The sequence below is a fragment of the Corvus cornix genome, chromosome 3 (assembly GCF_000738735.6).
Source record: "Corvus cornix cornix isolate S_Up_H32 chromosome 3, ASM73873v5, whole genome shotgun sequence".
NCBI lineage: Eukaryota > Metazoa > Chordata > Aves > Passeriformes > Corvidae > Corvus > Corvus cornix.
The window spans coordinates 91,510,428-91,582,516 of NC_047056.1; the positions used below are offsets into that span (position 1 = coordinate 91,510,428).

At 39.3% G+C, this 72,089-nt stretch overlaps 1 protein-coding gene across 1 annotated transcript; it reads right to left on the minus strand.

The window, feature by feature from the left end:
- Nucleotides 1-2,614: 2,614 nt before the first annotated feature.
- Nucleotides 2,615-58,521, minus strand: AGPAT5 (1-acylglycerol-3-phosphate O-acyltransferase 5). The gene is made up of 8 exons (XM_039568731.1): nucleotides 58,060-58,521; nucleotides 43,206-43,275; nucleotides 42,878-42,993; nucleotides 37,617-37,706; nucleotides 30,129-30,219; nucleotides 21,199-21,360; nucleotides 6,866-6,989; nucleotides 2,615-5,146 (listed from the first exon to the last, which is right to left on the minus strand). The coding sequence occupies exons 1-8, from the start codon at nucleotides 58,276-58,278 to the stop codon at nucleotides 4,921-4,923; spliced, it is 1,098 nt and encodes a 365-aa protein (XP_039424665.1). The 5' UTR covers nucleotides 58,279-58,521; the 3' UTR covers nucleotides 2,615-4,920.
- Between the last annotated feature and the right edge of the window lie 13,568 nt (nucleotides 58,522-72,089).

Sequence of the window (72,089 nt, forward strand, 5' to 3'; positions counted from 1 at the left end):
CTACTTCTCATTCCAGTGACTGGACTTTGATACCCAAAAGCAGGCATCTCTCCAACTCATTGCTCATCCATGCTTCAAAGAACCAATGAACCCCAGCCCACCCTATGGAGAAAACACCACATCCTGGATACTTTGCAAACAAGCCAAGCGGGTTTTAGGACCTACCACTCTGAAACCATTTGTACTGGCAGCCCATGGTGATGCCTGTCACAGGCTGTGATGGTGGGACTGGGATCTGAGGGGCCTGTTTTCTGCACAGCTTTTGTGAGGAGCCTGGCAGCTCCCACCAGCAGCTCTGTCACTGCATGGCCAGAAAACTGGCAGCAACTTCTGCCCCTGAACATCTGCATCCTCTGTAGGTTCTCTGGGACCGTCGGGCAAACAGGTTGAAATGGCTCTGGTTCGAATTAGTCACACAGGGAACACAAACAAAGGCATCAAAATGTCCTTCGAAAACTGAGTTCCCACGGAAGATAAAAGGCTGTGGAATAGTTTGTACAAACCTAGCTAATGGAGCTTTCACATCACAAATATGACCCAGGAACAAGTCACTGGTTTCAGGGGAGTGTCTGGCCTTTGCCTTTACTCATGGCCATGCAAACTGCCAGTTGGTGAAGGAGCAGGCTCTGGCACAGGCGGGAGGGAGGGAGATCCATCTCGAACGTCCAATATAGACATCACAGAATAGTTTGGTTGGAAGACACCTTAAATACCATCTAGTTCCAACCCACCTGCCACGGCCAGGGACACCTTCCACTAGACCAAGTTGCTCAGAGCTCAACACCCCCTCCCTCAACAGCAACACCTCCTTCCAGCCCACCAGCAACAGACCCCTGACTTTCCACTGGCATCTGCCCACCAAATGCCAGTCCTCCAAAGGAGAACATATTAGGAGGAGGTGGGTGGCAGTGGTCTGTCAGCAGTTTATCAGGCTGAAAACAAATAGGGAAATTCTTTGGGTCCAGGAGAATGAAGGGAACCCAAGATTTGCATCGGTCTGAAAAGTGCTGAAGGACTCCTTACTAGGAAAAAGAGACTGCAGTCAGCTTGGGGTAAGGCTGCACATCTGGGACTGAAACTGGCCAGGTGGGAGAAATACTCGCCATGCTGACAGGGAAACTGGTCCTCACACAGAAAACAAATTTTCCCTGGAATCAGTCAGATGTGGTCGTGCCTGACTGGAGCTGATGTTTCTAAACTTTGTTTCAGATTATTGTTGCTCTTCCTTCTCTGGATATGCTCTGTGTTTTACTTGTGTAACTTTTGCCATTATACAAACTAAATTAATTTCTTCTTTGGTCTTGTGCTCAGTAAATTGCACAACATATTTTACTGGAACCACAGAGCTCCAAACTGATGAGACAGGCAGGATCAGGCAAACAAGGACAAGAGAAACCCCACTGCGTTCGCTTCAAGCCCTTCCACTAGAGCTGCTCTGCTAAAAAGTGACCTAGAATTGCAGGTTAGGACCAAACTCTGATTTCCATATTTAGAACGGAAAAGCATTTATAAAGCAGGTGTCAAGATCTCAAACCTGTTAGCTGGTTTTCTATTATACAGTTGAAATTTCTGTCATTAAGTGTTTTTTATTTGGAGGTGGTGAAGGGAAAAGTATCTTTTTTCACTTTAAGCCAAAAATCCCAAACCTGCTCATGGTCCCCTTCATTATCCAAACACAATAGTTACCTCTCTCTCCCTTGAAGTAACTATATACATTCTCTGCATGCTAAAATACCAAAACAATCAGGGGTCAGCTTTTAAATACTGAAAGAAGTTTTACAGGTATGCTACATGTTGACTGAAAGGAGAAAAAAAATAAGTATTACAGTAAAATGCCTCAGAAGAGTTAGCAAAGGACTGCATCTGGGTGGAGCCCCTCATGTGTCCTCCTCAGTCATTTCTTCACTCTGGTATCACACAATGTTTTGTCACTTCGCTTTTTGTGTTCTCCATTGAGTAAGTTAATGCTTCCTTAGCCCAATTCCTTCCCCAAAAGTAAACACAAGGATGTCATTGTAGAACTAGCATTTAGTGGTGGTCTTGCAAGTTTTACATACAGCTTATGCACACGAACAGAGCGGTACTTGTGGGAGGGAAACAGCTCTAATCAGAGGCACTGATACAGCTGGCAGTTTTTGAACATAAAGGTCCTCCTGAGATTTAACACATCACTACAGCTTTGGTGGCGTTGCTACCGAGATACACTTCATGTATTTGTTTCCAGTATCTCTTCCCTGTCCCTGCATTCGTCCACACTCTGCCACTGCTGTCAGGCCAAGGCCTATCTCCACTGAGGCCAATTCCTGGACAGAAGCATGGTCCTGCACACAAATGAACATCATTAAGGAGCAGCAAATGGTGCAGGTGCTCAAGGGTGAAAAGCTATTGCAATTCGACTGACCTGGTGGTGTGTTGCATTGGAACACGCACAAATCAATTCTAACACATTTCTGGCTGCATGGGAAAAAAAGACAAACTTGTTTTCTTTCAATTGACTACTTCTCACACAAGTCCTTCTCTTGGGGACTTAAAACCACACTTGTAGCCTTTGTTTGAACAGTTCCAAGTTACAAACATGAAAGTGCAGAAACAATTGAACAAGTAGACAGGACAGAAAAGTTGAATGAGCATTGGCTCTTCTTATTTTAATGAAGAAATATTTCAAGTTAATATCAGTGCATATTTAGAAATAGCATGTGATACTCCCAATGCCAAATACATCAGCAAATTACAGTTTCAAAACTTTATAAATTAATGGCAAGGAAAAAAAAAAGATTAACATAGAGAATAACGTTCAAAATAAACATCCTGTTTGCTGCACTGTGTCAATTATATTCCTGGTACTTAAACAGCAAGAGATCCAATATTTCACGGTAATTAGGCTCTCCAAAATAGCAGTTATTTTCCTACAAATGAATTGAGCGGTTTGCATTTATTTTTGATGTATAATTAAATGTTATTCTTAGCTGTTACAAAGAAATTTAGTCATGTCAGAGTAAAATTTCATTCCACGACTGAAAAAACTCACACTAACATAGGAACGTTGCCTTCTGGTTATACCCACTAGTAACAGTCAGCTGAGAATAGGAAGAACTACATGAAAGCACATTTGGCTGTTACATAAAATGGCTTTTTTTTTTGTTTCACAGCCTCATAACAATACTGTTTTTCAACACTGTTCCCAGTCATTGTTTTTGAAACGGTTCATCAACATATCCTGAATCAATCACCGATATAAATAACTCCAGTGACAAAATCCATTATGGAAGGACACAGAACTGCAAACTGAAAGTTGTACTGGATGATTTTAAGGTGGAACTGTAATTCCTCTGTAAGACTCTGTTTAAGAAAAAACAAAAAAACAACCCCACATGGTAAAATCTTTAAATAACTGGCAATGGTGGAATCTGGAAAACTGAGATATAATTTTGAGAGATGTTTAACTCACAATGGACTCTAAAGCAAGACAAATCATACACTGAAGCTAGAAAGAGATGCACATTTAAAGCTTGCAAGTGTGATATAAAAATATTCTCTAGTTCTTTAATTTTGATACAGGGAGTCCAATTCCCTAATGGAAGAAGATAAAATACATCTTCTTTTCTTCCCCATCGCTGTACATACAGACTGCTCCCTTGAATCAGGAAATGGCTTTCCCCAACAAAAATACCAGCCTTGGGAATCACAGACTTTCACAGGGTTTGTTGATTTTGCTTTTTAAAGTATATTTTCGAGCAGGTGAAATACTGATAGGATATGCATTTCGTTCACTATTAACTACTGTGCAAATCATATACATCAACCTCATAACTTCAACCTAAGTACAGTCTGCATGGCCTAGAATGACTCAGAATCTAGTGGGATACTACAGCAGAGATGACTGCCAGCCTATGAAACACCAGGCTAAATCAGGTTAGTGGGAAAGGCACATGCTTCAGATTTAGCAGGAACACCTGAAGGTTCCTCATTACTGTTCCTGAAGTTACTGTGATTCTGTGCACTTCCCAAATGACAAGGTTTGCTTCCAGAAAATCGTGAGGTAATAGGAAACTTCTGCTTATGGCACATACACATGGAAGAGTGTGAGCTCAGCTGAACACTCATGGTGCAAGGGGTAATGCAGACACAAGGGAGGCTATGAGGGTTCTGGCCAGAAACAAAGACTTCACATTTCCTTACACCGCACACATTCCTTTTATGCATAAATACGAGGTGCGCAAAATAAGCTGTTTGCTTGGTACAATTTAATGTTTCGCTTATGTGAAATAATCACCTAATACTGCAATAGAATCAAAAATCATGCACTAGATAAACAGAGCTTCTTCCCCATGAACAGCAGTTCTCAGGAACATTTTATTCTGCTTCTGGTAACATCTCATGATTTGCCAGCTTTCACAGTCCCTTTTACAGAACACAGTATTTAGCGACAACTGAAAAGCAAAATTAAAAAAAAAAAAAAAAAAAGTTTGATTTTAGTTGCGATACAGCTGGGATAGATGCAACAGAGCTGCTGTAATGCACCAAAGAGTAACAAAAATTCAACATGAATATCAGAAGAATAAATATATACCCTAAATTAATCTCTGTAAATACATTCACAGGTCCACTTAAGACACCCTTATGCATAACTCACACTTCTTCAGATCTGCAGAGAGAGATGGATGTTAGTTCATGGGGAAAGCAATTTATCATGAGACTCGGTTTATCTGTCATTATTCCAGCAAAAATCAGTAGCAAATTTGAAAATCTACATTTATTTTCCCCAGACCAACCACACAGAGGCTTAAGTCACAAAATCTATTATTTCCAATATTCAATCAATAAGGCTTTATTTACACTTTTTTTCTATAAAGTCAGGAAAAAATTTAGTGCAATGTGCAAGAAAAGACTGCACATTTCACTGATCAGAGACTAACATCATTATGGTTTAATGCTAACCCACAGGCAGCCAATTAAAGTTCCATATATCCATGTTTTTACATAGAGTTTCCTTCCAGATTCTGTCAGAAGCATACTAGCAGTCAGGCCACCTAAAAACAGCAAAGATGGCAAAGTTTTCTTGAGGCTTAGTTTGGAATGAACACTTTTCCCAGGGAACTTATTTCTTCTTTTAGAATCCTTTGCATCGTAAAATTCTATTAGTAACCTATAAGCAGAGAAAAAGGAGATGGTCAAAGTCAGACAGTAGCTTAAGACATTTTAAGCAACCTTACTTTCATCCAGTAACTGCTTCTCATCACACATTTTTAACAAATGATCTCATCATATGCAGCAGCTCCTCTGTAACAAGTTCAAATAATGAGTACACCTTACGCATATGATGCACATCAAAATACTCAACCTGAACTCTTGTAAGCATTAAAGCCATATTTTCCTTGTGGACCAATTGCAACTGTGAATATAAAAGCGGACAAGAATTGTTTTCATTCAGCATTTAGCAGAAAAGCCCAGAGCAGTGGGCAATATTGTAGGACAAAACAATGCACTGAGCACCAAAGGAGGAGAAAGAAGTATCTTCATAAAATAAACTAATAAATAACAAGGGCTCACAAGACACTGAGTATATTGGAAGCATATATATATGCCAAGAGTAAGATGCTATGCCACTGGCTTAGTAGTAATTTCTTTCCTCCTAGTTTTAAAAAACAGTAATAAATGGATCTGGAAATTCTGGGGTTTTGTTTTAACTATCTCTAAATTTGCCTGACAGACTGATCTGGTCCCAGGAAAGATGCTCCAGTGAACAGGAGCTTACAATGACACATGGATGATGAGGGTTCAGTTTTGTTCATCTTACTAGACCACTAAAGGGACAGACACTGCACAGCCTTTTATTTCATGTATCAGCTCCTTATCTATTTAAATTAAATTCAGACTTTCTATCTTTCAAAAGTAAAGGAAAGAAAAGCTTTTGTGATCCTAAATGTCTAAGACACTTTAGTAACAGTGCCATGTTTATAGATAGTCATGTTAACTTTTAGATGAATTCAAAGTTCACAGGAGAAGTGAATACATTTCTCACTTCCATGGAGTGTGAGACAGGCAGAATATTAAAGCAGAACAGAACTGAAGAAGTGGGACATTTCTGTCTCACTCAAAGTATTCAAGGATTTAGAAATTAAACAGATTCAGCTCCCTTAAACTGGACTTCAGATCTGGCAAATTAAACCATCATTTCTCAACCAATACTTAAATCCTACATTTAGGCACAAAGTCCCTCAGGAGAACAAGGTCCGCCAGGATCTGCTGCATATACTCAGTAGTGATCTTATCTGGAGATATTGGAGGAAGTCAGGCACTTTACTTCTGCCACAATTCAAAAATGGACAAATGAAACTTCTACATCACCTCGTTTCCCCAGTGAAGGCAGGAATTTTGGGGTTAACTGTGTTTTTATCCAGTTGCTGTCTGGATGAAAGATTCGTAAACAATTATGGCAGAAGAGATTAGATCAAGACCCACCCCTCTCTCACTCCAATTTAACACTGATTACAAGGGCAGAATGACACTGCTTGTTCTTGTTTGCCTACCACAGGCATCTTACATTCCTGCACAGGACTTAACTAGGAGAAGATGAATGGAGAGTATTCAGATGAATACAAGTCTTGCCTGGAACATGGACTCACACCTCTTCAATCTAAAGAAGGTCAAAACCCCAGGAATGCCAACCTCCTGAGCAAAAGGCTTAACCACAAGGTTATATTACATTATATTATATTATATGCATAGGAGTACCAACATCACCTCTCTTCAGAGAGCCCTACAGCTGGCACTGCTGATAACACAGAAATCATGGCTATATCTGTTAATATAAAATAAATAAGACAGATTCTTGAAACAGAAAGTTCTGCATATTTCTACTCACTTATCCTTTATTTCAAAACGTTCATGAAGCCACCTTCTCATATACATCTGCTCTTCTGGAATGTCCTTCAGTTCAATTCGGTCAATGAAAATATGAACTCTTGGGCATTCCTTACACAGAAACTCTAAAAAGAGAGCAAAACAACACAACTGAGTCACAAAAACACTGAGTTACAAATACACCCAAAAAATCGGACTGTAAGTGCCTTGGAAGCCTAACTTCACTGCTCAAAAAGCCTTCCCTCCTTATGTTGGGATCCTGAGCACTTCACTGAACTTATAAACCATCTGGCCTACGCACTTGAAATGGTGGACCATTATCAGGTACAACATGGAAGAACTGTCCTAAAATGCACCTTGCTAACTGTAAAAGGCTGTGCTTGAAAACATTACACTCTACCTCAGTTGCAAGCTACTCATTCAGCAGTGTGGAATGCAGTAATTTTGATGTCATAAAGTTATCCATCCTGAAATTTTTTTAAAGCTAGTAATCCTCTTTGCTTGTCCTTTTTAAAATCTAAATTTTGTTTGCTGCTGGATGACAAAATTGGAATTACAGTGATATCCCAAAGCATTTCCAGGAGAAAGTATGCTTCAATTTAAGCCATAACCTATAATTAAAAAGTGTAATAGGGCAAAAGACTCAGAACCAAATGCTGCTTTCCATTTTGTATCCCTTCATTTTTCTTCTGTCTCACAGAGCTTGAGACAGCCCTATTGCAAATTGCACCCCTCTCCCCCCCCATTTCCTCAGTTTGTCCCTAGACAAACTTACCAAGCAAGCATTAAGGACAAACAAAACTCCATTACTCAAATGGCCTTGTGGGATTTCTTACAACTAACAAGTGGTAAAAATAGTGGGCATGACTACAGTACTATACTGCATATTGTAAATGTGAAATCCTGCGCAGTGCGTATTGGTAACCACTTGCATTTATCAGTAACAAGGGGTGCTGCAGTAACCACAGCATCCCTGGAGAGATTTGCATGATGTGAGGATGGAAGTCCTCAGAAATTTGGACAGTCATCCTGTTTTGAAAAGGGACCAGAAGTGCCTTCCTACAATACATACAGGGCAACAAATGTAACACAGACTGGGTGGTCCCTTTAGGTTGTTGACATTTTTCGGACAGCAGTGCAGATGCACAGAAGACTTTGACCCGTAACTGTGAGGGGTATCTGGAGGAATGAATGTGCAAATAAATTGTTACAGCATGAACATCTTTATTGTTGTCTGCCAAAGCAGATATCCCCCTATTTGTTTTTCATCTTTACAGGATTATTGATTAGTAAGGACTTCGCTGTAAAAACAGTCCTTATCACATACTAGAAATTGCCTTAAGGAATTTTAAAAGCCTGTTTTCATGCAAATGTGTGTGTGTGTGCTTGCAGGGGGGAGGGAAGGAGAAGAGATAAAGAGATCCCTAAAGTCTTGAGGTGCTTGGATGCAGAAATCTGTAAGGTGCTGTGTGTGGTTCTGTCTGGACATCATGCAGATTTATGAACATCTAAAGTATGTATTAATATGTAATGATTAGGAGAGCCCTTCACCGAAGCACAGCATAAAGGGAGCAATATGGCCTCACACCATCAGCTGGAGAGCTGGATGAGGGCTCCATCCAGGCATGAGTCCATCTCTTGGCCATGGAGCTGCAAACACAGCTGTTGCCAAGAGGTTTCTGGTAGAACCTTCTCCTACCTACAGCTATTAGATGGCAGGCAAGCCAAGGATTTGGAGTCCAGAATGATGGTACACACAGAGATTTTCTTCAGGTTTATATGCAATGCTTTTACTAACCACAAAAAAATCACCGGTCATTTATCTAAAAGCAGACTGTTCTCTTGCTTTAATGTGAAGAAAGGATTTTGCAGGGCTGTTTCTCTAAGGATGCTATCAAGGCCACTACATGAAGGTCATTGACCGTATGAGCATCTAAAAGCATACTATTAATATCTTAAAATGACAGATGTATTATCCATGCCTTCAATGCTTATGATGTTCATTGATGTACAAATCCTCTTTTGAGTGGCATTACCTATGAAGTGGAACATTCTAACAATATGCAAAACTGTATCTAGAAATCAAAAGCCCGGAAGCCAGATATATGGTCTTTTTCTGTACTAGACTCCTATAAAAAACATCTAAGGTATGCATATTCAGTTAGAGCTGAAGATCCAGCTTTAAAAGATACTTAAAACATTCTGTGCATTGTATAGTGTATGTTTCGTTTGCTTCATAGCACATGGGTTGTTCTGCATAGGAACAATCAAGTCTTTACTGATGTTACTTATAACTCAGTTATAAATTATTAAGGAAAATTAGAAACCAATCAAAACTCAAGACATAAGTATTTCAAAAGAAACACCTTCCCCCACCAAAGCTGAAATGTAGCAATTCTACAAATCTGCTTGGACAACAAAATCCCCTCCTCAAATACTTGAGTGTTGCTTCTAGCTTTCTACCTTATGCCCAAGTTCCAATGCAAGTTGATTCTTACCACTTCCCACTCTGGTGTTCTTCAGCCAATCTAAATTGAATCCCTGTATGTGAAGATTCTAAAGGTTTGTCATTATTTCCCACCTTTGTGAATCCCAGTGCTTTCCCCCACAACCTCACCCTCCCTTTTGAGTTTGACTTAGTTCAGCCTCACTGAGGGCTGTGTGATCTGCTACTTCAGGTGCTACCCTGGGGAAGGTCATGATTCCCACACATCGATTCAAAGTCCTTTTATCCAAAGCCTGGGTATTCAGGACATCTGCAGATGACATTGTAATGCATGCAGTCAAGCAAGTCAGGTAATCTGACTAGTATTTAATTACCCAATTCATGTGAGGGTCAAATGCAACTAACCCAACTTTTTTGCCCCTAATCTCCAGTGTCACAGCAATCACATAAGAGCACCAGTGGATAAGGATGACATACTGAAGGTTGATTTTTAGAAGAAACAGCTGGATTTTATCACCATAACCACTAAAGGTCTGTGGTGGTCCCATGACCCTTAATTTCACATTAGCTTAACTCCCAAAAGACTTATGTAATTAAGCTAAGAAACAAAATCTTATTGAAGCAATTTATTATGCGCAAATTACATCCAACTTCAGGGACACTAGCCCTTAAGGCCAACATCTGATGGGCTTTTCAGATTCCTAAACTTGCCAGAATTTGTTATAATTAACAGCAGGAACAAGCAAGCCTGAACTTTTCTTCAAGAGACAAAAGAGAAATGCAAATAATGCACTACAAGCAAACATTATGTTGGGGACAGCATTAGTCAAGAACCCTGTACTATTTGGGTTAAATGAACACTAACAACTTGTGTGGGAGCCAAATGGACTTTTGTGTGGGAGATAATTTCCTAATAAAACTTTCTATCTGGCTAAATAACAGATACAAGCAGAGAATGTTTGTAATGCTTTTAGTGACCAAGCACAGCAGAAGGAAAGAATTGAAAATAATAAAGTGGATTGAGTATTTTTTGTTCTTGAGCTGTGACACTGCATTCCTCCTTCAGTGGGACAGAATTCACACTAACACAGGGCTGCAGTGGGGGATTCACTGCAGCACTGGGATTAACAAATGAGGTGCAACAGCCTCCAGGAAAGGAACTGAATCCACAGCATTTTTAATTGCAAACCAATATTTGGGGCTCCCACAAAATTCTTTCAGTTCTCAACTCCTCACCTTAAAAAGCCAATTAACTATCTTTGGAATTACCAGCATTACCAGGAAAACTGAGGGGGGAGAGAAGTTCCGAAACATAGACATATCTGTAACTGAGAAGGGACAAAAAAGTGGCCTCAGACCACCTTCCCCTTCTGAACCATGGAAGTTCATTTCACCACTCCAAATTATTTGCCTTGTCCCTTAAGAAAGTTGTGACAGTGGTGTTAAACAGATATTCCAGTTTTCAGTTACTAATGAAGTCTATTTTTATATGCACTTTAAATATGACAGCAATAAATAGCTCAGGTTTCAACCTCCTACATTGGCTCTTCTACTGAAATGTACTTGTTGCCGAAGTCCTTCAAAATTAGGAACAAACTGAGGCCTGACTTAATTTTGTCCACTTAAAGAGTCCCCAAATCTTTCCTGTTTTAACAGATTTCAGTAATGTTTGTGATCTACTGATAGTGATATCATTGGAAAATAAAATCTGAATAAGGTGTATTTATTTTAAGTAACTAGCATTTCAAATGTGTAAAAATACATCTCTTCAGTAAGAGAACATTGTGTGTTGTGGTTTGTATAGTTTTACAGGCAAAACCACGACAGCAGAGACATTCCTCTGAACTGTAGATGCTTTCTCCACTTCTTAAACTTGCATTAGTCTGGACTTCAGTGTTCAGCTACCAAAGCAATTTGTAAACTATCTCCTCTTAAAAAAAGAAAACCCATCTCTCCACTTCCATTTACTTTTTACCCCAAATTGACAATTAAACAGCAAAACAAACATGAATTTAAGTGCTGCATTGCTTCTCAGCTTCATGCTTTCCATCATCCCAAGTCGAGCTGACAGAAAACTATTTCACTACTTGCTCTAACAAAATAAAGCAGCAGTAGAGCAAAGTGGCACTAGACAGGAAAGCAAACATCCTGGGCCAGCCGAGGGTGATCGCAGGAACTGCCCCAGGCAGCAGCAGAGGAGCAGCGCCAGCACCTGCGGGTACTGCGGATGTAGGGATGCGTGGAGGAGATGTTGTGCAGCCTAGACTGAAGCTGGCAGCCAGGAAACAAGCCTGGACCTGAGGAATAGCGCTCTCAGGAACACTGCCAATCCCCTGTGCAAGGCCTGACAGGCACACAGAGATCAGTGCCCCCATGCATGCACAAGGGGCACAGTGTAAGGAGCATACAGCTCAGGAGATGGGGGATGTTTTGAAATGAGAAATGGGATGCACCTGAATCATTATTAAGCCAGGGTGCTGGCCGTGAAAACTGAAAAACTGGAGACTGTTTCAACTGGTAGTTGGGCAAGACTGAAAGTCAGAAAAAGCAACTTGTTCAGATGGATGTAACATAAGGTGGATGTGGCTAAAATTCATTGTGAGGGCAAAGTTCAGAAGTGCCTCTGTGCCAACATGAGAAGCCTAAATACAAAGACAGAACAAGAATTACTGGGACTAAGAGATGACTCCTTCCTGTAAGGCAGGCATCCTGGTGGGCTTGCAGGAGTGGGCACTGTTACCAGACTACCAGACTTCTAGGAATGACGGAAGAGGATGTTCAAATGAGGGTAGGGTAGTGTGCATGAACGATTATATAGAAGTCTAATAGCTTTATATAATAAGGAGACAAAAGCACAATAAAGTCCTTGTGGATGGAAAATCCAGACTCTACTAGAATATATATTAGATAAATAATTAAATTACTTCCAAGTAAGTTTAATAATAGTGAGCAGAAACTGTGAAGCTGGACTGAGATCTGCAAGTTCAGGACTGACAGCAGGAGAGTGAGATTCCAGCTACCTTCACTGAACTGCATTGATACTTCAGCAGGATGAGGAGGGGAAAAAATCCCAAATAAACACAAACCAAAATGAATCAACCAATTGGGCAAAAACACCAGAGGGGAAAAAAAAAATTGTTTCCTGAAAGAACTAGTAAGTAAGAAAACCCACAAGAAAAAGATGCTGTTCCTGGTGTGGTCTTGCTCTGCAACCACAATACAATTAATTTCAGTGTTGTAGAAAAAGAATCCAGCACAGAAATGCAGAATTCTTGGGGGTTGCCTCTTCTCCCAGGCAACTAGTGATAGGACAAGGGAAAATGGCCTCAAATTGCACTATGGGAAGTTCAGGCTGTATGGATATTAGGAAAAATGTCTTCACTGAAAGAGTGGTCATGCATTGAAACAGGCTGGCCCAGGGAAGTGGTGAAGTTGCAATCCCTGGAAGTGTTCAAAAAAAAAGCAGATGTGGCACTTTGTGATAAGGTTTAGTGGGCATGGGTGGTGTTTGGTTGAAGATTGGACTTCATGATCTTGGAAGTATTTTAGAACTTTAATGATTTTGTGAATTAAAGGAAGTACACAATGGGAGGGAAGGCAAAGTGTCAAAACACCCTAAAATACACAGTCCAAAAAAAGGCAACCTGGAGGCTACTAAAAAACCCACCAAACACCAAATCCCAGAAAAACTTGTAATAGAAACTCACATAAAACATGTGTAACTCTGCAAAAGGAAAAGCCTGTGTGGGTCTGAAAAACATCTGTATGGCTTTAAAGAGAAAATCAAGGAGGCTACCATTATACTCCTACCTTCTCTGCTTTGAGGAATGGAAAGCTTGTCCAAGTAAGGAAAAGCCACAAAACTGCTCATGCCAAATGTAAATGTAAACTTAAGAGGACTAAAAATGAACTTGAAAAATGGAAAGGGTGCTCTATTTTAACTTTTTTTCAGTATATAAAAAGCAGTAAACTTGATAAGACACTGGTGGGGTTGCTGGATGACTAAAGTGTGAAGAGCAGCACTCATGGTCAAGTATAAGCCCTTGCAACAGAAGCTCATATATTTTTCATCATATTTCATATATTTCATATATTTGCTTGCATCATTCTTTCTTGTCGAAAATGTTTGATTCCTACACCCATTGCATTCTTTGTAGCAGATCATTCAAAGGAACTAGATCAATAAGTAAACATACAGAAAGTATTAGACTAAATATAAACAAACAAGTCAGATGTCAGGAAGTCACCAAGACCAGACAGCATTCATCTAGAAGCTCTCAAATGTGGAATTTAAAAACAAAGATGCGTAACCTATCAGCACAAACAGCCATTGTGCCAGAAAAATAGGGAGTTTCCCATCTACAAACAAGGACTTTAGAGATGATGCTGGGAAATACAGACCAGAGTCTTACATCACTGGGTAAGATAACAGGTCTGTAACAAAATCACTGAGCACATGGATAATCACAGTCTGTTGAAAAAGATTTGGTGTGGATTCTGTAAAGGGAAATCCTGTCCCACCAACTTGCTGGATTTCTACAACAGTGTCAAGGACCAGGCGGATAAAGGGGATTCACTGGACATGATATATTTGAATTTTCATAAAGCCCCTGACAGGGTTCCACACTGAAGGCTATTAAAGAAATTAAGCTGCCATGGGATTAGAGGAAATGATGTTTTATAGACCAAAAGCTGCTTAAAGGAGCGGAAGCAAATGGAAGGACTTAGGGATGGAAAAGACTCAGCGACTGGGGTCCTCTGAGGATCAGTGCCAGGACTGGTTTTACTCTGTCTCATGACTGATGAGATGAAGAAGGAAGCAAACTGTGAATGCTCCAGTCTTTCACATCTCTTTCAGAAGACCCTGAGCTCTTTTGGGTAGTCAAATGTTGGCTGAACTTCAAAACGATCTCAAAGCTGAACAAACAGGGTGAAAATGCGGCAGCCAAGCTTCAGTGTAAACAAACATAGGGAAAAAAAATAACCAAAACCCTGATTACATGACGCTTAACTTGGAATTGGTGGTTACAATCTGGGAGTTGCTGACCCTTCTGTGAAACTATCCTCTCAGCAGCAGCCCCAAATCCCCCAAATACTGGGCAGCTTGAGGAAGGACATCGAGAACAAGGCAAAGAGAGTCACTCTACAGATAAAGATTATGAATCCACATTTTAAATACAGCATGCACTTCCAGTCTCTGTATCTGAAGGAGGATGTAGTGGACTCAGAGAAGGCCACAGAAAAGACCAACTAAAACATTTAAGGAGGAGAAGTACCTCCATTACAAACAAGGAGACATTAAAAAGGCCAAATTTTCAGTTTGGAGAAGGGAAGCAGAAGGAAGGATACGACAGTTTTAAAAAAAAAAATAGATATAGATATAAATAAATCCTGAAGATGGCAGGTAAAAACTATAGCTCCACAAATCCTACAAATTCAAGGGTAAATAATCACTTGTCTGTATCTTCCTGAAGATGCTGAGATCTAAAGAATATTTTAAAATTATTATTAGAAAATGGTATCTATAGTTAGCCATACTGATATTAGCACTGGAGAGCAGCAGCATGTCATTGTCAGTTGTCTTGCTGATCCAAGATGGTCTCTGATGAAGACCTACCATACTTGCTCATTATAGCTCACTGAAACAATCTTTAAGTGGCTTTAAGCTGTTATTCTAACAGATGCACTCTGGCCTTTGTACTACTCTGTATCAATATGTAAATACTGCATGTTGGCCAAATTAGCAGGAGGTTTCCTACAAAACTGTAACAGTTTTGATCAAGAGGCTGCCAGGAACAGAACCTAGATCAGGTTAGGTCTGTGGATTACATCTAAAAGGTATCCCACCACTGCTAGCTGAAAATGAGCAAATTTAGGAGATACCTGTGTCTTCCCTGGAACATCTTTACAGTTTCAGAAGTGAAAAAAAAAATTCAAACTATGCAAGTAAGAAAAAAAGGCAACAAAAGACACAAGGAGTGGACCAGCTCAGAACTATCTTCTCTCTAGCAAAAAACCAGGATCTGTTAGGAACTATGCCAGTACTGCTAGGATTGATGTTTTTGCCTTTCTTTCAGACAGTCTGTTTTGATAAACAGAGAATAGCACCAGAGTAGAAGAAAAGGACTGTGATGCATAAAAACCCCCAAAAATAAACACAGACTCTCAAAGCAGCAACATATTTTTGGCCAAACCTGACAGTGTGAAGAAGTTAAAGTTGTTTTTGTTATCCTTAGGGTTTAGATACACTTATGCATAAAGATCAGGAGTTCCTTGAGCCTTTGTAAATAAATGATGCTTGGGGAGTGGAATGCTTCCTCTCACATGTGCATGAGGTCCAGGGTGCAGGGTAATTTTATGAATCTCCAGTGTAAATACTTTCAAGAGCCTCTTGTGCAGCAGAGGTTTCCTGAGGACTGTGTGTTTTCAGTGCACAAATTCCCAAAGGGAAGCTACAGATGCACTACAGGTGCCTACCTTCAGTAAGAGCTGCTTGGGAATAACTGAGATACACAATAATCTGGTTTACAATCAGAGAACACATGCCTGGGGCTCAGAGGGAGCTGCAGGGGGTCATTACCCCCACCCAGGGGGTGTGATGCAGCACACACAGCTGCAGCACCCACAGGTGTCTGTGATTTGGCAAAAGTTAGAATCATTTAGGGTCACCTGAATCTTGCATTCCTCCCTAGGCATCCGAGTTTGGGTGATGGTGGAGACAAACTGAGCTACAGGAATTCCAAATACAGTTGACATCTTTGTGTCCTTGTTTTCAGATGGATAAAGAAGCAGAGGTGCTACTCATGCTCAGACTGACCTTCATTTTTTCTGATGAACTACATCAAGGCTTTCATATGTTCCCATAAACTGATGCTGCTCTTTGGTGATGTGTTGTTTTTGACCAGAAGTACAATGTTTAATTCTTACAGTATGAAAATACTTTGCATTTACCCAGACTGTCCTTATCTGCAGAATATTGATACATATGCCCTCATCTGTGTTGAAAGTGCCACTACAAATAAGTCATCCCCAAATTAACAGACAGGTTTTCATGTTACTCAGACTACTTCTAATAGGGAATTACAGGGGGTCTAAAATGACAGATCTAGTCTTATGGAGGACAAGTGAAAATGCATTCAGTTAAAACTGAATGACAGTTTACTTACTCTGTGGTATCTGGTGAAATCATGTTATTAAAAAAGTTTTATTTTAACATTTTGCACAAAATAAAACTAGGGTTTTCCTTTAAAAGAAAAATGTTGTATAGAATATCACAGAATTTTTAGGGTTTGAAGGAACCTCTGGAGATCATCTAATCCAACCCCCACAGAACTATGTTGCCAACTACTGTTGTTATCAAAATTCCTCCAAACATCTCAATGTAAATTTTACATATTGAAATATGAAAGGTAATTATTACTTAAATTCTTCTTGAACAGATGCAGAATGACAAGTTCTTGATGTGAGGCTTACTGTACATGCTAAAAAGCCATCCTACACTTGATACAAATTTTACCAGTGCTAATGTCCAGCCTGGGGTCTAATCTACATCCTTTCTTTGGTTACTCTAAAATAAATGACATTTGCTCTTCAATATTCTTTCATGCAATAGAACATGACAGCTAGCAGAGATCTGAAGAGATTATGAGTCATTTCATCACTATAAAACTTACTTTGGACTGTTTTATACTTCTTTTACTGTTTATCAGCTTAATAATTTAGCTTTTTAATTCTTTCAACACATCTGTGTAACCATGTGCTTCTTATCATTCTTTGGACCTTGAAAGACAATTGATGTGAACAAATCTGGGCCACAGTCCAGACAAAGACTGTTTTACATTGCTCCAGTTCCTTTTCTATAGTCTTGTACTTCCCTAACTGGGTCCTAACAAAAGTGTAAGCTTTTGGAAAAGTGTATTTTCCCTGAGGGAAGTTAGGCCAGTCTGACCTCCTCAAATCACACTGATCAAAGTGATGTACAGATCTTCAGAAATACACACACACACAGGCTTTCAAACTGTTTGTTCTGGAACTGATATACAGCAGAGTCAATAATTCTCAAGAATTCCTCTGACTTCTCTAAGACAGAGTCTATATGTACTTTGCTATTTTTATTCAGTGTTTATCATTGTCACATGCTGGTATTTCACACACTCTTTCATCTACAATGGCCAGATAAATACCATCTGGTTATGCTAAAGCCTTCAGGCAGAATAATAAAGATGTAGATGTGTACATAATGCTCTTTCAGGTGCAAGAATGATAACAGTTCCCACGTCCCACGAGACCTGCCCCTTAACACCAGACAAAGCTGGATGTGAACGCTTAGCACATTTATTCAGAAGGGGGAAAACTAGGTTCTCATCCTTTCTTCCCAAACTTATTTCTGCTTTTCACTTGATGACAGCGTAGTAAAACAGTATCAACAAATTCAGCACAAGAGTTTCTCCTCATCCTTTTCTGTTCCAAATAGTTCTTCCAGATTTCAGTACCTGAGATGTCCTTCAGCTGTGCCACAGTGCCCATATGATTATTTGCATCTTATTCTAATGACCATAAATATATACTCCCTAGCAGCGTGGTCCTCCCCAGGCAGGACCATGATGTTCTGTCATTAATGATGTGGACAAGCCATCTTCAGGAGTGAGAGAGAGGGGACAAGCCTGTGGGAAATCGCTATTCTTTAGAAAGGCTGCCATGTGCTGGATAAACTTCCACTGGAAACGTACCAAGTTCCAAACTTGTAATGAAAGGGAATGAATAAATGGTAGGAAAAAAATCCATCCATTGGTTACAACTGGATGTGAAACAACAGCAGAAAGCAACATCGCTGTGTAAAGCTAATCTAATCTTAGTCACTGTTGAAGACTAATCAAATTTGATGTCTTCTAAAACAAACTTGCCACTGGAAAGAGCCAAAAAAATATTTACATGCATAAGTAGTGACAAAAAGTTCAACACATTTGAAAGTATATACTATAATAATTTGCCTGCTCTAAAATGGCACCATTACATCAGGTATGTCTGGCATTCACTGTTGTTCTCACGGTGAAATGTCTGTTTGCCAGCTGCTAGTATACTATGCTTTGTTTTAATCCTATTGAGCAAGTCAACATTATGATATTTCAGCTTGCTGGACTTAAAAAAAAAATTTTAATATTGAATTTTGTTAAGAAAGACTATTTAGACTTAGAGTTGCATACTACAAAACTTAAAAAGCAATTCACTTTTTCTTCAGAATTTTTTTCCCATTCACAGTTTGCTAACACAATTTCTCAGACAAAGTGTGCTAGTGCTCCTCACAGTCACTAAAATTTTCTTTTTAACCTGCTTTGTTTACTACTGAAGACAGCAGCCAAGAGTTGATGATGTCCCAGGTAAGCATGGGTTTTTCCTGAAATGGCACAGGCTCTTCTGAGGAATCGAGATTTATAGAACTGAAAGCAAAATACATTTCAAGAAACACTATATCTGTGTGGAATTTAGATTTCATTCACATGGGAAATGTCACAGTATGGGAAATAAAGTCCTCAACTAAAGTTGTGTTTATCAGAAGTTTGTTTTCCATGCAATAAATTTCAATCAGTGTTGCTAGATTGAAAAAGACATGTCAACCTTATCTTTTAAAAGTTACCAGGATTGCACTGCCATTTTATTCCGATAAGAATGAAAAACAAAATTCTCAACCAGCACTGACACAAATATGAAATATTCATATGAAATAAGATGTCCTTTTCACGTGTGCATAACTCATTTTAGCACTGTAAAAGGGAAATAATGCTAAAAAATGTCAAATGCGTAAGTATTCCTAATTCAATTCTTGTTATATTCCTGACAGACCAGTTGCTCGACTTCTGCATAACAAATGGTGAAATGATCTTGATCTCTTAAAACAGAAATTGTTTGTCTGCCACTTTGTGTCTGGAGAGCCTAAAAGAATGACAACTATGTTCCACATGGTAATTCATAAAGTATTCTTAATCTACATAATTTGTATTATATGGAATACATGTGACTGCCACAATAGCGTGGAACGCTACGTTGATCTATCATGGATATATCGTTTATCTGCTCTGAATGGGGTAACAGCTGGTTGGCTGCACTTCATTCTGTATTACTGCCTTATTTTTACCCAAGGCTCAGCCAGTAATTACCCCTAGCCTGGCTGAAAGATATGCCTGGACTGCTGCCATGGAGGCTCCAAAAGGCTGGATGTGGAGTGGCCACCCCAAAGCATCTGATTCCTGCTTGACACAAACACAAAAAACAGCCAACAGGGAAATTCACCTTGTTGGTTCCCCTTCCTTAATTATATCATGCTTCATGCAAACTGTAAGGTTCAATAGGTGAAGAGGTCTTGTAAGGAATTTGAACATTTGCCATCTTATTATTAGGTAATGACATTTTAATAGTTTAATTAACCATTAGGCAGTGAGAAGTTTCAGCATGAGAATGGTTGAAACTGCCTAGTAATTAAGTAATGAAACAAGATATGCTGCAGGGAAGGAGAAACAATCCTATTTGTTTTGAAGGGAGTCTTAGAAAGGGTTGGGTGATGGGACAAAAGGGAGGCTGCTCAGTCTTCAAAAGGTACTGTAAAAAGGTCAGAAGGCATTTAAAAAAAATAAAGAACTTTAAATCATAAAAAGAACTTTTGACATAAAAAATGCCCATTAGGAACAAAATATACGTAAAATAAAACCATGCTAAGACATTACAGTACAGAACAAGTGTTGAATTAATATACAGCGTTGACAGTTTTGTTTCTCACCTATCCAAAAGAATTTTAAACAAGGTGAAAATGTAAAAATAGACAATTCCAGAACTTCTAATCAACTAGCACCTGGGAAGCAGTTCATGTGACTCAAGGAGTTACACCTCCTAATGAAATGACATGGAAACAGCTGCACTACAAACTATTTTTAGCAGCAGAAGGAACAAGTCCCAGTGTCATTGGGTGAGCTGAGGAGCAGAGAGTTAGATAAGAAGTTCCCTGCAAGTCCCTCAGTCGACACCGATCCCTTGCCCAAAAATCTGGACGGTTCTTTGGAACTACTGTGGCTGTTTTTTCCCACTTGGTATTGGTAGTGCAAGAGACTCAAAAGTGCCACTTTGAGCCAGCCAGCAACAGACAGTCAGGCATAGATATGGCTAACACAGCAACTACAAATGGAAAGAAAGATAATCTGGCACTCCAGTAGCAGTGCAGGCAAATTATTTACTTAAGAATAAATTATCAGTTCACCACCAAGCATAATAAACAGCAAACCCTGAAGCTCTCTGTCCCTGAGTTTTCCCCAGCAGAAACACCAGAACATGTTTTCTGGTTAGATAACTCAAGGAATGTAAACCCCATCTATTTGATTTTCTTAAGGTCCTGTAGGTGGTTTAAAATACTAAAGCAAGTGAAGCCCACTTACATAAAATGCTGTTGAGTGTTTGTAAGATTAGTGGCTATGTGCAGCACTTTGAAAAATTGTCAGTAAAATACTACTGCTACACATTTTCCCTTTAAAATGTGCATTTCAGCAATTACATGTACATGTGTACATATGTAGCACAGCAGAGGGAGAGAGAGAGAATTTAGGATGATGCCAAATCCCAGTGCTAGAAGAAACATGAAGGTAAATGGAATCTGCTGCCTACGGCTCCAAGTTCCCTTTGACTGCAAGAGCACTTGTATTTGGAATTGGAATAGAGAGGCAGAGGGCAGGAATGTCACAGGTAACTCCTGTAAAGCCCAGTCACTAGAACGATGCCCTACCAAGGGGCCATAGGATGGCTGAAGCTCTGTGAAGATTATCTTCAGAGCGTTTCAAAGCACCTGAAGTTGGTTCTGTATATGAGCAAGCATATGGCTATAGCATGTCTAATAGGCCTCAACTCACCTGTCATAGATGGTGCCAGTTTTCTTTGCCCTTTGTGGTCCACAGTACCTTCATAAGCCACAGTCACATCATACACTGCATCCAGATAGTCTTTCATTGTGTCAATGGCTACATGAGTTGCCTTCACGCGTGGAGTCAGCACATGCTTTAATATAGCAAGTCCTAGAGGGGAAAAAAACCAAAAATAATTACAGCGTTTGAAAGTAAACTGGACTACATTCACAAAAGGAACATCATGCCAAGGAACATCAGCATCTCCCTTCAAAATCACAAGAGGTTTATTTTCAATTTCAATTCTCAGTTGAATGTGCATGCGTACTCAGTGCTTATGCTCTACTGAACACATGTAGAAGATGAAACAGAAATCCTAAATTAACAATAGGAAGGGTGCTCAATAAGAGGGCCCTTTTTACAACTCCTCACTAGAAGCAGTGATGGTTTTAATGCGGCTCATGACTGATGAAACAGCACTTCTCTTTACTGTTTATGTGTGTCCAACTGAGGTTAAAAAAAGAGCAAATTATCTGAGAAATACTAAACACACATAGCATCACCTTCTGAAATTCTGTATCAGAAACAGATTTCACAGATAATCACAGAGAATTTTAAGCACACCTAATGCTCATCCAGCATTTTACTTCCCAAGGAAAAACCAATTTAGTGAACATACTGAATCCTAACCTACTCACTATCCCAGCAGAAAATTTAGTAGCAATGGGGGAAAATACAGCACCGAGAACCAAAACCAAGGAGAAAATATTCTGTGCTTCCCTGCAAACAATCTGTTACAATTGACTTGGCTACTGACAAACTCGTAGTGACAGAAATCAACTTTTATCTTTAACTTTTCCAGGCCAAGCCACAAAGATTGGTATGTCAAGGACACAAGAACGTCAGGTTTAACATCACTCCACATGTCTTAACAACAGCATTTCATATCCGTGTTTACCTCAGTTAACCACTTCCACTTAGAACATACTTAAGAACATAACACACTGGGCTCAAAAGCATAAACCTGGTTCCCTTTCCAGAATTTTAATATACAATAACTTTCAAAATGAAAACAAGCAAACAAATAAACCCAAAACCTTTTCTTGACCTGAACACAGCTCTTCCACATTTACTTGAAAGGGCTTCTAGAAAAAGAAAGCATACTATGTAAAAATTTTCACTGTTTTTCTATGTGTATCTTTCTCACTGAGAAGTATCAGAATAGAAGTGTGGTTTTTCATTTCTAGCCTATTTTTCATTGGCTTACTCTTCAGTCCTTTTTTAAAGAACCATCCATTCATGAATCCACTGGTTCCTGGTAGGTGAACAGGAAATTTTTCTAAACCAAAGTATTGTGGTATTGCTTTTGATACCTTTCTGCTTGCAAAATCAATTCAAAAGACTATCTATTATGTCCTGATTTTGTGCTGAATTCCCTTGCTGGGTAAAACATACTTTGATCTAAAATTATGGAAACATCTAGTGAACACTGTAAGATAATGCTAGTTTCTACATCACTCTAACATTCTTAGGAGTTGAAAATTTCAGTATGAATCACTATCTTGATTTCTTACTATTTGGTAAGAACCTCCTTGTCTGAATGCAAAGATAAAAGGCTGTTTACCAGCACTCCTTCTGAAGCCATTGTTCCATGCTTTACTGGCAGTAGTGATAACTGTCTATGCAAAATGTTATATGGATCATGTAAATATTTTGAAGCATAACATGGTGGTAGTGTTTTCTTAGCTTGTGAGCTGTTACATCAAACAGCTAATTATGTTATGTTTCAAAATGTTTACTCTGTAAATGAAGCACTGAATATTCTCGTGCTGTGTCAGCAATGATATTAGTGTGGACATGACACTCAACACAACTCTTGCTGAGCCAAATTCCCAAACATATTCTAAAAACACTGTCATTCCTTTCCTGCCCAACTCATCTTCCCCTTCACCAAACTATTACGGTGAGGAAGAAAAAGGGAAAATTCAGTGAGAATTGAATCCTCTAGACAAATAATTAAGTTAGGTATCTGTGACTATTAACTGCTGATTTTTTTTAATCCATGGCCAGTTCTGGTGATGAAGATGTCAGTGACAATCTGTGAAGTGCAACTGTAGAATAAGCCATTCTTATTCCACATGCTGTCAGTGAGCTCTTCAGAGTTTAAGAACAACATGATTATGTATCTAAATAAAATCAATTAAAAAAGTCCATAATCCATTATTCAGAAACACTACAGTGCATGATAAACATGCAGCAACACCAGTTCAGCACATCCTTTTAAAAAATCAATTTTATAAAAGCATTACCACATATTCTTGCAATTACTTATGATCTTTGCTAAAATCAACATAAAAGAATTTAAATCCAAGTAGTTACAGTATAGTTACCTTGGCAAGCTGCCTGCATCCAATTCACAAAACACACTGTGCTTAAACTGTTTTTAATGTTGTGCAATACAGTTAGGACCCTCTGTCAAAGCACTTAAGGTCATGAGATTTTATTTTAAATGCCAAAGAAAATGAACTAGATACTACTAATATTGTAATGCTCTACCTTAAAAAGCCATAGCTTTGCTCTTCTAACTTTTGAATGATAGACATAAAAAAAAAAGAAAATCTGATGAAATATCGTAAGCAATGATACTTCAAATATCATCCATTTACTACATTATTGTAAGATGCAGAATTACTTCAGAAAGTCTGCAAGAAAATGGAATGAAATGCAATTACTTTGGCAAGTACAAAGGCCCAAATCATGAACATCTATAGAATTGAATTTTTAATCTAAACACAAACTAACAAAAAGACACTAAACAAAACATCACTTATCTAACTTCACCAGGGTGAAGTAACATGTAACAGTAGCTAAGTACAATTCTATGTAAAAGATTGCCATCCTCTTCCATTCATCCAGGCCAAAAAACTCAAAGAGCTGCTCAGTACAGGAAGGCCATCCACATTTTTAGTTGGGCTTTGTTAGTTGTTTTCCACCCCTGATGTGCACGCACCACATTTTAAAATGAAAACAATAAAAATCCTCAGCTCTAAATGAAGAATACTCATGTGCATTATATTAGCATTACCACATTTCACCAACAAAAGTTAAGTGCTCACTGAAAGTGGATGTCAGAATTAGTTTGAAGTCTCCACACCTCTCTCCCCTCCCCATGAAATCATGTACTCGAAACTCAACTTACAAGTACACAAAAATGGAAACCAGGGTGAAAACCAATGAATTGATTTCAAGACCAATTAGATCTTTCCTTTTTCATGTGAATGTGTGTGCAGTGATGATGTTAGACTGAAAGCTCTGCAGTTACATGCAGTGTCCCAAGTACTCACCCAGCTCTTGAGTTCCCGCCAGCTTTCTGGAATGCCTCCAGTGATTCAAAGCTTTACATATTGAAACCAGAGTCCATAGTAAGACTTATAAAATAACAAATGATGGGAGAGCTCATCCATTTGTATGCTAGTATTCCATCGACTTACAGAAACAGGACTCAGCTGATGGCAGTATTAAAAAACTGCATGCACTTGTAAAAAGTGTTTTTCTGTTACCATGAACTGAAGTATACAGGAAATACAATGAATCCCCTCAGGAAGAGTATGACCAGCCCACAGCAAGGCATGGAGACACCACACATTGGTACACTTTCTTCCATCATGGGTATCTACAGAAATACAATGTGGCTTCTTGTTTTCCTAACTTAATTTCCCAAGGATAACTTTTAATAACACAGACCCTTACTTCATTCTAATGATTGGTCTCAAATGCTACTCAAGGTCCATAACCCATTCTTTTTAAAAACTATATTCTTTGTCCACATCTTACTGAGCACTTTTAGACTAAGCCTGCTTTCATGAAAGGATAGAATAAATACCACCAAAAGCTATTTTCTTCAGAGACAATTCTAAATAACTTTTATGGATATTGAATGCTTTGAATTGCATTAGAATACAATCAAAAACTAATGCCAAGATCTAGAAGGGAAGCATTTTCAATTAGCTATGCTGAAACACCTCTTTTTTACATGACCTGTAAAACAATTTTGAGATAAGCATATCCTGCATACACAAACATATTAGCAGAAAGCATGATATTTGTCAAGATAAACTTAGCATTAAAAAATATTTACATTAGCAACTTTTCTGCGTAAAACCAAAGAAGATAATAAATGAATACCTTAAATGTTTGCTTGATGAAATGACCTTTGTTAGAAATCAAACATCAATACAAAATTCCAAAAATGCCTTTCACCAGGGATGATTGTTTTGTCTTTATTTAGCAAAAACAAGCCAAGTTACATTTAAGAAGCTTCTGACCCCTTTGGCTTTGGATTATTTCTATTTATTTTCAAATTTTAAAAATGCCATTTGTTAACATTTTGATAAAATTCATATTCTACTAAACCTAAAAAATTTGTGGTGTTTGGGGTGTCCTGCACAGGGCCACGATTCAGACTCAATGATCCTGATGGGTCCCTTCCAACTCAGCATATTCTATGATTCTATGACTGACTACTACAAAATGATAAGAAATATATGTTTTGGGTACATAAAAATGAAATAAATTTTATACCAGAAGCTGGTACAAAAAATAATAATAGTGTATTTTGCAGGGTTTATAGACATTTTTCTCTATAGTCCTTGTTAAAAAGACCCAGGCTTAAAAGATTTACAGTTTGAATTAAGTAGATCCAATAAAAATTACCACTTCCATTATTATGACAAGCTTAGTTAAATCCATATGAAAATATGAGTGCCACCTACATACTAAGACTCCCCAGACTCAGCAACTAAAGCTCACTGACTAGTGTGGAGGAAGTCCTGTACTTTTAAGATGCCTAAACCCATAGCCCAGAGCCTGGAAGGTATCACCAATATGCAAGCTGAAAGAATGACTGCATCAGACTTTGAAGATGGGAACCATGTTGGCTGACTACTCCCATGCAATGGAAAACAAAAGCAAACTCGATTACTGACTATATACTTATATATTGGAAATTGGAAGGCAAAAGCTCAGGAGACAAGGGGCAAAACACATGCCATCACATTCTCAGTTCTTCAAGAGAGCAGAGGAAGAAATATTTGGTTATGGGAATGCTGCAAGATGTATCATCAGAAACACCAACCATACTGAAACATGGAAGGAGAGCCCATCCTGGTAGCAATTGCTGGAACCATCTCACTGAGGCACCTACTTTGTGCCAGGAGAGGATGATGAAGTGTATCATGCTCAAATCCAGCTACGTGGCAGATATGCCCCGTAGCTTGGAAGCCTCCATCAGAAATGAGAAAACCTAACATATACCTACATCTGATATTCTGGCAACACATGGTTTATGTGGCTTGCTGTAGCTGTAAAATCCCAGCAAATATTGTTATTTTAGCCAAAAAATATAAATACTGGATTAATTTTCTTAAGTCCACAAAATTTAACTTGTTCTATGATTTTCCTGCATTAACCCTACCACAAATAACCAAACAGCTTCATTTTAGAGACATCATTTTTGTTTTCATTTTTAAACGTCAACAAGTTCCTTTCCCAATGCAATCAAACATATTCTGAATTTACCTTCTATCCCAGGTAAGATTCTGATCTGAGGAGAATCTTCTGCCACTTGTAAAGGTTTGAGTAGTCCTTCAGTTTTTGGAGTTACTAGCATTGCCCTTAGATGACAACATTCTCAGTTCATCACCATAAAATCAGTACTCTTGGAAGTAAGCAACTTTCTGTTGCTTATTCTCACTGAATACAATTGTAGACAGAACTTACAGTGGACCTGTTGCAGTGGGGATTACTGCAACAAGCATATATCAAACCAGGAGTCCCGTGGAAAGGAAGTATATACAGACAGATTCGTGGTAGATGTTTCAGAGATGTTTATTTCTCCAGCCGCATGGCCGGGGCTCAGCTCAGGAACTCCTCCAGTCACGGAACCCCGAGGGTCCTTGGCCACACAGGGGAACACAAACCAACCAATGGGAACGAGGCTGAGCAGGGGCAGGGAAACTCCGTGTCTCCCCCCCAGGGCCCCTCTCCCAGGGCTACATGGCAGGGGGGGAGACCCCAACATGGACCCACCTTGTATTTGATTTGCTTGTTTCTTAAAGAAGAAAACCATCTGCTCTTGCTAGAAATCAAGAATTTGTGTAGAACCCCAGCCTATGGCAAAACGCACTGTAACGTGAATTATTATTGGTATTTTTAAATGTCGCCTCTCTTTCAAGGGCTACCTCAAGGTTAAATTTTTTTGCTGCTTGATATCCTTCCATCCTATTCATATAGAGTTAAGATTTATTTATATATTCATATCAATGAGTGAATACATAATAGTTGAAATCAGCAATGTCACGATACTTCATTGTATGTCAATCTCAGCTTTCAAAAAAATTAATTTAAAATTTCTTTTTGTTGAACTGGTCCTATAACCAACTGTAAAGAGACAGTAACTGTATCCAGAACTTAAAAAGAACATCAAGATATGAGATGCAGCTCTTCAACTGATCCCACTAAGAGCAGGTAGAATTCTGCCCAAACCAATGAATCTTCTCTCAAAGAGAATGCAGCTCATGAAGAGAAAAAGTCCAGTCCCACAAAAACCTTTTTATACTTCCTCTCTGCAAAACTACTAAAACATATACACACATTAATGTCAAAACCAGTATTTCAGACAGTACCATAAACACAGAGTTATGCCTATGCTCTAGGAATAGCTTTGTTATCTTTGGGGGTAATAGCTCTGGTTCTAACAGGGGTTTCTAGTTTAATTCTTCTTAATTAAACCAGTTTTTCCAGTATTACACTTGCAGTATTTTCTCAACATAAAATTGAACAAAAATATAGGGAAAAAAATAATTTCAAGGAACAAAACAAACAAACAAATTCCCCTGTCAGTAAGACCCCCACTGAAGCACTGTGCTCTGTAACAAATATACTAAGATGACAAGACTAAATTATTAGACTTCATTATATCCCCACAAAGAATAAAGTGCAATTCTATTTAAACCGTAGGTTACAGTATGTCCTCCTCATTCCTATGGCTGGCAAAACTACTCGGTGCTACTACCCTTCCTAAAACTGTAGGAAGTAAGTAGTGTCTGGGATCTTTTGGACAAGCATGGAAAGGTGTGTTTTTGACCCCGCTCAGCAGTATCCCGTAACAGCACTCCCAGGGAGCATGGCCATCGCTTAGCCTGCCCATGGCAAGGCCTGTGGCCATGGCTCCCACGCTGCAGCCCCAGAACCCAGCCACCACCACAGGGGCACCAGGGTTGCTGAGGACAAGCCATGAGCCAGGCCAGCAGCACTGCACAGCAGCAGGACCCTGGGGAGCTGTAATCACATCCTGCCAGCAGTCCCGTGGAGCTCCCTGTCCCCACAGTTCCCGGCGTACTGGGATGTGCCCTGGGCTGGTTCGTGCTCGAGGCTCAGACTTCAGAACAGTGTGGTTCTGCTTTCAGTTCTCCTTCTCAACACACTTGCATGAGGGATGCTCCAGTTCCAGGGAGTATCTATCTCTGCGTGGACATGCAGTGGAGCAGGGGCTAGGGGAACACAGACTGCTTCCCCTTCTCCCCACATAAAAAGTGGGACAGAGGCCAACAACAAAAGAATTTAGCAGTGGGGAGAAGCAAATCAAGAGGATTCTGCAACAGAATTGGAGATGCTTCTTGTTTAATAATTATTTGTCATGAGAATTTTTAAAAGGAGGAATCCTTGCAAAATAAAAACAGACCAGTACTGGAGAGGAAAGCAGTTGAAGAAACAAACAGGTGCTCTGAAAGCACAAAAGCAGTGTTTTACTGTTTCGCAGAGTGCAGAGATACAATTAAAAGGTGAAATAAAATAATAGTGAAACAACGAGAGCCTTTTCCCTGAAAAAGAAGGAGAGGAAAAAAAATCCTATCAAACACCCCCCTCCCTCTGAACTCTCAAAGAATCACCAACCTAAATGAAACATTTGACTTTCATTTCCGACAGGAAACTGAAGCGATGAACAAATACATTATGACTTCAGCTCTCCTGCTCATACACGCAAACAAATTCCATTCTTCCCATGGAGAAGAAAAGCATATATCCTTTTGGACAAGAGTTAACAATACTTAATAGCTTGATTATATCAACAGGCTGATTCACAGACTTGTGAATTCATTTCAGTGTGTCACAGAGATGAATTTACCAGACCTATTTGTTTACTTTTAGAGTGAATTAATTCACTTTTGGTCAACAGGAAAAAACAAAATCAGGAAACATGTTCACTGAACTGTTGGATTTGAAGTTTACGTGCAAACGATGTGAGAAAATATGAAAAATCTTGGGACACTTGGATTTTTTGCAAGCCTTTCCAAAGATGAAGTAATTCCATCTGTGGTTATAGAGACAATGCCAACAATCAAAGCGACTCCTCAATAAAGTTCAACCAAGGAACAGTGAGATTGGAAGGTGAGAGAGGAACAAAACTAAAATGCCATAGGAGTATTAATACTAATTAAAAGTGAAATGATGGAAGACTCTTTCTTTTAAGGCACAACAAGCTCTATGCAAAATATTCTTTATATTGACTAACAACTGTAATTGGAGCTACAATATTAACTTAGATGGACCAGTGCCCTGATTCAGTGTAGGAAATTCTCACAATCTGAAGGAGCAAGAAAATAAGTAAATACACACCTACAGGTGGAAACTACAGCGAGCCTTCTGGAGTACTGTTACTATTGTACATTGTGAAATGCATGAAATGTCTGTATATAAACTACTATAATCCTGCTCTGTAAGAGAAACAGTAGTTTATACCATTCTAAACCTTTAAATACCAATCATGCAGGTTTAAAAGTCCAGTTAAGGTGAGATGATCTTCACATTACATAACAATTTTATATAATAAGTGTTAGCACCATAACAAAAGAATTATTTCAAAAATTCTTTATGCTTACCTTCCTTTTCAGCAAATGATTGACTATCTGCAATGACTTTTGGTATTTCTGGATTGTAACGAGTCCCCTCTGGAAAAATCACTAAATACATCTGTGGAATTAAAAAAGAAACAAAACAGACAAGTTCTTATAACGAATGTAAACTGACTGCTTTTACAAAAATTATCAACACTTGATAGGTCCATATTGTATTTAGCTCACACCATTGACTATTGTAAAGATTAAAAGAAAATCAGAATACTTAGCTTTAAGAAACTTACTGTTTGAGGTTCAAAATAATTTCCTTTGAAAATCCACCATAGAAAATACTCCATGTGATTTAGAAAGGGAGATAGCATGTATCAACAAAAGTCAGCAAGTCAGGAGCAGCTGACATCAACAAGAGTATCAGTTTTAAAAGATTTTGAAAAGATAGACAAATACATCAAAAAGTGACCAATTTTTTTTTTCTTTAATAGTGATCTTGCCTCTAGTATTTCTTTATACTGAAATATACGATAATTCATTCATAATCAGAAATAGTATTAATTGAAATTATGATAGATCTTATGTGCCCCTATGTCTCTCACTGCCTTGGATATTAAATACATTAGGAACCCAAACTCATAGTTCAGCGAAATTTGAACTTTAAAGTCACATTCCTTTAAGCAGGCATATCTGCAAGGTTATATTTCCCAAGTAAATTCCTTTGCTTGCCTGTTCAGCACCAAACTATCTATGGGTTCTCAAATCCCTACACAGGTAAAGGTCGCCTAAGCATCTGCATATCTGTCTGTAAAATTATGTACCCAAACAGGAGCAGTCAAATTTGACGAATTTTCCATTTTCTTTTGAAACAGAACAGAGGGGTTTTGGGGTTTTTGTGTGTGTTTGTGCCTTGTATAATTTCCTACAAACAAAGCTGTTGCAAAACATCACTTAAACAGTGAAAATTTCATATTGGGGACTCATGTGCAGGAGAGACTATGGCCATAAATGAAAACTGGTATGGAGTTGAACATGACACATTCATAGTAAAATGCCTGCCGTAAATACTTAATATATTAACTTTGCAGAAAGGAGTCTCAAGAAACATTTGAAAGAAAATGAGACAATAGATTTACAAAACAGTCCAAGGAATATTACCAGTGATTAGATGGAGACTTTGATAATTGGAGTACACATCATGTAAAGATGCAAAGTTAAATAAAAACTCAAAAAGAGACACACAGGAATGCAACTTTGTGCTTCTGGCCCACAAAACATTGGTGTGTGCTGGCATTTACACTTAATGATTGCAGAACAGCTACAGAAAGGGCTGAATGCCAAAAGACAGCCCCCAGCAAATGACCTCTCCAGAATCACCCCACAGTGAGGAAGGTTGAAAAATGCACTAAAATGCAGAGGTGAGAAGAAACCTAGGAAATGTGCCAACCAGAGAAGACAGCTGGAGATCAAGACAAAGGAGAACTAAGTACATAGTCTAGAATCTGACAGAGAAAAAGAAAAAAAAAATAGCAAAACCAGTGTCAGTAGAGTAAAGAGACCTAGAGGAAAGGCTGTACTTGTCACAGTGTGTTTGGGGGAAACTGACAGACTGCAGATGCACGTGAAGTCCAAGAATGTTCAAGGACCAACAGACATCCAAGATGCATACAGATTTGGTAGTGAGGGAAAAAAGAAAATGGGTTTAAGAGACAAGATGCTTACTTTTTGTAACAGTAGCATAAGTACAGGGACAAGTACAGGAATCCTTAGAGCCAGCTGTAGTCCACACTTCCCCCAGTCATCTATACATTTCATCTATGAAGTATAATGTTGAGATATTTAAGTGACTAAATAAAACTTTTCAGATGCAGCTGGAAAGGACATAATATTCAAATCCAGATGCATTTTTTTTTTCTTTTCATAAATGTGCTTATGTTCAAATCTTGTAATCTGGATGCTTAAAATGGTCCTTCAAGATGAGGTGGTCCAACCCTTCATTCCCATTAAAGACTGCATTGCTCAGCTCTAAAGGGTAATACAGTGACTGTAACAGGTAATAGAGCAAAGGAAGTGAAGCGCACAGGACAGGAACACTGCTCTTGGTGCCTAGGTCAGCACTTACAAGCAGGAAACAATGTTACTGGTCTTCAAAGCAGATAATCACCCCCAAAAGCTGATTACACAACAGGGAACAGTATCTACTCACTCCAGTCCTATGTGTGTAATACAAACCAGGGACTGAAATTATATTTTACTTATTCTTGTAAACCTCTAAAACACAAGCAGCTAAACAGGTTTGTTGACCAGAATCTGAGTATCTCTGAATTGAAAGCATACCAACAAGACAGAGAAGCGGCCTTTGCTTTAAATTCAGCACATATTAACCTGTTGTGCAGCTCATCAGGACTATTTTAACAGTAAAATTCATGAATGTAAATAGATGACCTACTTATACTCACATACAGTCCTGCACAAGACAAAGATATCCTGCCAGTACAGTTCAGCCTACCAGAACCACTTGTAGACTGGCTTTTCTCCCACCATGGCCAGCAGAAGTTAAATCCTTAAGCACTATTTCCAAAGACTGTAAGAACTACAAATCTCTTTTAAGATTTTAATAACTAAATAAGCTCCCCTGAACTTGGAATAAGAACTTGTAGAAGCACTTTAATTGCCTAGAAACACTAGCTGCAGCTTAGGCCGTTTTTAATACAGATTTTTCAATTAGGGCAATTAGCTACATAAAGGTTACACACTGTATCACTGCAAAATACAGTGCTCACGTTCAAAATAGCAGAGATAGTTTTGGATTACTGCAGTCCCTGATCCATTGAGACACCAATTTTAACCCAAGCAATAGGTCCCTATGCTCAGGTATGTGGTACCTTCATTCCTTCTGTGGAATGGGTGGGTGCCAGTAAACTTGGTGCCTCTCCTCAATTTGAAAGCTTCAAGGAGTGGATCAGGATTAATTTAGTAGAACCCTACTGATTCTTGTTGGAGCCAGAAAATAAAAAAAGATGCAGGGGCTACCTGAAGAGTCCCCAGTGCAATGTCAGTGCACTTGCCACAACCCACATATGAACTGAATGGAAGATGGTAACTGCATTGTTCCAAATAGCAACACTTCATTTCCCTGGCACTGTCAAGGTCTCACAGGCAAAAAGAAACAGCAACGGCACTAAGGGGGCCCTCTGCTTCCAGAGAGAGGACAGGGCAGCTGAGGAAGTCCCTGAGATAGATCAGAGTGCCACAAATTGAGATGGTATGGGCAAAGCAGGGGAAAGCAGGGAAGCAACAATCGAGTCCCTGGAATACAGAACAACCATAGACATACAGCTAGAAAAGGTGGCCAAGGGCTTTGGAAAATGTCCTGCAGTGAGTAGCTGCTACTCTGCAGAAGAGCACAGGGCATCAAGAAGTGGTAAGTACTGACTAAAGGTATCTTGATCACTCTTCCCAGGTGACAAGGGGAAAACAAATATTTTAATTTACAAAATTCAAAATTGTCTTAAACAATGCACTTGCTTAATTTTAATATTATTATTACTATTACTGTATCCTGACAGCTAGACAGATTCATATCTGCATCCGTTTAGACCACTGCCTAGAAAGTATGCTTCTAGTGAACTGGATAAGAAACATTGCCACTCAGATCAATAACTGAAAAGGATATGGTAGAAGAAAGCCTATCTGGTGTAAGTGGAACAAAATACAAAAGGTGATATGGGAATAGCAGGCAAGGACATCTGTGATTTACAATTGTCAGGGATTTGCAAATTAGTACCTATATCACTAAATTATTACATTAAGCCTTATAGCAGTTGTATTGATGCATTTGTCCCCTCCATGTTTTTATTGTTTGATTGGCATTTCTTCACATGACAATGATTTATTCTATGACTGAATGAATGACAAAACCAAAACACATAGTAATCAGCTAAATATTGGTTGTACAGGGTTAAATTCCACATCTCAGAATGCAGATTTCCTACTCTTGATGCATGATAAAAAAAATAGAAGTTACATTTTCAATTACCAAATTGAATAGTTTGCTGTTCAGAAGAGTTAACTTTCTTTATAAATGAAGTAGATTGAGCATATCAAGTGTCAGCTGGATACCCCTTCATTTTGGGCTTACATTCATCTATGGCTTACATTAACACAACATTAACACAAAAGTGTTCTTTAAACATGGTGACAGTCTCTGCTCTCACAACAAGACGTAAGATTGCAATCTGTTAGCAATCAGTCAAATTTTATGGAATTTTAAACCAAATCACATCATCTTGAGTGAGTTTTACCAACAAAAGGCCCAATAATGCACCATTTAAGTGTATAATTCAATGACAGTTTGAGAAGCAATGTGATTTCCAGAAAGAAGTAAGAAAATATATTAGTTCAAGATCCCCACTAAGAAAACACAGGTGCAACAGTGTTTCAGTCTGGCATCAGTTTTGTGCCTGGCACTGCTGCGCTGCATCTGGGAAGAGGTGTGGACTGGCTGCAAACCAGAGGGCAGGAAAAGGGGCTCTTTATAGCAGACAGGTGGGTGGAAGTCATAAGACAAGGTGAGCAAGGACAATTAGTCAGTCCACCGTTGCTACACAAAAGGAGACATGCCAGAGCACTAATCCAGTTCTACTGTGCATGTAAGAGGCCAAGAGGCAGCCTTACTTTGCCTGTCAGTTTTAACTCCAATTTACTTGTCATTAACAATAATAAAAAAAAAGTCCGCAGTGAAGCAGTAAAGAGCTTGCTATTCTGAGAAGAACAGAAGACTGGTTCTGTCTTCCTACACATCTTCAGTTTCTTAATGGTAAAAGGGATGGCTCCAGACAGACTGAACATTAATCATCTGGATTCTTTTGTTTAAATTGTACGTGGAGAGAAACTGTAAATAACAACGTGACCTTTAACACAGATTCCTGTCCATCTCTTCTTTATTGGTATATAAATCTTTCCTGAGCAGCTGAAAGGCCAGCTCATCTCTAGCATTACATTAAAGAAAGAACTCTACCACTTACACACAGAATGACTAAGCTACACCAACTGCCCACTAAACTGAGGAAAAGGCCACCCTGAGCTGTAGCATATAGTGCATAAAAATTCCAGTCACAGATTAGCTTTTTTTGCATGAAGCTGATGAGTTCAGGACATACTTGCTTGACTGATCAAAATGTCTTCATTTTAAAAGCAATATGGTTGCTTGTGAATGTCATGATAAGTTGCAGAACTGAATGAATAATGCAGCAAGGACACAGGTTATCACGTTCTTCTCACAGTAGTAACTGTTGGTTAAAGACCATTTAGTAGCAACTACATTTAAATTCTCAGATAAAGTGGCCTATAGGAAGTTTAGTCTTCCCTCAATGACAGCTCAATGGTCTGTGTCTTTTACTCCTGCAGATGCAAATATCTGCCTCAGTAAAGAGGCTTTTGACAACTTTGGTTTTGTAAATTTAACTGTCACTCCCTATATGGTCTGACTGAGAGATTTTAAACAATTAATTCCTGCAGCAGTTACACTTATTTCTCTTCTATACTGCAACACCTATAATATGAAGCAAATGGCAACAACTGCCTGGTATGCATGTCCAGGTTCTGTGCTCATTTCCAATACCACCAAACTCCCAGAGAGCTAAACTGCAGCAAAAAACAAGTGTATCCAAGTGGTCCCACATTTATTAGGCATTAGCTTTGATAGGTTAGGTATGGGCTTTCAATCTACACACTGCTCAGGAGGGAGAAGAAAGATGATTCCATAAACAAAGACTTTTGGATTCATTTCCCTTACTAACAACATGGAAAGCAGAATCCACATCAGTTGTATCTTTGAAGAAAAGCTTTATGCTTAAACCTCTCCTTACATTCTACCTGTGCTAAAATGACACGCTGCAGCAAGACTGAACAACATCTGCAGGTTTCCAAGGACATAGTTTGATGGGTTTCTAGGCACATCTTCCCAAGATTGTACTAAAAGAAAAATACACATTTTTACAAAGGAGATTAATTTAACACAGACTTTCAATTAAGACTCTTACCGCAATGAAAACCTTATAATAACAATAAACCCCTGCTTTTTAGGGGGTGCAAAGGGAAGACTCATGAAAGCCAGACTCAAGCACAAGCTGTCTCTTTAGCTAGCAAGAAATCCATAGGCCTATGCAGGAAAACACCTTGCTGGTTTATTTCATCCAGACTAACAAAAATGAACTTAACCTGCAGGCGGAAGAATTGCTTAGGGGGATGACTACAACTATGTTTCACACAGCCTGCAAGTGGCCTTTGCTTATTCCATTACACCGCAAGTTTTACAGCAAGTAGAATCTTTACCACTGACATAGGGCAAATAATAAGGCAACACAACCTCTTTACATCCCAGGACCCTCTCTGGTAATGGGGGCGCAGGTTGCCACCACTGAACATGACCTTCTTCTCTATGGACATCATTGATTAGACACTGGACAGCAAAAGCTTAGTTGTTATAATGTATTTCTGGCCTAACTTATATGCTAACACCTAGAACTGTCCTTACTTAATTAAAACAAAAAAATCACACTAATTCTTAGTTCAAGACAAAAAGAGTTTGAGCACTGTCTGAAATAGGGACACTTTACTCATTTAAGTCTCTCAGTAAGCACAAGGTCAATTTACTTTTTCAACACAGACACATGCACAAACACAAACCCACTATCTCCAAATAAGAAAAAAGAAAGGACTACTATGAATGTTAAAACAACCCATGCACTCTTTATAAAAGTTTTGACAATATGTGGAGTCTAAGTCCTAATAACACAATTTTAAATAAAAGGGAAGTTTAACTGTTTTAGATCAAGGCTTGCTTAGTTGTTTTTTTGCAGCTTGGCCAAAAAGGCAGAAAAAAATTTAATGCACTGCAAGTAATGGAAGCAAAGCACAGTGATTCTAACCACTGAGCCACAAACCATACAGGGAGTCATGAGAAAAGTCACTTGGCAGTAACAGTCGTTCTTCAAATAGAAAATTATCAAGAGTTTGTTTTGGGTTTTTTTTCCTCCTCCAGGCATAGCAGACAAAGTTATTCAATTCTAAGATGTCACTGCCATTAAAAATGACTGATTGTTGTGATGACTAATTAGCATTTCGTAGGAAAGGTTCTTGACTTCTAAAATTTGAGAGTTATCAGTCTCTGACAAGCACACAGTAGTCAAAATGTTGTCTTTAGAAACAGAGGGTTTCTCTTTTGAAATAGTGGTTTCTCAAGGAAAGCACTATAGTTCATGTTCTAAGTCCAGATCCCCCTTGTCCTCTACAGAGAGGATCACAAAGTTCCCATCAATCATAAAGAACCAGTCAAATTTTCCTCAGTTTAATTAGAGGTGTCACTCTAGTCACAGAAAGTAACTGTAAAAACACAGAAAGAAAACAAATCCATGATTACCATCTTAGTAGTTTGTGGATATCGGGCATGGCTCTTTTCTCCAATAAGCCTTTGCCATTAAAAAAGTCAAAGAAATGAGAAGGAAGGTATAAGCTTACTGGAGTCTCAGCTTTCATCTGGGCCCGCAACTTCGCTCTCATTTCTTTCTCATTGAAATTGGCACTTCTTTTTACATACACTCCTCCATGCTATCAGAGAGAAAAAAAAAGAAAAACATTAAATATTTAAGTAGTTTAATGTAGAATAGTTGATAGAAGAAAAAACAAGAGACAATTACAAGTCACCTTTATGACTCACACTGCAAATTGCCCACAAGACATTTTCTCCTATCACAAAAACATGTGAAACTAATTTTACATTTGCATATAATTTAGCTCACAAAATCTGTTTAAATAAAGATCAGATATAAAAAATGCCCAATGCATAAGACTTTTGAAGTGTCTTGTTTAAAGGTGTTAAATACTTAACTAGAAGATGGCATTAGAAGTGACCCCCAGGGTGTTTATTCCCGACAATGCTGACATGCAGCTTCATTTGTGTATCAAGGGAAAATCACAGGACTGAAGTTACTCACTTTCAAGCACTTACAGGTCAATGCTTTCAATTTTATGTGCCCACTCTTACATAGTAACTAATGCAAATACTGGGAATGCAGGTATCATACTTCTACATACAAAATTTATGAATAGCACAAAAGTAACTAGAGTAGATCTTGAAAACCTCCATGCACTTCACTAGAGAATCAAACTTTTAATAAAGAAGTTATATCAAGATAATAATTGAATGAGTAAACCGAAATCCTCAGAAGACAAAGAATTTTATAGACGGATTTTTACTGAAAACTATTATTAAAAGTTAAACTAGGTCCTGGAAGTGATTAATTTTATAACTTGTTGCACACAAGTTATTACAAAACTTCAGTAAAAGGACTATGTCAAAGTACACACAAAGAGAAATTTGCCCTAACATTTCTCTCTTCTACCACGTTGTTTTATCTACAGAGAAAGAGGATGTAAACAAACATGCACCACCTATGAACTACTGATACAATGAAGTCTGGAAAAAACAAAACTAGCTTCCAAACAACATAATTTCGAGTTTAAGGTACATTGTTTTCATGGGTTTTCTAACTGACTCCATAACTTGGTAATACTCTTTTCTGTTCACCATGACTATTGGTATCAGGATTCGTCAGACAACTTCTGTCCATTTATGGTTTTACAGGCTCTTAACAGAAAGGTGATAGTAAGATTAAAACCACTAAGAGCTGAGCCTCATTCAAATACCTGATCTCATGAAAAGATACAGTACATTGTAGAAACAGGGGTGGTGGCTGTGTGCAGAGCTGTGTCCATGGCATGGATAAGAATAAAATTTGAGGGGTTAGGAGGAGGCAGGCAGAAAAGGTGGTCATGCAAAGTGCTTTCAGCCTTTGCTTTTCATGGTGTGGAGAGATGGCTGTTTAGCTAGTGGTGTTTGATGTGACTTTTGAGTTCTTCAAAAGCTGCAGTGAAAGGGAACAGAAAGCCAATGATGCATTAACTGCATACTAAATATTCTGTCTTAACTTTATCATCTGTGGTTCCCTCCCAAGGTAAAGTAGCCAGCTCTAACACTCAGCTCTGCTGCTTTGACTGGCATGGGACCAAAACCATGAACAGAATTCCCCAGTTCACTGAGTTTGGCTGTGGCATGGTATCGGGACCATCCCACAAGCAGTTTAACAGCTCCAGACAGAAAGCAGCAGAACAGAAAAACGTTTCTTCAACTGTGTAGTAAACAGAGAGCCTCATGTTATCTCCACACTCCACATACAAGACCATTTCTAAGATCTGACACTATTAAAGGGAAACAGAAGTCTTAAGCAGACTGAAATACAGTTGTATTCTGACACTCACCACAACCACCCCTTCCAGGAAGGGAAACTCAGTTTGGTATCAGAAGAAATTAATCTACTATATAAGATTTCCATGTAATTGATAAGTCATCATTCTCTGTGAGCTCAGCTAGCTCAAGCTTTGATCAATGAGAGAAACCTCGAATCAAGGTCTTCTTGTATCATCAAATTACTAATCAGCTGCAGTAAACTGGAAAAATACTAAACCAACTTTTCCTTGTTTGATTTGTCAACTTGGACAAATGAAGTTACTATTGGACTGTTTGGTTGGGGATACCATGACACATACCAAAGACAGATCTGGTGTCGCACGTCAGATATTTTAATGCTCAGAAATAGATTTGCACTTCTCAAGTAAATGAGCACAGAGTCACGTAATGTAAGAACAGACAAAGTATTGCAAGATCAGCGTTCGCTGCATTCACCCCATCACTCGGTCAGGTCCCTGTGGCTTGGGTACAAAGCTGAAGAGAGGCAGGATATGTGGCTAAAACTCAGGAACAACCAAAAGGGTGCACAAGCTGATGCTGGATAACAGAAAAGATAAAGACATACTTCCTATGTTAAAAAGTCAAGCAAACTTAACAAAAATACTTTTCAAAATTACATCCCAGTCTCATCAGGGGTATAAGATAAATAGGAATGAATTGGATATATAAGCGAATAGGAGTGATGGGATTAATTGGTAGCAAATAACAGAGGCAAAAAAAAATTTCAGATCCACCTAAAAATAATAAAGACAGTTCTATGAAAAGAAATCGGTTCTACCTAATACATCAGACCTGGAACATAATAGGTTAATTTAAGTGTTTCTTTTATTTCCTTGCTATTAGATAGCTGCCTCAAAGAAGAATGCTAGTTATGTGATTGTATATAGCTCGAATTCCCCAATTTGTATTGCATTTCCTTTTCAGTAAGAGATCAAATATATGAACATTCTTCAAAACAGATTTCTGGAAGTACTGTTTTTAAGGTTGTAATTTTTTTCCGGTGTACTTTAAAAGCCCCTCTCTCAGTCAACAATGGATTGTGTTTACAAATATACTTCCTTTGTGCCTGAATTTCACTCTCCTGGACATCCAGACCACGTTTATTTCCAAACAGGATGTTTACCTGAGGAAGGGAATATGAATTCCGTAAGCATAGCGTAATTATGTGGCTCTGGAAACTTTTAGTGGAGTGTAAGTGACATCACTGACAGAACATCAACAGGAAGGGCAGGAAGTGTTTCATGTTTTTGCACTGTTTGGTGTGATAAAAACAATAAAAATACCTATTAGCTTGCACTGCAGGCCTTCTGCATCCCGTCTCAGTCATTTAAGCATATATGCATCACCACTGCCTGTCAATTGTGTCACTGATTTAAATATATATATATATAAATATATATAATCACCCCTCACTAAATCTTGCAGAAGTTTTATTTTTTGAGGAATCAAAAGCTGAATAGGTTTTATTTAATACATACATGTTTTGATTAAAAATGTAGGTGACATTCAGATTAATTTCCACAGGAACCTCCTTTTAACGGTCAATATACCGGTCAGGAAACTGAGCACCGGATATTCCACACAGCAAAAGTAATTTTCCAAAATCTTGATAAAAATAATTTCTGGACACCTAGTGATAGTGGATGGAATATATATCCTGTTTGTATTTTAATTAAAGCAGACTTAAATGACCACCATTGTAATGACTAAAGGCAAGGACAAAGAGCAAAATATTTCCATGCAGCAGATCAGTCACTTTAGTGGACAAAAAATGCAGAGAAGCATTAGGGACAAGCATTAGACAACTGAGAATTCTGTTTTCTCCTAATGCATACCTTAGTGAGGTATGACAGGGTCTGACAGTTTGTAGTTATTTAGGAGACTGGGACAGCAAACCCACCAATTAAAGAAATTGTGAACCGTTTTCTCATTTTCTCTGCAGCATATACTTCTCTAAACATACCAATTTTAGCAGAAACAATGCCAACCACCCATGCTCCAGCCTAGATCTATAGCCTACTCACTAAGGTACTCATCCAGAAGACAACAAAGATTTTCAACCACCAAGCTGAAGACACTGGATGTGCTCCAAATATGAGGGAAAGAGTAAATCCTCCTATTTGGACATATACCTGTAGTTGCCTACTCTTCATATACTCTTTTACAAACTAATAATAGTTCCAATCATACCCAGCATAATATTGCTCTTTCTCTCGATGTTCTCCACCTTCTTGCCCTCTTGGACAGGGCTCACAGTCAATTCAATCAAACTGTCTAATTCTATTAGAATATCTTCCTAAGTGTGTGCGTGTTTGGTGGTTGTTTCTGTTTTGGTGGGTTTTTTTGGTTTGGGGTTTTTTTTTTTTTTTTTGGTACGTTTTGGTTGGGGTTTTTTTGTTCCTTTTTTTTTTCTTTTCTTTGCCTGGGCAGTGGGGTGAGGAGCGGAAATCAGATTAAAGTTCAGAGAACGCATTAAGATCAAACAGAGAAGACAAAGGAGAGAAGTCTTACTGAATAAGCACTTTGGAACCGCTACCCAAAACTCTACCCATTTCTGTTCTAACAACTAAGCACCCATTAAACCCTCAGGTAAGTACCATGAAGCCATTTCTGCTCACCTAGAAAAAGGCCAGTACTTCCAAGAACATCCACCTCTATATTTTATTTTGTTTTACATAGGAATAGTTCTGCTTTCAGAAAAAGCAAAGAACAGACATGATAATTTCACATAGGATTTTAGAGAAGTAAGCCATCTACACTACTCTCCACCATTTTAGACTGAAGATCATATCCACTCAGAATGTTGGCTGTTCAGTGACCATGGCCCACTGTTTCTCAGTAATCGTATGCGTTTGAGGCACATCAGGTTGAGCTCTCAGACTAGAAGGAACAAAAGGAGTATTGTGCAGAAAGAGGAGAAAGAAAAAGGTGTGAATACTGTTAAACTCAGGTTTTTGCTTAATTGAAGTCCAAAATAACCATCAACACTTTCATGGAGGTGGGATCTGCCTTTCCTCCATGCTGTACTAAGATCCAACTTCTCTCTTTTATATTGTGCTAAAACCAAAACAACTGAAAAACAAGGAAGTACCTCAAACAGTAATGCAAATTTACTCCCAATTTGTAGCATGATACACAGCAAAAAAAGTCTGTTTTATGCCTTCTGCTAACTGCAGTTTTGGACTGTAAAAAGAACAAAGTTCTAGAATATTCTGAAATACTCCTAACAGACTCTACAGTTTTAATTCTATCCATAATAAGTATTCATTTAGAAAAGTAAATTGAGTCTTTAGCAACTGTCTCTCAACTAAGATACATATCTAACTAGTTAGAGTGAAACCAGATCCTTTCATGTTCAAGTAATTGAGTGCTAGCTCAGAACTACATCTTCACAGCATGCATGGAAAACAGGGGGAAAGTACATCTTACATCTTTGACTCACAAACAGCAAGGAAAGCATGAATGGGCTCACCTGTGAAAAGTACCACCCGTACAGCGGAAGCCATTTTAAGCCATCCTTCAAGACATAGCGGACGTGCCCGAGCGCGTTCTGCCTGATCGCCAGCATGTCCGCGATAATCCAATCAACTGCAATGACAAAAGCCCAAAATAATCAGTTAAATTAGCTCTTAGTTGCCACTGATGAAACAAAAAGTACATGTTGTATGTATAAATGTCATCAAAGGTTTTTGAACCACAAGCTCTTGCTTGTTAGGGCAAGGCTGGAAAGAGACACAGTAAACAGACAAGCAGATTTTTTAAATCTATGAAAGTGTTAAGACAAGCAAAAAAATACAAACCTGTACACTGATGATTTGATAAATATATTACATTTTCTTTATTTTTTGGCAAATCCCCGTAGATAATTACCTAAAAAAAATTAAAAAATATGTGGTATTACTTTATAATTTATTTTCCTTGCATTAGGCAGTGATGCGATCCAATGCAGTAAATGGCTATTTACTAGGAAAACTGTCAGCAAGTTAGCATCATTAACAGACAAACACCCTATCACTGCTTCAGTACGCACCACACAGACAACTGACTTATCAATAAAGCTGTAAATATTAATGAATGAGTGCTTAAGAAACTTATTCTGTTCTTGTGCCTTAGCCCTAGAACTGGATCCATGGAAGGTGACCTTCATCCACAAGCTCCCCACATTAATATAACTGAAGCTAATGAGGAGTCACAGACATGTACAAAATCACCATTTAATTTATACATCTAACGAATAAGACATGCTTCAGCCAGACATTTGCTATCATTCAAACTAAAAGGGTAATTTTTCCTGGATTAGCTCAAGAACAAAATCTCAACCATTTGCCATGATTTTAACAACCAAGAGTGAACAAAAAAGCATGAAGTTGAGGGGTGCCTTTAAATTAGCCTGTGGCTTCCAGACAGCAGGTTTTTTTATATTTTTTTCTTTTACATTAAAGACACACTTCAACCTTGTAGTTTCTCACCCCTGAAAGGTACTGGTCTACTAGTGAAATAACTTCTGAGAGCGTGACTACAAAATAAGATGCTGATGCTGGAATCCTAGTCACCCTTTTAAAATGGATTAAGTCAATTATTTTCAAATATAAAATGAGAAATTAATTAATTTTAATTCTGAACTGAAGAACCAATGCAACTGTTCAACTACCTTTAATAAACATTTTCATTACTTAATGAAGCCTAGCCAGTACATTCTAGGTAGGCTTACATCCTTGCTCTGCCAATGGACATACTCCTTGTTTCCCGAAGTTGGCTGTATCAGACATACACACAGCTTTGAAATTATTCCATTTACCAAAAAAGCAAAGTACTATATGGAAGGTTTTCCCACTTATTATCATCAGTTCCCTCATCTGGGCAATACTGGAATTTTATCAGGAAGAACTAACTAACATTCAGATCTGAACTGGTATCATTTAGTACGCCAAGTCTCATATTGATCCTTACAGAAGGTCTTTACCAGCATCTCTGGAAAATCTGTCCATCTCTCAGGTAACCTGTGATACTGGATGGCTAACGCCTCATGTTGCTAACTCTAGGCAAAACCCCAACAAGAACACTGTGTGTTTTACATTCATGCTGTTATTTCTTTGAAAATACAATCACACTGTTGATCAAGTTGTATTTTCAAGTTCGAAACCAGATATTGGCAAACTGAGAAATTCAGTCAATATGTGAACAAGAGATCATTCAGCATATAGTAAAAGAGGATATAACTTGAGTTAATTTTTTCCAAAAGCGAAAAAGAAAAGGCCCGTACAATAAATTCTAACTGAAAAACATTTGTAAGAAGTCAGTTCACAAGTATATTCTGAACAGAATTTGAAAAAATTTGAAGAAATTTGAACAAGATTCTGCTATAGGAGTAGTCTTCTCATCAAAGTACCAGAATTTATAACCTTACTGCTGACACTAGGTACCACACACAGATTAGAGAAAGATAGCAGTCTGAGGGTTGAACCTTACAGTTCAGGTGCACAAAATCCTCTGAAATAAATCCTCCTACTCTCACTTATAGAGTTAAAACTTCATTTTCCAAGCGTATGCTTTCCCAGCACTCTTACGCACAAAGTCCATAAATACTGTTTTCTTTAATTTTAAGTTAAGACTCCACTATACAGTTTCTGGCAAAGACAGTTTTAGAGTAAGAGAGAAGGCCCAATACAACAAATCACTAAACCAGAAGGTCCTGAATGTTATTTGAGCTTTTCTAAAATGTAAGAAAAAAAAATAAGAACAAGAGGAAAACAAAACCTGCCCTTGACCCCAAGAGCTGTCCCACACAAGAAAGAGGGTTTGAAATATACAATTTATAACTTCAACTTGTAAATATTTCCACTTTAATGTACAAAGTCAAAATCTCAGTGCAACCAGACCCACAATTTAAAGCACTCACCTCTATTGCACGAGTAAAAAAAATATAAAGGATCATTCCCTTAAAAAAAATGTATGCCATTGTCTTCCAAATACAACAGTTAATCGGTGTAATTTTTTATTTCAGTAAGATTGGATCTAGTTCTAGTTTTTAACCCCAGAGGAACACCCACTCACTGTTCCTGTAAACAACTTCTATGCAACATTATGGCTTACCCTAAGGGTTAGATGTGTTTACCTGTAATGGACCAAAATCTTTTACTCATGATAAAACATACAGCCATACTGTTGTACAGAACTGAAAAAGGAAGAAAAAAGTCTTATTTATAATTAATTTTCATTAAACACACAAAACCGGGATGTTTTATTTCAAAGCGAAGATAAGAACGAGAAAATCTGAAAGCTCTATTTTGTTTGCTCAGATGGCTCAGCCTAAGGAGGATGCACCAGCTTTATCTGCAGCATCATCCATTTCAGCACTGCCCATTTCACTAATCTCGAGAAAAGGCTTACAGAGTTCATCAAAGGCCAGCAAACAGCTATTCACCTTAGACACTCCCAGTTAAAGAGCTGAGCTACAAACTTACAACTGTTACTACAGCTAGCTAAGAATGGCAACTTCCAGCCTGCAGTCCCAGGCGACACCTACTCTACAGGCACCCACGCAGCTCTCCTTCTGAGACCAAAGCATTTTTGCTTTATTGGGCTTCTGAAAACATTCACCATACACAACAGAGAGATAACAGTTAAGAGCTTTGAATCCTACAGAAATGTCCTTTTCCTTTGAGATGGTGTCTGACGAATTAACCTGCTTGTGGATAAGCAAGAGAAGAGTCTCCTCAGGACAAGACTCCAATTTCTGGCCATCTGATGTGTTTAGGTAAACCAGAGCACCTAATGTATATTATAGCTGCAGAAGGAAATAATACAGTACTCTTCTTCATGGCCTCCCTGCTGTTTTTCATGGCTAACTTTGCAGAATTCCTCGCTGCAGAGGCTGTGCGGCCTCTGACTCCTCATTCTGCTCGTGCAGAAGATGTTTGGGGGCCACAGTGAATTACTGACTCACAGAATATTCTGAGTTGGAAGGGACCCACAAGGATCCTCAAGTCCACCTTTTAAGTGAATGCCGGTATGGGGATCGAATGACCTTGGCAGTCTTAGCACTGCGCTCTAAGGCAACACTGGAGTGACTCAGCAGCAACAGCAATGCAGAAACAAGAGTCCACAGAACCCACCTGTATTCAAGCCCCTTTTGAAGCAACCTGAAGACATCAGAGTGGCTTCAAGATTCCTAGCCGTCATCAGAAGAGCAGTGCTGCTCCTGGGCTGTGCAGAGGATAGGCAGGGGTGGTCTTGCTCCCTGCAGCCAATGCCAGGGAAGCAGCGCAGGACATGCTTGGGAGGCAATTTCAATTTCAGCACAAGGTACCTAGTGTTTCACGTATTTAATGCATGGCCCTCCAGATACTACAGTATACATATACTCCACCTATCTGTCAGCTTAATGAACTGATAAGTGCCCTGTCTGCCACAATGAAGCAAGTGAGGAACCAATTCACTTAGAATAGAATCTGCTATGTTAAAAAAAAAAAGGCACAATGAAGTCAAGCAAAGAAAACAAGTCAAAAGGAAGAGCAACACAGCAAGCCAAAGTAAGCAGAGATTTGAGGGAACACGTTTAAAATGCAGATTTACAGTCTTACACTGCAAACATTACTTGTGCACACAACACTGAAATGTGTACTTTTAGCCATGTTTTGGTTGCTTCACAGCCCAGTTCACAGTAATGGGTAATACAGTTAGTGTTAATGTGGGCCTTTCACATCTGTTTACACAGCAGCACTGTCAAACTCAATACAGTGAGGTCTCAAATAAAGGAAACTGGATGCTGTTAGATCCCTTCTGTGGGAAGGCTGGTACCCAGCTTCCATGGATGCCATATACCAAGCTGTTTACAGGCTCAGCGGCCACAAGACACACCTCAGGGTGTCCTGTCCAGGCGAAGCTCTGATGCATTAGCAGGTTACAAGTAGTTCTGCTGGGAGAATGCACTAATTCAGTGATAGGCTGATCTAGGCATGCAAATAGGAGCTCCTGGGTGATCTGGTGACACCAGTTTCAGCTTCCCTACCAGACTCTGCTTTTTCCAGCGCAACAAATTAAACTCTGGCTGTGCTAATAGGTAGGTCATGTAGCAATGTGGAACAGTCCTGCATGGTAGCCACACCTGAGTAACTCACAATTTGCACAGGTTTTCACTGAAACAAGGTGGACGCTCCTAACTTAGAGTTAAGAATTTTATTTCTTGCTTATGAAATCTTTACATACCAAAGAAAATTAAATAGATCATTTAATCACATCCTAGCTATGTCAGCTCAGTAAACACTGCCACAGCAAAAATAACCGGAGGTAAAAGTAATCATACTATCAGAAGATCTGCTTGCAGGTCAACTGGTGATGACATCAAACTCCTAGCAAAGAGATTATCTTAATGTTGTAATTGGATGTGGCTGATAATGGGAGGAGTTAGAAGCTGATCTGCAAGCAGATCTTCTGATAGTGTGACTTCTGCTTCAGCAGTATTAAGGCAACGCAACTGGTATTGCTGGTAAAAACTGAGGCCATCTCATCTGATGTCTATCAGTCTACCAGCACACTCAGTCTTGGTTCCTCAGGCTTCTTAACCCTCCTCCCTTCTCTATTCAACAAAGCAGGTGTAAATTAAGAATGAACATCTTTGCTGTTACTTCAACGAAACTTATGTTCAGTACTTTGTGAAAGCAGTGCACTGTGTTCAGGAAAAACGTCAGCTTCAAGCACAGGCAATAGCAACTGGAAAGGATAAAAACAGGATAACAGGGGGAGAACATTCCTTCCCTCTTCTAGAGAACGAGTCAAGACATCAACACTTAAAAAGGACCATACGGACTTCCTACTCAGCTGTACTATCCTCACAAAATGCACCTCTCTCCACTTCACTATTTCTTCATGATCAATAATTGGGACTGTGTGCTCTTTGGATCAAGAGCAACTCTCTTAGCTAGGCACTACTACAACATGTCTACTAAAATAAATAGTATTCTAGGACATATTTCTCAACTGTTTGTTAAAAACTCTGGATACAATTTTCTGGTGAAAGGGTGGAGCTTGCATGAACAAACCACCGAAACAACTACCATGTAGCAGCTCCTGAAGTCAACATACACCCTGTGCAAGCTGACCTCTGCAGCATTGCTGCAGGCATCTTCAGCAAAGTTCTTTAAATTCTCTTAGACTAAAAACGTGCCTCATGTCACAAGTCCTTTGAGCTTCCAGAGAAAGTACCTCAGACCACAGAATCTATTTACCCTGTTTGACTAGAAGCAGGCTCAAGACAGGATACAGATAAGGAACCTGTACTTGGGGCTGACAAATTTCTCAGGTTTTCAGATGTCCTACTATAAGAACTTTAAATGTTTATTTTTCTTCACAGAAGATGAAGACACAATTTTATTCACATTTAACAGACACAGGTCTCACTTGCCTACAGCATAAGGAATATGAATACAGCAGAAGAGGAAGGACTTTTATGTTTTTAGTTGCATTTTCTCTAGATCTGAAAGAAAAGTTTATAAATTTTCTAAAAATGCCTTTAGGACACCCAGATTTTAGGTAATGATCATACTACTGCTACACATCATAACCTCTTCAGGGACTATCTGCCCAGTACAGAATTGCACAGGTCTGAAGTCTGGTGCTCAGACAGCTCTAACAAGCTCAGCAGCATAAAATCACAAAGCAATCCATTTTATTGAAGCAGAGTTCATTCAAATGTTCTGCAGCTATGTGTTTTACTGGGGTTCAGTGAAGAAAACCATTGCTAAGAGATTAAGCTCTGGGGAATGTTGAACAGATTCCTATATGTAATGTAATTCAATTTTTTTTTTTAAAATACATTTTTCATTTGATTCAACCAGACGGCACAGAACTTTAGAAAATACACTTACTGCCATTTTATTTCCTTTGTGTAAGAAAGCTATAGTAGCAACTTATAGAGATTAAGCAGGATCATACCATCTTATAGAGATTAAGCAGAATCATACCATCTGATGTTAAATATGAAGTCCGTACATTCTTACTTTCAGACTAGCTTCCAGCCTTATGGTCTAAATTGACAAAGTGTTATGAATGGTTATACTTCATTCAGTGTACTAGATACATGTATAGAAATCATTTAGTTTTGATGCTGACTGTAAAGTTTCTGAGCTGAATTAAAGATAATTGTCCCCTGTACTCCTTAGCTATCTGATGAATCCTTAAAAAAATTTTTAGAAGGGCAAATGTTCCTGTTTTGACAACAGAAAAAAAGGCAAGATTTATCATGATTTTAATTTTAACATTCTGGCATCTAAGGTCTGAATAAATCCTATTTAAAGCCCAAATAATTTACAGATCTCTCTCCAAATTACTTGCTTTTGATTACAGTGCAGTTCAATAGCATGAACCCACCATTACAACCAGTGACCACCTGGGAAAAATCAAAATTAGACCATCTAACATTCATCATAAATCACAAGTAATGGAATTTTTTTAATAATAACTGCATGTACTTCAGACATATGTGAAAGGAGATTATTTATACAATGAGATTTCAATGTGAGTGTTTTTCTGAACATTTGTCATCTTGGTATTACATAAAACCTGAACACTTCCACTCTTGTAGTAGAAGGCATAAGTATTCCACCTGTTTCAATAGGAGAAAGTCTCCTTTATAAGCCTTTTGCATCTCTGGAGATTTTTTCATGCAGATTTTTGTAATTTCTTTAAAAGAAAGGCAAAAGCAACCCACACTTAATGTAGCCATTGTTTATTGCCCTTCCATAGTGGAAAATACATAATGTCCATTCAAGTTCACTCTGGAAGTACCCTTTGCCCACCAGACATGAGCCAGAAGCAGGAAACCTTGTGGCAGTTTGCAGTTATTTCCTCCATCCAGAGCTCTTTGTAATAGGAACTTTGCTTCTAAATGCCTAGGACTCCGTGGAGGAGTTGCTTGCATCTTTATTTGTAATACTGTTACAAGTGGTTTGTATCAAGTACAGACCGAAAACTTCTGTGAAGCTATCAGTGAGTTACCATGAATGAGGATGATTAAGAAACATCTCTAGTCTCTGCTTGTGATTGTGGAATAGGATTTTTGAAAGCTTCTCCACACATCATTGTCAGTAGTATTTAGAATTTAAGCACTCTGGACTTTCACAGCGAAGCAAAGGCATCACTACACAGCACAGGAACATGTAGGGAGGTATCCACAACAATTCTGGCTCCAGAACTGAACACAGTAAACTGATCAGCCTCAAAAATCGCCACATTAAAATCACCCTCATGTGCTCACCACCACAGCCAGCTCACCTGCAGCTTGCTTTGGACTATGCACTATGTTTGCCTGCTTACTCAAAAAGAAACATGCATGCCCTCAGATTCCCAAGTAGCCTTAAGAAATGGAACAAACTAAGTCTTCAAGTCAATCCCTAAGTTCACCAGGAAAAATTACTTCACTGCCACAATACAGTTCAAAGCAATCAAAACTAGTATTTTTTCATATCTAGTGCTAAAATACAAATTTGACTGAATCACGTGTAGCTTATTTAACATTTAAAAATCAAACTAGCATAAATGCTGTTTCCTACTCCCACAGATGATCTAGTTGTAACAGAGAAGATGACAAGCAGTATGTGACAGAAATGAAAAGAACAAAAGAAAATAATTTCTCTGGCTTTTTATACCAAATCTCTTCACAGGACAAATTCAAACTGACAGAAGATAGATTAAAGAGTATTCTTCCCCTGAGAAGATATGCTTCCTCATAATTGTAATGTCAAAATCCCTGACATCTGAGCCTACTTTATCTAACACAACTAAAACTGAGAAAAAAAGGATATCCTGCCTACAAGCCTAAGGCAAAAAGTTTGAAATAACTGCACTCAAATCTTTAACACTGAACAGAATCTTCTCTTAGCAAGAACAGTGTCTGATGGTAGAGTACCAGGAGAAAAAACATCTAAATTAACAATCATCCTTACATAAAGTATCTAGACATATTATGTAAGCAGAACAAAAGGGCATGGAAGAGCACTGTAAAACTCCACAGCCCAGCACCTACCAAAACACAGTTAAACACAAAAAGAGTAAAGTGTATAAAACTCATGCAGATTAAAAAAAAAAGTGGTAAACACAACTTTTATTTTCAAATATAACTAATTTATGCAAAGTCAGGATAAATTGTATTGAAGAATGCATATATCAAAAATCTTAAGATATTAAAACAAAGTATATTTAAATAGAAAATTTTAAAATCAAACCATGAGATTGCAAAACTTACTGGTCAAATACTTGGAATCAGAATTTGTAAGAGCATTCAAACTTGCCCTTTGATTCCTACCTGACACATACTTTCTAATATTTTCATAAGTGCATGCAGCTAACTTAAAAATGTAATCACACATTTTTTAAATTGCGGACTGCAACAGATACGGCTGATATAAAATTCAGATTCAATTGTGACTTGCCAATTAGGAAACATATGCTAGGAAAACCTCCGCACAAAGCTGCTAATTTATAAACCCAAACAGCAGTTTTGGTTCAGGTAGCTGATACTTGATTTCTAAAAATGCTAACAAGACCTCAGCTTTAATTTATTTATTTTATTTTTCATACATCATACAGTAAGTGGAGGATGATCAGGAGCAGCACTGAATGTGGAACCTCTCTACACTAAATTCTTTCCAGATTGCCCCAAAGCCAAATCCGTAGTACACTGGAACTCTAGATGGTATATTGTTGAACAGGAGTCCTGAAGGACATCACTGTCACCTTCAAATCTACAGTCAAAGGCACAGAATAAAGATTAAGATATATGCAAATATCTGGTTTGCAACATCTAAAACAGAGCACAAAGTTGACACACCTAATCTATCTATTTTTGCTGCCTCATACCACGGTTGAACGTAAGAGTCTAAAATTAGGCATACATCTCAATTTGAAAGCTGCATCCCTCGGGCTTAGCAGGTATCACTTAATTTCTGTTCTAATAACACAAAGAACTTTGCTGCATATTACAAAAGACATATATGCCTGGAGACAGCTGTACACTGAAATCTCTAATAAAATGAATCAGGGTAAACCCTCTTAATGGATCCAGAAAAATTTCATCACAGCAGAAAAATTTCACTGGGCTTCTTTCAAAAGTTTACCACACAAACATAATAAACTTCACTACCTTCTCCTAGTTTCTTTTCAATCTTTGCACTGCACCAGTTCCCAAATTTCTATCACTCCCCCAAGACCTTGACTTCATTATTGCTACCAACACAATTAAATGACAAGTTATGATTATTTTAACCTCTCAACATGCCTCACAACAAGCAGCAACGTAAGCAGGTGCTAACTGGGGTTACTGATGCAAGCTACATGAACTAGGAATGCTCAAGCCCTTGGAGGCTGCTCACCTCCCACGTGAGCTTAGAGGTTTGCCTTGATGGCAGCTCAGCTCCCATCCTTGAGCTTGCTCAGCTCCCACACCATCCCAGTATCCTCCACTCCTGAGCTGCCACACAGGGAGGAGAGCTCAGGAAACTCAAGCGCTGGTTCACACACCCAGGCTCATGCCAAAATGCAATTGCCAGCACTTTCTTTCCAAACACAACTGAACAAGAATGAAAAGTTATGTTTCCTTTGGACTTTCTGGTTATGGCCTTTGCCTGGGAAAAGGGTCCTCATCTCAAGAGGAGTCAAACTCTGTCACTCACGTCTACTGACAGGAAGCAATTAGAAGCCAAACCTTCACCCTGCCATTATGAAGCCTGGTTATGATGCCTCCCCCAGTGCAGAGAGGGAAGAACCAGGTTCCTAAGAGATGACAAAACACCTCACCAACAGCAACCAGAAGCAACTCCCCTCCTTGTATGCTGCAACTCGGCTGTCAGACTTGCACTGCCTCTTGGCTTCCCACCTCCCTCCACCTTGGGTCCTCAAGAATTACCTGTTTGACAGCTGGAAATGAAAAGCAGGAAGCAAGTAAAGATAATCTTGTCTGGGAAGCCTGCTGTCCTGGGAATAGAGATGGGCACAGACATTCAATTTCACTGCAATTTGGCCAACAGCTCCGATTGAGCATCCATCCCAATCTCAGACACCAAGCTCTCCTCACACATTTCCTAGAAAGCCAAGATATGAAAAGTCCCAGGCTCTACTCCACTGGAAAGCATCGTCAAGAGTTCAGCAGCACATTAGCTCCACAAGTTTTAGTTTGCTCTAAACCTACGCAGTTTTCAACCCTGATGAGACCCAGCAAGTCCAAGCTTCAGTATCAATCCAGGAAGCACACTGCACTGTTCAACAGGCATCTCTTGTATTTTATAAAATAATTGTTCAGCTCTGCTAAGCAACAGCGAGGTATTATTTGATTCTTACAGCCTTTCCAGAGTCCTGTAAAGATAATGAAAACCAGAACTTCATAATGTCTTTAATAAAAACACCGCTTCCAAAAAATCCTATTCATCAGGAAGTGGGGGTAGGGAAGACAGCTGACACAAGCACTGAACAAAATCCACGTGCATTAATTCAATTACGGATTTCATTCAATTGTCAAAACCTTTCAGATGAAAATAATCCTTTAGGAAGCAGTCTGAATGATGATTTCTTCATTATTTCTTCACCAGCATTCAGTACAAAATATTAAATGCAATTACAACAAAAAGAGTTGAAGAACATTTAGTCCTCAACTGATCTGAAACACGTGCACAAACACAACAGGCATCATTTCATCACCCTGACAGCAACTGGGATAAGATGTTCAGGGTCAGAGAGAGATGAGAGCATTCATCATATTGAATTACTATTCCTTTCAGCCCTTCAAACATCCTAATCACATGCATATTTGCAGCCAATGTTTTTCACATTCTATGGTAAGATTCAACTGTTCATTGTCTGTTCGAAATAGAAGAGACCAGACTTCCCTAACACAGTAAAGACAAAAGCAGTAACACAACCACAGCTCATCAGCTACTTGATGATTCAGAAACCTGGTCCAAACCAACTATTAGCAACAGCAGACGCAAGTCCTCTGAAGTGCACGAATTGCACCTGTTTTTACCAGTGACTGCTTTGGCTCATCACTGCTGAAATTAACATCCTTTGCTCTCTGAGACTCTCTTTACACAGAATTCTCCTCACTTTATATAGTGTTCAAGCACCTCGTATACATTCTTCCTAGAAACAGTACTGTAGGGCGCCTGCGCCTTACGGCAGAACAGATGCGAAGCAACACAGGGCCAAAGCAGGGACATTCTCTCTATGCCACTTTCCAACACACCACACTTACACATTTTCATTACTCTGAGTTCATAGAGATTATTGAGCAGCAGTCACAATGCCACAGATGAACTAATTTCATATATTTATAGCTCCTTAATGGAATTCATGGACACCCGCTAAACTGTAATTTCACAGACAAACATACACAGCATCACAGGATTTCACTTTATAGTCATACTGGCTTTGCCCAGTTTACCTCACAGCACTGGGATGTTGTTGTTGCTTTTTGTACTCTCAATACTGGTTCTTCAGTCTTCTATAGCCAACTCTTGCATGACAGTCAGCAAAAGGGACTATTTTTGGCAATTCATTAATGAATTCTAATATTATTGGAAAACCTAAACTGATGCCAAGTTAGCTTGAGTTCTCTTAGGCTTTGTAAAACAAATTGTTCCTGTGGAAAAAACTGAGTTGGACCCAAAATTTAAAAAGAGAAAGTATTTACAAGTAAATACTTTTTGCTTATCAATCAAAAAACTTTTACAGTTACTTCATGAGCCACTCTCTAGGACATAAAATATCCAGAGCTCACAGCAATTATAGCTCTGCATTTATTTTAGGTCTCAAGTCAAAGACTTAAGAGAAAGGGAAAGACTAGTATTTCAAGATTTTCTATCATGCAGATCAGGTTATCACCTTACACAGTTACATTTCAAAACAGAAGAGTTTGCTACAAAGATAAAAAGCCTTCCTATCATGAACTAAGTTTTTGTTTTAAAAGAATTGGCTAAAAACATCCAAGTCAAGAAGAACAAAAAAAAGAAGAAAAATACACTTGTGCATACAGTCATGAGGAGGAGACAGGTTTAGATACTTAATGGATTAACAGCAGATGATAGACAGAAACATCACTTCTTGACAGATAAATAAATAGAAAATAAATATCACAATACACTAATATTTCAGTCAAAAAAATAGTCATCCATGTTTATGGCCCTAACCAACTTTACCCTATTAATGCTCAACTCACATTACTGGGAATTTTGGCAAATTATTTTAAGATCAGACAGCTCAAATATCCATAACTGGTTCAGTGTTCTTGTACTGAAAAACCACAAATACCTTAAGTGTAAAACCAAAGAATGCTAAACAGCACATAATGTTATAGACATTTTAAATACAGTAAGACAGCAACAGTGCTAACAAAAAGTCACTTAAGCATCCGTAGAATCTTCATGAGTGAGACTATGCAACAAGCTCCAGTATTCTGATGGATGAGGCTGTCGTCTCCTATTTATCCAGTTACAAAAATAAATATCCCAACACATTTCAATCGATTGAATAAATTAATAGATCTGAAAGAGATGCAGAATTCCTCCCTCCCACGGTTATTATGGTGCCTTAATGCTGGTAGAGCCCTACAGCTGCCTTTATGAAGCTACTATTTTTGCTAGTTTATTGGAATTAAGTTTAATGATGCTACACTTCTGCATCCAATTACGTGCCTTAAGACAGCCCATCCACAGTAGCTCTCAGGTTACCATCCCAGTCTCACACACTCAGGCACATGGTTAACTTTCCACTGTGAGTTTCAAGTTCAAACATGTAAAGCATTCACAAGAGTAGGTCTAAAAGGACACCCTGTTTCTCTCCCTTAAACAAACGGGGACTATCTTCCAGTTAAATGATACATGGATTTTAAGGGTTACAACTCTTACCTCTCTACACATGTATTTTCCAAGTTTTTATTTACCTTTCAGTGGCAGTTACTAATTTATTTATCCTACAACATATGCCTCCTCTTCCACCATTTCTTATCATTATTTGTTGCTTACTGTGACAAAGCACGTCTATTTTAATATTGTCCTAATCGATCTCCTGCTAGTGGACTGTAATTGATCACAACCATTTTTGTGTTTGTATGAAGTTTACCAATGCAATGAAACAGAGGTCAACAGATAATGGCTGCCTTTTTGTTTCTTTTGGTTAGCATTTTCCTTTCTTTAATGTCACAGGCATTTTTTGGATAAAAGTTTTTTTTAAAAATTCTAAGTGTTTGCTACTGTCTGCACACCAATTGCAGGCAACTTAAGTAGTTTTTCCATTACAATTTATATATCTTGATTTTTGGCTCTCATTCTTAGAACAGGTTAAGTTAAAGTACTACACTGCTATTTTCAGCAGTTAATGACCAAGGTGTGTTACTACACATCAAGGTATCTGCACTAGAGACACTACACAAAACAGAAGGCAGTAAGTAAGAAGTACTGTAAGTACTTAACCTGTGAGCTACTGCTCCCACTTCTCTTCCCTTTTTTTTTTTTTAATATATAAAGCACAACACAAGTTAGCTTATTTGGACAAGAAGTAAGGGTGAAGTTACTTAAGTTACAAGCTCAATCAAAAACTACCACTAAAAGAAGATCTTGCTTCAGTTTTGTATCTGCTCTATTTACTCTGATGTCAAAATGTGCAACTGTTGTACCTTTAGCTGGCTTTGTGGGTTTCCCAAGAGTCAGTATGAAGCAAGGCCTACAACTGCACTTAGAAGTGGAAATTAGGGGAGATCTAGCCTGATTCCAAAATAAGCTTCATCAGAGAGTGGAAAAAGGCCTTAGCTGTAACTATGAGAAGACCTTATTTGTATGAGCTCTGTCACCTCTCAACATGTACCGATATTCCTTGTTCTCAAGCACCTGAAGCTGACACTAGCTTCAAACAGACATCTGTATATTCAAAACACTTTGAAGGTCATGTTTAGGCACAGAAAGCACCTGCCATTTATTATTTTTTACATGCAGAATTAAAAGTCTCCTTGCCTACTTTGCAAATTACAGACAAATATATAACTGCGCAAACACTGAGCACTTTGTGAGGTATTATCACCTGAATGCAAATACCCTTCTGATCACACAAGAGAGACCTCCAATTCCAACTTATTAACCTGAAACCGAGATCCTGAATAATCACAATCCATGGCTGATCCAAAATTTAAGGGCCAAAGAGTGACATAGGCAGACTGCCGAAAACTGAAAATATGTAATAATTTAGATATTAAGTAATCTATTTATTAAAAACTTGTACGTGTATTATGTACAATCATAGCTGATGACACCTTTCTCATCTGCTGCCAATTTAATGCTACAGATGTGCAGCACAGGCCACAGGGGTTCAAAGTGTGCAAAGGCGGCTGCCATTCAAGTGCTGACAGAGCACGACCGGTGTCGCATCTCTTCCGTTTCCCCGACCTGCAAAACGAACACAACACCAACACTCCGTGAAAAGCATCATCAGAGGAGCAGCGGCGGCTGCGGAACGAGGCGGATCCTCTGCGGCCCCGGGCACAGGCCACGGCCGCACCTGTCCGCGGGCCCCACGGTGAGCGGCCCGAGGGGGCCGGGGCGGCGAGCCCAGAGCCGGCACCACCGCCGGCCGCTCCCCGGGCCGCCGGAGGCTCCCTGCCCTGCCCGGCCGGCTCACCTGCACACCCGTGTAGTTCTCGAAGAAGAAGAGCACCATGCTCTGGTAGATGGTGTACAGCCGGTCATCCACCTCGCGGTAGAAGCGGGCGGGCAGCACGGCGGAGAGCAGGCGCCAGGCGCCCCAGGCCAGCATGTAGGTGGGCGCCGTGCCCATCATAACGGCGGCGGGCAGCACGTAGCGCATGGAGTAGGTGTGCAGCACCAGCGACAGAAGCATCTTCCCGCTGCCCCCGGCCTCACCGGGACACCCACATGGGCGGCGCGCTCACACACAGCCCCGCAGCCCCGCAGCCCGCATCGCCCGCCGCGCCGGGCACCCCCGCCAGGCGGCCGCGAAGCAACAGCGGCGGCGGCGAGCGCGGCCGGGAGGGACGGGGAGAAAGAGAGCGGCAGGAGCGGACAGCGGCTCACGGCTCGGCCAGTGCCACCGCCGCCACCATCTTGCCCGGCGGAGGCGGAGCCGCGCCGCAGGAAGGCGGCCCCACGGCCGCCGCGCTTCCGGGAGGGAGAGAGGGAGGGACCGCTGGCTCCCGGCCTGGCTGCACCGGCCCCGCCGCGATGCGGCACCGGCCCCGTCCGCGTCCGCGTCCGCGTCCGCGTCCGCGTCTCCGTCCGCGTCCCCATCACTCCCCAGTTAGAAGCGCCTGCAGCGAGGGTTGGGCTGCTCGGCTCCGTGCAAAACAAGGCACACGCGTTTATAAGTGATGAGCTTAGTTGGTATTGTAACCTAGCACAGGTTAGAAGAAAATTTATTCCTTTTCCTGGCCGTCCGCAGCCCCCTCCCCCGTCCCGCACTTTCGGCCTATGAGTCCAAAGTGGAGCACTAAAAAAATTGCAGTTCTCCCTTTGCCAGCTCCAGGCACAGCGATGCTCTGGGTTTTGGAGGCATTTCACGTGCCAAGCTTGCGCTTGGACGCGTTCTCGCACAAGCAAGCAGCTGCCTGCCTCGCGTCCTCTCTTCTCCGATCCCCAATCTCTGCCCCCCAATAACCTGGTGGCAGCAGATGCCAGAGGCACCAACTGCTTTTGAAGAAAATGCAAGAGGTCTTGCAGAAACAGTCTATTAACCTTCTCAGAAGAAATTTCTTATTAAGCTTTAGGCCATAGTGAACGAAGTATTTATTCCTTGTCTTTAAAAAATAAGTTCTATCCTGAAGCTTGTGGAGATCTCATTGTTTTGAAAGAAGTGGATGCGCAATACCTTCTGCTAAGATCTGTGTCCTTTGCCAGGTTTTAACTGGGGCAAGCTTTGTCCTTTGCTGTTGCTGACCTCATGCTAGCTGGTTTTTAGTGCGTGTTGAAAATGGCATCCTTCAGTTCATTAGTCTTAGGCATAAAAAGACATGTCTTCACCAGTTTTAGAATGTTTCCTTTTTATTCCTTTGAATGCTTTCCCCCCGTATTACAAAGACTGCCTGTATTTTCTTTGCTGTATTTTACATTACATGTTTTCCTTTTTTGTTACACTCTTTGAATTTTACTTTTTCCTTCCAGTTTATGCTTTTCCAGCATTCTTAATATTTTACCATCCCACACATGCCCATGTTCACACACTTTGTTTCTGCTTTTCATAATTGGCTATTTTCTACAGATTCTTTTAATATCTTTCTTCTCTTTGTGAAGTATGTGTTATCAAATGTATAGATACCATTTTAGTTACATAAGAAGTAGAAAGTCCATGTACTCTGGCTTAGGGCTTAATTTACTAGTATAATTATATCAGTATGGTATCGTAATATGGGGTTGTAATGTCTGCGACTGAATGAAACTCAAACTTTTCCATTCAAGAAAAGAATATACCACAGTGATGAGATCTGGGACGCTGCTGCCAAGTCCTTGCTTTTCTTGATTCATAGATGCTTTTTATCGTAGATCCCTCTGAATTGTGCCACAGGAGTTTGAATACTGGTCTTTCACATTGTAGATGACAGAGGCAAAATAAGAAAAATGTTCTGATATTCCCTATAATTTGTCATTTCTAGTCTTATGAAAGCATAAGCCCCAATTACACCTCCTTTAACCGAATTGCTTCCTGGGCATTTTACTTTCATCTGGAAGAAGAAAAATCACCCAATTTAGGGTAATTAGTACTCCATTTCAGATATTAAGACTTCAAACCTGTTAAGGTTTTATTTTCTTCTTGACATTTAAAAGAATAAACAAGCCTGAAATTTTGGGGGAAAAGCATTGGTGAGCCATGTGTAAGGTGCTCAGTCTGTTTTGGGTGAACATAGTTATTTGGTAGGACCCTGAGTATTCTAGTGTTGGGTTATGCTGCTGTTGGTTGCCACACCTAAAGTGGCCAAGCTCACCAAGCTCTGGAAAAAATATCAGATGTTAATCTGATAGTGAAAAATACCAGTAACTGCCTCTAGAAGGAACCACAAACTGTATTGCTAAGCACCAACTCTGAACGTTAAGGGAGTTTCCCATTCTGCTACTCACAGAACTGTGTTTCGCAATTTCGTCACCCACTCACTGCAATTGTCAATAGACTGAGCAAAGCCAGATGACATTAGATACAAATCAAACTCCCTTGAGCTTTAAAATTTAAACCTTTACAGATGGTCTTAGCTTCAACAATATCCTGGAAAATAATTTACTGGTATCAGTTCTGTTGGTAAATGTTGAGAAACAAGACACAGATATTAAGGCCAATGATCTAGATCCAAATAAGGATTGAAGCACCTAAATTCCCGGACTCAAGGACTTCAATTGGGAGCTTAGGCTTGCTATGCAGTGCATGTCATGTGGGGAGCTAAGCAGCACATGATAGGATCCATGGCCATCATTAGTCTGTGCAGGAAGTTGGTTATAGTTAGCAGACTCAGTATGTATTTGTGTAGGGCCAGGTAAACTGAAACACTGGGGACAGCGCTGTGGCCTAAGTATGTTCTTACAAGTTCTCATTCTGTATTTCAGAAGCACATGTGTCCACTTGAGTTCCACAACCCACAGATCTCTCTCAAAGTTTGGTAACATGCTTTGTAAAACATGGCTAGAGAAGATTCCAACAGACTTCAGAGGACTGGATCAGACATGGATTCAGTTTGTTGAGGGTATCAAACTCATACCTCCCAACAGTGAGGTAGGTGACCTGTAGGGTAAGAGTAATGAACATCTCTCGTGTTGAAGGTGCATTTTTGTAGCAATTGTTTAATGTAACATAAAAAAATAATTAGATTACAGTTAGACTAGCTTAGACAAGTAGACTTGTTTAGATTACAGGTCCTCTAGATGTATGCCTTTTTTCTAACAATGGCCATGACCTTCTGCATCTCTCTGCATTTGCTCAGCGAAATGAAGGCTTCGTTGAATCCTGCAATCCTCTCCAACCTCAGGTGAGAAATGTGGTAGTTCCTGTCTATCCCTCTGTCCTTGCAGGGCTCTTTCTTGTTACTCTGTCCCATTGGACTCCTTGTCTGCCCTCACGCAGAGCATAAGGCTGCACATCTGACTGGTCCAGCTCAGTAACGTGTCTACATGCCTGTGCTCTGCTTGTTCCATTCCTTACCTTCAGGTCTTGCCCAGAAAGGATGTCTCTTATCACCAGACAAGAAGGAATCACAGTGGGCCAGCTTGTGTTCTGAGCTAGTTCTTGAGGATTTTTCCTGGGTGGCCGTGGCCAGGGTTGTATTTGTGGTATGATTTACACAGTCTTCTGCATCATGCCCTTGCAGTGATAGGCAAACTCAAGTTCAGCTGTACACTAACTGAGGCATTCCTGCCTCCCAGGAAATTCCTTCTTAAGGATTTGATTATACTTTTTGCCCCTACAAGTCAGTAAGAATGGCAGACAGAAGAAGTAAGGATGGGGCAAACTTCTCCCAAGGTCTCCCAGCCTTCTCCAACCCCCCCTTTGTGGTTCAGGGTCTGGAGCCAGGTCTAATTCACCAACAGATTTATCCTACATGTGTCTACCCATTCTTCCCTTTACTCATATTGGTTTTTAGCCCCACAGCAGTCTGTGACAAGCAGTAGAATCTCCTTTTGTTTTGAACCTGCCTCATTGTAATTTCATTTTATGTGCCATAGAGCTTGTATTGAAAGAGACAGAAACCCCCTTTCCACTCCCTTATTTGTGCCACTCATGACTTTTAAAGATCTCCATAACATCCCCTTTAGGCAATCTGTTTTCGTACTGAATTTTACTCAGTTTTGCCCCATATTAAAGCCATTTTTGCAAGCTTTTGTCTTGCAAGCATAGACAGGATTACTCATCGCATTTGCTAATTGTTAGAGTTTCTTTTTGCAAGTCATTCTTCTTTTATAGAAATAAATCCCAAATCTTCATGTGAGATATTATGTGCACTCATAAGACTTATCCATAAAAATAACTTGCAGAATCTCTGATACAGGTCTAGTATAATATGTCATCATTTAATAAACCAAACTAGTAAATGAGGAGAAGCACATTTTTTCCAATGGTTCTTAAACATATCTGCTGACACCAGAGATATGGTGATTTTCAAGACTCTGCAGATTGTGGAGGAAACAGAGTTTTAAGGAACACAGACTCTTTTGCATCAAGCCGGATCACTATCATCTTTCATCTGCCTCAAAGTTTTCTCTTTCCTCTGTTTCCAGTCTTCACCCATCAAACTCTCAGTCTCCCTTCCAAAATACATCCTTTGGTTCTCAGCTCTGTCTCTACATATTTTTTTCCAATCTCCTTCCCAGGCAAACCTAGCTAATTCTACTCCCATGACTCTGTGCATCCCATTCACATTTCTCACACAATGTCCATCTCTTTTTTTTCCTAGTGAATCCTGGTTTGCTCTTAATTTCCCCTGAGAGGTCCTAATCCTGTTATCCACTCTTCTTTACGTCAAATTCTCTTTGCCAGAGCAATTCTAATTTTTACTTCCTGCCTACTTGGTCACAGTCCAGTCTTTCCTCAACAATTCTCAGCCATGGCTTCACCCTAGACCAGCAGTTTTGGCTTGGCCTTTTCCCCCTCATTTGGTCAAGCTCTCAGTCCCTTTGTATGTAACTTGGGTGGCCTCTGCCTCTGTGGCACTTGGGTGCAGGCAGGGACAACACTGAGAGAATGGCAGAAATAAGGTACTGTGTCCCTCCAGCTGGTCCTTGGATGGCCTGAAGGGGTCAAAGCGTGCTGTCTCTCAGGAAGGACAGCATCCATACAGCCTGTTCAGTGAGCCAGGATTTGTGCATTTTAGTGGATAAACTTGGGTTCTGTATTATGCAGTTACAAACAGATTTATCAAAGGTTTGTGACTTTGACAAATTTGAGCCAATTTTCACAGTAGGAGCAGAAGTTGTGTCCATAGCTCAAATGCTACTTGTGACCTTATCAAACAAATCCCTGCTCTAAAGCCAAAAGTAGTAAAAATTAAAAGGGTTATGAGCAGCATAGCAGAATAGCAGATTTGTCATAGCTATATTCCCTAAAAGAATGCAGTTTAGGAAATTTCAACCCTAAATTTTAAAATAAGCAAAGACAAGACAACAAAGAAAAGCTCTTCGAAATTTGAAATCCAAATCTGTTAATAAAAACTGACTTTGATACCAGGTGATGGTACAGTTCTTCCCGACAATTAGGGCTGTGTTCACAGTGGAAACACAGCTGAAGGATGAGTTAATATTTCCATAGAGAAGCCTGAAAAACCTGGGATCATTAAAGACCTGGGAAGAGAATGAATGTGATGTGCCTAGATACAGATATAGCTGCTTGTGTTTAGCAGAACTAGGAAAACCAGTTGAACTGTATATATGAGTGTTTAGGGAAGAGTTATTTATCTCCTTCCATCTTAATTTTTTGTTCTATACTACCCCCAACCACCTACAAGGGTTTTAGTCGTAGTAAACCAGCATTTCTGCATGGACAGTATGGCTTCAGTATAAAAAGACTGTAGCACAGGAGTATTTTGCTGTAGGAATTTACACCATTGTTGCAAGGTTGCCTGAGTCTGGCTGTATCTTGTGTGTGTATCTTGTCCACAAAAGAAACAGGTAGGCTTGCTCCTAAGGTTCTGCAGCTTTAGGAACACTGGGCTCAAGATACAGGCTTCCCATCTGCTGTTGTACAAATTATTTTGGTTTCCCATTTATAGAGTTAAGTAATACTTATCTCACAAAGTCATTGTAATGGCAAATTAAGTTTGGAGTAAAGAGACTCTTGTGATCAAGGGATGACGTGAAATCTAAGTTTGCCTCCGGACTGCAGACCTGACATTATATCTCTGTGCTTCTGTCCCCTTGGTGTAAAATAAGGATAATATTTCCTCCCCACACCCTTTGTTTGTTTAGATTGTCAGTAGAGCTGGTTGGAAAAATTCTGACATGTTTTTAATTGAGCATTTGCTGACTCATCAAAATCTAGTGTTTCAGTGAGAACCCTACTCAGCTTCCTGACAGCTTGCTGACCTGGATCCTTGGCAGAGATCTGGGAAGTGCTGGGAGCTGTGGCTCTCAGGGCTTCCAGGCTCGTTCTTCCTTGATAGCTGGAGCTCTCCGTATCCACAGCTGTGGGACAGCCTGCAGCGCAGGGACTCCCATTGCCCACGGCTCTGGGGCAGTCCACCTCCAGCTCCCTGGAGCTGCACTTTCACACTTTTTTTTTCTAAATAGGGTATTGCTCCCAACAGAAGGACATGTAGTAACAGAATTTTTTGCAAAACAAAGTTATCCTTCTCTATTGAACTTTTCAGAGCAGGACCATTTTGCTTTAATGCTGGTAAGTTGCATAAGACAAACAAATACAGCCCTCTGCTTAAAAAGCAATAAACTATGTAGAAAGAAGAGCGGCACAGCAGTTAGTTAGTCCTTTTGCTGCCTCCCACAATAATTTTGTCACAGTTTCTAGTCTCAGAACACTGGAGACAGTGCTAAAGCCATTTGACTACACATGAGACACCGGTGTAAGAACACAGCTAGAAGCAGTTGGCTGATTTTCACTCTACCTACTCCTTCTTCCTGTAAAGAGTAGGTGATACCCTTACCCTGTAAAGGGATGGTAATGTCCCTACCTGACATTGTAACACCAAGGAAAAACAGTATTAATGTTTGTATAATATACCCTGCATCAGCAGAACTAGTCCCTGTTCACCTCCAAAAGAATAATCTGAGACGTAAAGCAGTCAATGACTTTAAAGAAGATTCACACATGCAAAGTCACAATTCTATGTATGTTCACCTGTAATTTGTGAATGAATAGATGTAACAGGATAGAGGGTTGCCCACTCCTTGGCCATAGGCCATTTTTGTCCCTGTATCAGGGAAATAAAAATAAAATATGCTGATATATTAATGGAACAACCATCTCAATGCCCAAAGACACTGATGCTAAAATTGCCAGGCCTAAAATGCCTGTTGGTGACTTTGGCAATGACTTTCTGTCTTGAGACAAAAGCATAGAAATGCAAAATGACACATTTCAAGAGATTAACAACTTCAAGCCCCTTGCATTAAGAAAACCTAAGAATAGTTACTTCATGTTTTACAAATGCTTTTGCTTAGAGATAGAAGAACCAAGCAGCCATAAAGGGAGAATCAAAATGATAAACCAGGTGTGAACACCCAAGACCACTGGATCAAAGCAACAAACCCAGCACCACTAGTATTCTACCTGAGTAGACTTTTTAAAAGGAATAATGTGTAAAAATAAGAAAATAAAAAGCAATATTGTTGTCTCAAAGGTAGCTGCAGTATCCTAAGGAAGGACAATCTCCCATATACCCTGTGGACTGTAAAAGTGAGGACATAATATGCTGTAGATTTACTCTTTGTGAGATACATCTAGCTCCTCCCCACAGACATAATCATTCTGTTCAGAGTTCTGGAGAACAGAAGTTAGAAACAGAGATGGGAATCAGCATCACAGGCTGCAGAAATTATGTTCTTTCTCCAAAGGGGCCTGCAGGGAGATGTACTGGTACAACAGAGATTGCTAATATAATCCAGAGTAAATGCAAGTTATCCAGTTCTACCTTTGGCAATATAAAATGTATTCATTTCCCATTAACCTACTTGAAATGCCTGAATGGAGGAATTTATTGACTTTTTAAATTACTATTTTTCTACCAGGAGTGCTTTCATGGTCTACTGAGGATAGGCAGAATGTGCTGTGTGCATGAAGAAAACAGATAACATTGATTCTGCAGCTTGCAAGGTTTCAGTTATACCAATACATGGTCAATACATGCTATATTTAGGAAGAGTATTCTGGATAGTCTTTCAATATGACTTAACAGGACTTAAGAATCTATTTTTGATGGAAAAAATTACTGAAGAGACTAAAATTGCTGTAAAAGAGGATAAAATGCAAATTGCATTTTAATATTCTTTAGTAAGGTAACTGAAAAATTGTAATAAGAGTTATCAGCTTCACAAGAGGACTTGATACAGTACCAAATGCAAAATTAGTAATTAAAGCAGAGAACCTGAAGATCAGCATTAGAACTGTAGGCAAGGTGAGGAACTAGCTGAAAAGAGAACTACTGTGAAATCACAGTTCCCCAAAGACTGGTCTTGAGCCTGATACTCTTAAATGTTTTCCGTAATGACTTTGCCACAAAAAGTAGATGTGTGCTATTGTCCTTTCTCAGTGGCACAAAACTGGGTAGCTGGTGAGGACAGAGGAGGTAGAAACACCTGACAGTAATGGCAGTGGCCCATCAGACTAGTGCCTGGGGTGTGCTGGTTCATGTGCAGACACGGTGAAGTTATTACCAAAGCTCCACGCTTACTGAGAGAGAAATAAAGCCATCATTCCTGTTCAGTTGCTTGTCTTGCTCATTTTGACATGGCTGTCAGTTAAGCTGGAGGCAGAGTTTCCAGAAACACAGTTGAGGGAAAGCTGCAGAAAATTAGCCTTACTTACGTTTTTATCTTGTTGTCTGCTTTGCCAGTTCTTTTTCGAAGTATTTCATAACCATACGGATTCTTACGTTAATATATTAAGTTACAATTTTTTGTAAATATAGTGGAATTCTTTTTGGCTACACAATAACATTTGTGAAAATTACCCCCAATACTCCTTTTGTAATCCTGTGGTGATGTATTATTGTGATTTAACTTCGCACTTCACGTCTAGCCGAAGATGCCGGCACACTCCTTTATGGAATGTGTACGTATTTTTCTTTCTGAGCTAACAAGCAAGGTCACTCTAACCTTGCTAGGAAAGTAGAGCCTTTTCTGTTTATGGGCAGAATGATAATGCAGTTCTTGTGTATCAAATAAATGTCTTAAAATTACATCCTTCTCAGTGCAGCTCTGTAAAGGCAAAACACTGAAGGTTAACAGGGTAGATGAGAACTGGAGAAATGGAAGTGGGATTAAATGTAATTGTGCAAAATGCAAGTCAATGCCCTAGAAGATTAATACTAGGTAATTCTGTTAGATGACAGAAGCTTATCACTTGGGAATGAGATCTTCCTAACAGGTGCAGAGAGGCAACAAAACCTAAGTAGTTTTAAGATGGAGCTTGATAACTTTATAAATGGATTAAGACATGGTCCTGAGATAGCAGATGACTGGGATTTGATGACCCAGATAGTCCTTTCTTAGTCTGTGTTCCCTTTTTGGTGGTAGTGCTGCTGGAGGAAGAGCCAGTTGTCTCTGGTAGGATGGAGAGGTGCATATAAGGAGCTGTGAATCAGGTTTCACATGTTTTTTTAAAGGTCTAGGGACTACTCAAAACCCCAAAGAAATAAAGTTTTCAGACATATGTGAAAGAAAACGTTCTGGTCTCATACAATAAGTCTGTCTTGTCCTTGTGATCCAAATTAAGGAGAGGATCTTGGTCCCTAGGCCAGACCATCTGGGAAACCAAATTAGGGATATCTGGTAAGAGCACCTGGTGTGGTGTCTGGTGTGGAGCAGGAAAGCTGAGTAGGTAGTGGGAGAAGGGTGTTCTGCATCTGTGTGGGGTGGTGGTGTGTACCCTAAAAGGTTTTTCTAAATCACAATTTTGAAAAATCAGACTCTCCTTATGTATAAAGAAAAATCAGAAAAAAAAAGTTTATTTCTAGAGATTTACAGGTTGTTGAAAAATGTCTGGCTGATAACCAGAGGATCAAAATGCCTGAGTCACAGGGATGGGATTTGTATGCAGCACATACATAAGCACTTAAAAACCCTAAAGTTGATCTCCTAATTACATGTGGCAAGAACAGGAGAAAGAAGTCATGTATCATTTTCAGAGTTAGAAAATCCTTAGATTATACAGACAGAGCGGTAGGATTAAGATTTTTCTTTCTGAAGTATAATTACCAATTATCCAAATTTATCCTAGGACATTTGCTAGTGGGCTATAGTAGCCATTTACAGTATCAACAAAAATATACACATAACATTTCCTGTTTTTTAACATTTTTTGTTGTAAAAAAATAAGGAGCAGCCTTACATTAATAAATACTTCAAGCCATGCATTTATTTCCATATAAATTCACTTTATTTTAGTCAAGCAATTATTTAAATAACTTTTCTATCCTTTTAAAGTAAGAATCAAAATACTCTGCCCCAAACTGAGGAATACCAGTACTCTCATTACTCTCATATTTGAAAGTGAATAATATTATGCATCTATTTAACAGACAGAACTTTTAGGAGCACATGCTGCCTAACATTCACAAATGTAAAACATTTAAATGAAGAAAAGAATGAATGGAATTCCTTTCACACAATTATATCGCTATAATTAAAGACAGAATATATATTAATAATTTCCTTTAAAACCAAAAAGGAACTTTGAAATCCCACAGGTCATTAAGTTGGCAACTCATTAAAAACAAGGCATTTCCCATGCAGCAGCACAAGTGTACTCCTTAGTTTCACAGAATCCAGTCCTGTAAAACTAAAGTTAGATTCATAAGAAAAAAAAAATAAGTCAATGGAAGTGATGAACACAGTTAAATTTCCATCCTTCTGTTGTAATAAGCATATAGGTATATGAACAGATAATTTCCAAAGTGTTTCATCAGTCAGTGCCATCACAGAAGATAGATAACGTTCATCTAACTTGGCTTTGAAAATATAAAGAAACAAATATCAGCAGATCATGTAATATCCCATTTCCAGCTGAAGGGAGCCATTTCCAGCATTACGTTGTGATTTTTTACTTTCTGTCACTGTGAGAGATATTGTAATCATATTCTGGCCTGAGCAATTTACCAGAGTCCTGAAACTTTACCCAGAAACTCTTTTCTCATGGGAACTTGTTTAGGGAATCTCCAAAGTCCTAATTATTTCAATACAGAGAGCCTCTGTGGTTACACCACCTACAAGAAAATTGCAAAGGCTTTTAATGTATCGTTGGCCTAATCCCAGGTACAGTCAGGAAGACATTTCTACTTGTTCATGCGATTGCAGGAATTTATGTCAGTGATGGCCTTTTCTCGGATGTGTTTGGCATTGATCACACACAACAATGGTGAATTGAGCTACATGGTAACTGAGTTATTCTGGGGCTTTTTCCTTTCGGGCAATTCTACAGAGGCAGTAATTTTAAGTAGGATTTAATTAGAAGTACCGTGACATGTTTTGATTGTATTCACACTGGGTGAGGAATGTCCCTTTTCCCCCCGTTGTGTTGAAGCTCTGAGTGCCTGGCTCAGCAGGGAAGGGGCTGTGGGAAGTGATGACATTTGCTGTAGTTTGGTTATTATTAGTGCTGCCCTGCCAGGGACACTGTGAGTTGGCTGACAATGATATGGTGGCCAGAGTAAACCCTCTGAAAACCTGAGATCACAGCAACCCTTCCAGGGGCTTTGTGGAGTCTGAGAGATCACCATGTCAGCTGTCTGCTCCCCTCAGGGCTTACCTCACCACCCTGCCCAGTCTACCCTGTCTAGCAGGTTTAAAGGACTTTGCAGATCCAGGGCAGCACACATCCCTCCTCCACAATCTTTCATAGAGACTTTCTCATTGCCAGGGCGAGGTGGGAGGATAAATGCACTCTGAAGCAATATAAACCTCCAAGAAATTGTATTGATTTTCCCCAACCAGTTTTCAATGGAAGGCTTGCCATTTAGGAAAATGGATGCTCATTCATCTCATTAATTGCACTGTGTAGAAACTCTCATCTTAGTCCTTCACAGTCTAATGCTGAGGATTCTGATCAGACTCTTCTTATGGGGCAATTTCACAATATAAGTTGGGTGTGGAGCAGGCCGGCTCCCCACAGCCCTGTGCTCATACACTGCTTCCCCGAGCTGGGATTTAGATGTGACCACAAGACGATCAAGCAGATGATTCCACAGAAGATTAACCCGTTGAAACAAGAAACAAAGGCTAATCATTCTCCCAATCAGCAAGCTGATCTATCTCGATGTTCCAATACTGGATTGGGTCCCCTGCAGAGGAGGTGGTGAGCCCACCCGTTTTTGGCAACAGTCAGCCATCACAGCCACTTAGTGTGATCTCACTCCTCTGGCTAATGGTTTCCTTTGAAGAGGCAAGAAGTTTAGGTTCCTTCCCACTTGCTGTGGATTTCCCAGGGAGACTGGTGTCCATGTTCCCATTTTACTGAAATTATCAGCAAGAGTCTCGTTGCTGCCAACAGGAGAGGATTTGAGTTCTCAGACAGCATTTCTTATAACAAAGATGGGTATGGAAGAAGCAACTGACCTTTGTGCCTCGGAGTGGGACAGTGGAGAGTGAGATGTGACAGAAGCAACTACAAATTAAATGAAGTTTTATAAATAGCCCATGAAATTGCTGGGATTTCACCTTGATATGATGAGATTTTTGACAGTGGCCCTGCTGAAATTAATGAAGATTCTCCTTGTATTGAGCAAGATTTGTATTCTGTCAGTTTGTGATCACCCAGATATATTTTCTTTGCTCCATTTTGCCAATTTTAGTTTCCTTTTTGCATTCAAACAAAGATTTCTTTCTCTCTAAACATTGCTTTTACTGCCTTAGGAGCATTGCCAAGCTTGTGCCCTTTTTAATTCTTTGCAGCTAGGCTGGAGCTTTTAATTCATGATATTTAAATAACATTTCAGCTTGATCATTTAACTCTTTCCTATCTCAGCTTACTTCCAGATCTACATAGTAGATCTTACCTAGAAAAGTATTAAGGCTTGAACCTTGAACCAAGCCCTTGTAGCATATTACTTCTGTTTGGAAAACATGCATTTGGCTTTTGGGTTCTGTAAGAACTTGCTCCATGCCAAATGGGAGCAGTGTTTTGAGTTCAATACGTTAGAGCGAATTGCATTATATCCTACAGAGATAGGGACATGCAGAAGAAAAACACTGCACAGAAGGGAGATGAATAAAATTGCCAGTTCAGAGGCAGTGGCTCATATTATGACTATTCAAATGAATGCTCACTAGTAAAGGAACTCCACTTGAAAAACAAGATTGGAAAGAGAAGAAACTGGGCCGAGGAGCATGAGTGCTTACAGAGTACTTTGTGACAATAAGACAGAAGCTGTAATTTTTTTTTTTTTTTTGACTTCACAGAAATTCCTGGGATTATGCTGTGTAACTTCAAGTGCACCATGCTGCTTGGTGCATTCTTAGCGCTCTTTCCAAGGAGGAAGGAGTGGTGTATATCAAAGTTGTGGTTATTTCTTTACCTTTATTTGGGATTATGTTCTTACTGTCATAACAGCAGAATCATTTTACTGGTCTGCTGGTATAGGCATCTCAATTCTCATTTAAAAATACCCTGAATGAGAATATGTGCTGGCCACTACATTGAGAGATCAGGCTTGTCTTTATATAGAGGTATTCTGTGATGTGTAAAGCATTTCTAAGTAGACTACAGAGCTCTCACTGATTGGATGACTTGGGTTTTTTTGGTTGATCAGCTGTGATAAAGGTTTGTTATGTTCCCACATTCTGTCTGCAATGGATTTGAGAAAAAGAAATATTCAGTCCCCTCCACAATGTGAAACTACCAAAGTCTTCAAAGATTCTGTCAGAGGTGGTTGTGCAGAGAGCTCACTTTTCCTGTGCACAGTCAGAGCTTCTCTATGATGAGGAATTTTCCATTATCTCAACAGCCTCTTTATCTGGACCAACTAAAACTGAGTCAATGTAAAAAGGAGGTATTTT

Bases quoted from the DNA above. Each gene is read 5' to 3' on its own strand.
- AGPAT5 (XM_039568731.1), bottom strand. From the start codon at position 58,278: ATGCTTCTGTCGCTGGTGCTGCACACCTACTCCATGCGCTACGTGCTG. The intron at 6,990-21,198 runs GTGAGTTGAGGC...CTCTCTTTTTAG, and splicing joins ACTGGCACCATCTATGACAG to AGTTTCTGTGTAAGGAATGC. The intron at 5,147-6,865 runs GTGAGTAGAAAT...CTCTGCTTATAG, and splicing joins CGTTTTGAAATAAAGGATAA to GTTACTAATAGAATTTTACG.